At 38.3% G+C, this 72089-nt stretch overlaps 3 protein-coding genes, 1 long non-coding RNA gene and 1 pseudogene across 6 annotated transcripts in view; 1 reads left to right on the top strand and 4 right to left on the bottom strand.

The window, feature by feature from the left end:
- Positions 1–2327, bottom strand: part of LOC133725045 (protein NUCLEAR FUSION DEFECTIVE 4) — a 5031-nt gene extending 2704 nt beyond the window's left edge. Inside the window, exon 1 of one of the 2 annotated variants that reach the window (XM_062152063.1) lies at positions 1760–2327. In XM_062152063.1, coding sequence (XP_062008047.1) covers positions 1760–2089 — 330 coding nt within the window. In that variant the 5' untranslated portion in view covers positions 2090–2327. The remainder of the gene's footprint in view (positions 1–1759) is intronic. The other variant, XM_062152064.1, reaches the window with a different exon arrangement.
- Positions 2328–7267: 4940 nt separating this feature from the next.
- Positions 7268–11245, bottom strand: LOC133725044 (rhodanese-like domain-containing protein 11, chloroplastic; annotated as a pseudogene).
- A 13745-nt stretch (positions 11246–24990) lies between these two features.
- Positions 24991–25955, bottom strand: LOC133738430 (uncharacterized). Its single transcript, XM_062165971.1, has one exon. It carries the CDS (start codon positions 25865–25867, stop codon positions 25208–25210), a length of 660 nt encoding a protein of 219 aa, XP_062021955.1. The 5' UTR covers positions 25868–25955; the 3' UTR covers positions 24991–25207.
- Positions 25956–42965: 17010 nt separating this feature from the next.
- Positions 42966–44069, bottom strand: LOC133725043 (uncharacterized). The gene is made up of 3 exons (XR_009854246.1): positions 43965–44069; positions 43590–43875; positions 42966–43294 (listed from the first exon to the last, which is right to left on the bottom strand). It is a non-coding gene; the product is annotated as an uncharacterized LOC133725043 (long non-coding RNA).
- Positions 44070–50215: 6146 nt separating this feature from the next.
- Positions 50216–55805, top strand: LOC133725042 (uncharacterized). Of its 2 annotated transcripts, none has more exons than XM_062152062.1 (5): positions 50216–50516; positions 50626–50781; positions 51591–51760; positions 52048–52090; positions 55362–55805. In XM_062152062.1, exons 1-5 carry the CDS (start codon positions 50473–50475, stop codon positions 55393–55395), a joined length of 447 nt encoding a protein of 148 aa, XP_062008046.1. In that variant the 5' UTR covers positions 50216–50472; the 3' UTR covers positions 55396–55805. The 2 variants fall into 2 exon arrangements, with proteins under 2 accessions (XP_062008046.1, XP_062008045.1); XM_062152061.1 differs by lacking the exon at positions 55362–55805 and adding an exon at positions 52535–53009.
- Positions 55806–72089: the final 16284 nt, after the last annotated feature.

The raw sequence follows: 72089 nt of genomic DNA, 5'->3' as shown, positions 1-72089 counted from the left end.
TTGGGGCACTACTCCATGAAAAAAAAAAAAAAAACAGTGAAATAATGATTGAACAGATTAACGTAATGACACAAAGATTAATGCATGCTTGTAGAGAAAAGTCCAAGAAACTCAACTAGTAACTCCATACTACTACATACACAAAATGGAGATGGTATTCAAATGTCAGTAACTGACCAAGGAAATTATGCTCAACTAGCCTTGGATTTAGATCCAAACAGTGGAAAGAATTATTTTTAAGTTTTGAGTTTTTTTTTTTTTTTTTTACCGTTGGATTCAGAGCCAAGGGTGGTTCAGCATAATTTTCTAGTTTCTGACAAGGTGAGCTCTACTCAACAAAATAGATACAAGAAATAACAACTGTACAACCACAATTTAGTGGAAACGAAGTTGAAAAATCATTCGGGTTTGAAAATCTAATCAATCCATGCTTAGAAAGAACATTTGTTCACTGCACGTGTAGATGGAAGGGTGTTGCAAGAAATTCATGAGTGTGTTGCCAAACTCAACTACAGTAAAATTGGAATTAATTGATAACCATCAAATTTTTCACACACGCACACTTAGAAGAACCATATCTTGATTATTTTTTCATCCTTATGGTCTCTCTGGCTGAGACCATAAATCATATAGCTTGTGTTTGGTCAAACCATTTATAAACCCATGTAATCAGTATCTATTGTGCATAATGTCCCACGTTCCTGAAACTGTAGCAAAATGCATTTAACTTTTGTGTAGTGTCTAGTTTCTGGTGCTTTCACCCAGACTGTATTTTGTGTCATTGATATAAGATAGAGTTGCACAAGCCCCAGGTATACACAGTAGAGAATTCTTCCCTTTATGCTATACGGTTTCCTGATAGCTGTAATGTTTTAATTGCAAATAGTGTATCTTTACAAGGAAAGTACGTTACAAAATCAACAGCAGACTTTGATTTTTCACTACAGGAGTTTTCAAAGGCTACCAGAACGCCCAAAGCCAAAATGAATAACCATTTTCAAAGCATTTGAACATTAGGAGACACTGGACGATGGTTAATTCCACCACACACAAATAGTTTAGGCAAACCTTAATCTCTTTTCATATCCAACAACCTCTTTCTGATGAGACCCATCCAACATTAACACTTAAACCCCAACTTTGGGAGGAAACTGTGATAATTTTTGATAGCATGCATTTGTTTTCAGTCATAGAGTTCTTTCTTTTACAATGATGTGATATAGCTCCTTGAATAAATGAAATTAGGAAAGAAAAACACTATATTTCCCTGATGGCTTTTAAGAATTTCTTTCAAATCTTAGGCCACACTGTTAGCAGCTGAAAATCGGTACATTCCCTTTGAAGAATGAAAAGCTACTTTTATTATAGCAGAAAATGGAATATCAGCATGATGTACCACATCGTCAAAATCATGATCAAAATCTTATTAAAGGACAACCAAGACCATAGTGGTAGATACATAATTCAAGAAATACTTTTTAACAAGTTATGCAATGACATAAACAACGTCTAAAATGTATATTCCAATCCAAAAGTTCAGATAGTCATATCTTTCAAGGAGGTCTGAAAAAAGCAGTCTAACACCTTGCACAGCAATATATACATGTATCCAAAACATTCCAATTCACAGCAAAATTTCAATACTTGGAGTTAACAAACTCAGCAGCAAGTTGAAACCCCACAAACCAATTTGAAATGGTATTTGCCAAAACTCAAATAAAAGAGAAGAAACTACAGAGACATGAACAGGGTGACTCACCAAAATATAAGGCATGTTGGCAACAGTCTCACTAACAGCAAGCCAGAGAACTCCATAGCCGAAGAAACAGAGCACACAACCAACCAGAAGCACAGCCCAAGGAGGGAACTTGTTGCAGGCAATCCCAGGAAGCAAAGCCACACTCTCTCCAATATCACTGGCCACTCCAAGAATGGTCAGCTGCATCTGGTTATAACCCAGCACGGATTTCAGCAAAGGAGAATACAGTGGGAAGTTGTAGGCATTGCCAGCAGCAATTTGGACCCAAACAGCCGCTCCCAAACCCACCCATGGTGGTCTGCTCCCAGCTTTCAGGACTGGGCTTGGCATTTTTGGTGTTACAATGGAACGTATGGTTTGCTAGTGGTTGCAAGACAACTAAGTCATGAGTTATACTCGTACCAAGTGGTCAGAAATAGAGGAAAGGCAGGAAAAGTGTGGAAAAGAAGGTCCAAAATATACACAGGGGTCAAAAGCAGAGGATGGAAAGGGAAGGAAAAACTATGTGGGGAAAGAACAGGGTCTTAGAGCTATCGGTACCAAGGCCACCTAACTTATGAAATATGGCATTCGGCCATTTGTCCGTTGGGCTGAGTTATACTGAAACTCATGGAGAGGGCACTGACAAGTCGAGAAGAAATGGCCGTAAGCTAGAGGACAGATGTTGAGTTTAACTTTTTATATATATATATTCAAATCATATGTTTTGTACCTATGCATAAAATTAGAGAAAGTTAAGTGTATTAAGACATAGTATATCAATTGTAGACCATCTAAATGTATTAAGACATAATGAAAGAAGGTTACAAAACTAAAGAAGGCAGGACATACATAAAAAACGCATCTAACCTCTTATTAAAATAACACAAATTAACGAAATTGAAAATTAAGAAGACCTAAACGATCCTATTACAATGACTCACCATAAAACTTGGAGTTGAATCCCACCAAGTGAAACCATTTGATGAAGCACCATAGTTAGCAAGGTCATCAAGCCAATTTAGTCTATCACTATGTGGAGCGAGTCTACCATTATAGGGAGATAGCATGCTTGATGTAGTCTTACATTAATGTTAGACGAAATAATAAAAATACATGAAATAACTAGTCAATTAAAAAATTTGCAAATTGGTCCGCGCGGGTTTTACTTTGCTCAATCAAGTTGTTGCAGAATGTAGATAGCAGTCATCGAATTAAACAGTCCAATCATTTTAGTTGTTGTACCCTAATTGCATTTGTTTTCTATTTTTTCAAAAGGGATGAACTAACTTTCAACTAGTGCAACATATGAATTTCAAATGGTACCTGATTTCAATGGAGCCAATGACGTGTTACTGGAAATGGCGCATGGTACACAATGTAGAATATACTTCAAATCGAGAGAAGATGCACCGCAAGATATCTAAAGGGAGAGTATCACCAAGAATAATTTAATACTTGAAATACGACTGCACTTGTTCTCCATGTTAATATATTAGTTGATACTTGCTAGTTTAATCGATGGCCTGAACAGTCAAATTGCCCTCGCACAAATTACTTTGTTAAAATATTTCGAAGACTATGAGGGGACGATGGGACATCGTACTTTTTGTTTAAGCTGATATTTATGGTTTTTCAAATATATATATAAAAAAAAAACAAAAACAAAAGTAAAGAATGTAGAAAAAAATACTCCAGTACAATTTGGTATAATGGCATAAGTCTCATATTTATAAGGGGAAGGTCGTGGATTTTTTTATTTTTTTATTTTTTATAAATTCAAGATTAGACGATATTAGCTCCTCTGCAACAACCGATTTGGGGCGTCAAGCGCCCACCCGCACTCTCGAAGGAGATGGGCCATTACATTCGGGAACCCACCGCCCGTCCCTCCATTTATTTTATTAAACTAAAAGAAAATACAAATAGAAAGGGGGACCAAACCAAAACCTTTCCAATAAAAAGAAATGTGAGAAAAAGCAAACAAAACATTAACTATATCTATATTCTGAAAGACCAGAGAGGTTTTTGCCATAAGAAGTCGCTGCAAAAGAAGTTCAATTATCCCACCAATGAGAGCTTGCATTGTCCACTCCATAATTAGCTAGCTTGTCTGCTAGTTGATTACCTTCGCGATAATATGTGAGAAACGAACCACGATCAAAGACAATAAAGTACAACAGTTATAATAGGAAACTGCTAAATTCCAAGGTATCCGTGAATGCGAAGCTGAAGATACAAAAATGAATAGCTAGTGAGGAATCACATTCAATCCAAAGCCGTCATCAACCCATTTTCCAAGCAATGTCCATCGCATAGCGAATAGCATAGAGTTCAACCTCAAGAGTCGTGGCAACTCCAAGTGAAACCGCAAAGCAACCAAGTGAGAGACCGAAATGATTTCTAACAATTCCCCCAAAGCTTGCCAGACCAGGGGAACCCCTAGCTGTCCCATTTGTATTCACTTTCACCACATGAGAAAGCGGAGTCAACTAGTTAATCTATATATGTGACTTTTGGTGCACGAGGTAACCTTCCAAGAACTCCAATTGAACGAAGTACATATAGTTCCACTACCGTATTATGCATGGTACCTTTGCTAAGTGAATTAATATCACTAAGTTGAGATATCACAGCCCGTGCAATAGAAGAAGCAAATATGATAATTTTCCTAAAGCGAAGTGAATTCGACTCACAATAAACTAGTTGTTGTATATGAGTTGTTTATTTAATAAAAAAAAAAACATATATAATGACCAAAGTCAAATTAGAAAATATCCTTTGTAAAGGATGATGACCTAAAAAACATGTTGTGTTAGTGGAATTTTTTTGTATTTGATAAACTTCTGTGTAATGCTCAAGGTTCTAAAAAACGCTAGGCGCTAGTCGGGCGGTGACCCAAGGACTAGTACCTAGGGGAGTAGGCGGTTTTTTTTTTTTAAATTTTAAATTATTTTTATGACATATAATAATATAAATAACAATATTTAAAGTCTAAAAATTAATTATAAATATAAAAATAGTCAAAATATAGAATAAATTAGGGTTTACGACCGCCTAGGCCCCGCCTAGAACCGCCTAGTCCCCGCCTAGCCCGCCTAGTAACCCAGCGCCTAAGGGAAACGCCTGGGCCAAAATCGGAGCGGTTCCTTGCCGCCTAGGCGGCCGCCTAGGCCGTTTTTTAGAACATTGGTAATGCTGCCATATTATTAATAAAATTCTTGTGTCTCCTTAAAAAGAAAAATAAAGTTATTGTGAAGTTTTTGAACGTTAAATTGCCAAATTTTAGATGCAAGACATGTTATCTTAGATATTCAGTGGTCATCCTGTCTTCTTTGATAAATGTCACAAAGTGTATTTTTTGGAAGGTTCATGAAGTTGTTCATCATCTGCTTAGCTAGTGCACTTTTGCTATCATGATTTTGGAATAACAATCGTTGATAAGGATTGGTAATAAGAATTAATTCAGAAGCCTCTAGCTAGTGGTTCTTATTATTTGTATCTCTTAGAGAATCTCCCATAGATCCCCTAAACGTTACTTTTACCAATATATATATATATATATATATATATATATATATATATATATATATATATATATATATATAAGGGCTTTTTTTTTTCTCAAATATCAACTCCAACAGCTCCGCTATCTCATTCTCTATTTTTAAAAATCCCTAAGGTCTCTTTTGGTTCATGAATTTGATGGCATGAGTGTTGGATCATAATTCATATACATATTTGTGCCCTAAAATATGGAAATTACTTGTTCTAAAATCCAATTTAATGTTGACTAATCTAATTCCATATTTTGTAGAAAATCTTGACAAGAGGAGAAAAAAGTGAAATTCCGGCAAATTTTCCGTGCACCACCACTTTTGGCGACACAAGTGGCGGTGCACCACCACTCACGTTGGTGCCATGTATTTTCCGGCCAGATTCATGGAGGAGCAAGGAGGATGAGTACCATAGCATCTATTCCATTACATCCATTCACCATCATTCTATCTTAACCAAATTCCAAACCTTTTGGTTTCAATTCAACCAAACACTCCCTATTACTCAAAAGTCCACCATCATCATCACTTCAATATCTATCATGTTTTAGGCTTAATCATCATCCCTCACTCATAATTTCCTACTCTAACCTACACCATCACTCCCATACTCTTTTCCCTCATTTTTGGGATCTATTACTACTCTCATACTCCACCTCTTTGCTTAATTTAAAAACCTAGCTACTATATTGACTTCTCAACACCATTTTCACATCCCACTCACAAGAAAGAGACATCACCCACACCACCCCATTACATCTTCTTTCTCTCTCAATCTCCTCCACAAAACCTCCATCTCCACCTCCCAAAATTCAAACCCATAACATCCATACTCCTCAACCTCCATCACCACCACCACTACTGCATGACTACCACTCAAAGTTGGCCAAAGGAGTATCATATCTTTATCACCATTCCATTCATCATCACCATCAAGAAGTTTATCATCCATCCATTCCACCATCAAGGAGGATTCAAGGAGCATTAAAGGAGGAAAACGAAGGAAAAGCTACCTATTGATTTGTCAAGCTTCAACTAGTTCATTCTTTCCTCAACTCTTTAATTTACCTTGATGAACTTTATAGATTTGATGCTAATTTGTATGATTATGAGTGAGTAGTTACTTTGTTAGGGCTAGGGTTGAAACCCCTAGCCAAACTTGTATGAATTGATGTTTTAATTGACATTTGATGTTATTTGTGATTTTCATCTTCATATGCTAATTCAAGATGTGAATGCATTCATTCAAACTACTTTGAATGTGTTGTGTTTGTCATCTCATGAAAAATTGTTTAGGGAGTAATTAACCTTAAGCATTCACTACACCAATTTTGTTATCAGACAACGGCAGAAAACCGTTGTGGGATTTGGAGACCCACCGTTGTAGAGTGAGCCGTTGTCTGATGAAAAATCAGACAACGGTGGAACACAGTTGTGTGATAAACACACAGACAACAGGTATGTGTTATAACTGTTGTGTGATAGCTCGGCAGATGGCTCGGCAGATGCCAAGCGCGCAGCTGCGCAGCAGTTGAGGGGCGTCTTCAGACAACAGTGCCAGTTTGCAACCGTTGTATGTTAAGCATGTCAGACAACATTTTTTTATTTTGTCTGTTGTCTGATTGCTCTTCAAACTTCAGTTCTTAGACTATATCTGTTGTGTGATTAACTTTAGGACAACAGAGTTCAATTGCTTCCGTTGTGTGAGTATAAATTAGAAGACACTAATTTGTTAAAAACCGATGTGTGATATGAATGATTGCAGTATATTTGTCCCAATTTTGGCATTTCGTGCAGTCGCCATTATATCTATTCTGTTGTCTGATCATTTGAACATCCCATTCTTGAATTAAATTGTGCATTCATTTGGTCCATTTACCAAATGAACAGTAGTTCATCAAATGTAAACATTGCAAACCATCAAATGAGTAATCTAACCAATGTTTTAAACTTCAAAAGCAAAAGAGGTGCATTTCCCAATCATTCAAGCCAACATTTAAACTATAAAAGCATTCTAGCACATGCCCATCTACTTGGGACATCAAAAGTGTGTATTTATATTGTTCCAAAACATGGCACATATATGATGCATGAAAATGTATCATCTACTTGGGTCTCTTTGAGTTTTGTGATTCTTCTTCACGATCTGCAACTGTTGCAGTAAAGAAGCTTGCTTTTTGAAAATGGAGTACATGGGTTGTTAAAGACTTGAGCTTTGAGGCGGTTTTGCTCATCTGGGGAAGTATTCCATACCTTGCCACCACATATGAAAAAAGAACAAAAAAATTATGTAGATAGAAAAAAAATACAAATTGTAAAGCACCATAGTCTCCGATGTAATAGAAATGTAAAAACAAAAATTGAAACAAAAAAAATATAGACATTTGCTGGAAAAATTGCATACCTTGCCACCATAGTTCCTATTCCGTGAATTATACATTCTTTCAAGTCCAGTAGAGCACCTGATATCAAAGACTTACAAAACTTTTCAATTGCTAGAACATTATATACCAATTGCTAGAACTTTTCAAATGGTAGTCACAAAACAACATCAAAATTACAATACAACCATAATTACCTCTTCTTCAGCAGCCTCTAGACCCCCCTGAACCCAGAAGCAGCTATAGATCTGCCAATAAAATGTGACAGTAATGAAATTGGTGAGCAATATACAGCGTAGATTACTTTGTGGGCAAGAATATAAATGAGAATATCCAGTGCTCAACTTTCTGCTAATTTAGATCATTACTTTGTGGGCAAGAATATAAATGAGAAAATCCAGTGCTCAACTTTCTACTAATTTAGATCATTACTTTGTAGGCAAGAATATAAATGAGAAAATGACCACATGATCTTCATTATGTTTGAATAACAGTACTGTTTGCTAAAAGCCTTTCTCAGTGTATTGCTCAGTTCTATTTGGACTTCCTAGAAAGTTTTTGAGTCATAATTAAAGAGGAATAACAATGTAATAACCATATATACTATGTATGCAATCAAATCACTGGATAGCATTAATTGTATGAAAAATAAAATACAGTTATGTCAAAGCAGAAATTCCAAATGCCTCATAATACAACAATTATATTTAATTGGCTGCCACAATCTTACTTGGTAGATCATATTCATAACCAGACAAATGATACTACAAAAAGGTGAATAGATAGTGCACCTCAATCCCTTCTGGCATGCAACGATAAGATTGGTATCCTTTGGAAATTTCTGATCAACCTTTGACAACTGGCTGTTGAGGAAAACCAATGAATATGCAAATACAATAATTCATCACATGAAGAAAGCCAGTTACAAAAATAAGATCATTTTTATTATTTAACCAAACCGCACCACTTACAAAATGAATTCCTAACAGCCTATTTCCTTTCCCCATACACCTAGATATCTGAAAAGGATACTTGTGAGCCTAGAAACTGATTAAGGCACAAACTTGGATTGACCAAATGTCAACGCCTCTTAAAAACTCGAGAAATACCAGATTGAAGACGAAACAGATGCATGTAATTTCTAGATTTTCCAAAAGCTAGAGCCATACAGGGTTTACAATCTTTAGACAAACAAGTAAAGTAGAAGAATTAAGCAAGGTTCAGTCAAACAATTCCTTACTTCAATCATCAGGAAATAACAGGGTGAAATTTAGCGATGGAAAAAGTAACACAACTGAACTAACTCCAAACTAAATTTCACAAATGAAAAACTTAGGCAACTGACAGGTAAAACTCGCAGGCGCCATAAGGCCGTGATTAAATCAAAGTATAAACAACAAGAAACAAAGCAGAGTTCTACAAGGACTTTCTTTCTTTACTTTTCAATATGATAAAAACAAAGAAAGATGCTTTAAAACTACAAGGCCAAATCACATGCTGATGAATTTATAAAATAAGTGCACAAGATCTCATCACCAACTCAGTTGGCTTAGGAAGCCTTTAACAGGTTGCAGTACCATGTTGGTATCCTGTAAAAAGGCTGGTAAAACTTGAACAGGCTTCACCGATGTAAGCATGCCAGAAATAATAAGAATTGATCGCACTGATAATTATGTGCAAGTTATTCTATCACTTGATTTTTGCTGAAAACATATGCCAACAAATTGCCCCTTAAAATAAACAATAGAGATGGAGAAAAGAACACTTCCATTTAACAAGAGAACCGAACAACCATGCACATGTGAAGCAACAATTATAAGTTCTATCCATTGCAATGTTCTATTTCTATTTCATACCCTTCTGAATCTATGTAATCAATGAACTTAACTCGTGCAGTACTAACAACATCAAGACGAAAAGCAAGAAAGCCATGGCACAGATTGAACTCATTGAAGTGACTCCAAAACTGACATACTTGTTATACGCCAATGTAGGCACACCACTCCACCAACCCCCTACAAAAAAGCAAAAAAAAGAATGTAACATTGTGGAGTAAAACAACCAAAAATAAGAAGCAATGATAAGTTTCAAGTCAGAAGCCATTTGATTAACCAAGGTAATACTACCTTCACCCATAACATATTGTAAAGATATTATTTCAACTATTCATTAGTGAGCCACAAAAATTGCCCCGAAATCAAAAGCATAAAGCATAGCAGTAATGTAAAACTAGATCATAGTTAAGAGAGACGTACAAGATAGCACAATACCCATAGTGAATCCCATAATCTTTCTATAAAGAGTTCCAACATCGAATTCGTCACCAACATCAAATATTGGAATCCAGGTTGAGCCTTTGACCCATGCCTATAACACACTTGAGAAAATTTAAGCATAGTCACAAAAACAAATATAGAAAGGAAACATTATATTAAGCTGTGTCTACCTTTTTGTGTTCTATAGAGGGACAAATTAACATCAAGAAGGGTTTTGTTAGATAGTTGAATTGCATACCCAGCTTCCGTTGGTGTTAAAGGTTTAATCTTTCCGTCCCTAATCTATATCAAACAGTTAAAACTCCAAATAACCACATTAATATATCTAAATGCAACATAAATCATTACAATCTGTAAAGTAAAAGAGGAAGTCTCTCTCTTTCACTCTCAGTTTCATAGCATACCAGAGCATCCCATCTTTTTTTGGTAGCAGCCATATCTCTCATTTGCTTCAACTCGAAATCTTCATTGTCAACTTGCATTCTTGTAGCACTCCTACTCTGAATTGGAAACAAACCAAGTTAGAAAATAGACAAGAAAACTTCAATAAGAAGAGAAACCCAGTAACCAGAACATGACAAAGGTTGAGAATTTACTTATAAAATGGTGGTTCTATAAGAGGGTCCTTTCGGTTTTGAAGAAGAGCTTGAACAATGGTTTGTTTCATATGGTAATTTGGTGGGTTTTTCGTTTCTGAAAACTAGAGCACGAAATGGTGTGAGTATTCAGAGATAGAAATCCCAGAGCTTCCATTGGAGTCAGAAAGTGAGAGTGAGAGTGAGCAAATTACAGAGTCTTGGGATTTGGTTATCTTCTTCGTTGCGTGTCGTTTGTTGGCAACTGGCGAGTATGAGGCCAATGAGATATATAGCTTCCACGCCAAATACCAACCTGTAGATCCATGCCCAAAAATCACAAATTACTAGAATTATCACAGACCTAGATCTATCATTCAACTTCAGAATTCCCCCCAAGTAAAAACAAATTAAATGGTGAAAAAAGTTAAGAGGAATAGTTACCAGAAGCAATGAACAAGATGACGAGTGCGATTGCGAAGAGAGGACAAAGAGTCGTGAAAACCCCAAATCGAGTAGCCGTGAAACCCACAAATCGAGTAACCCACAAATCCCCAAATCGACGTTGTAAACCCAGAGATCGAAGAACCCTAATCTAATCCAGTAGCCTAGAAGAACCCCGTTTTCGTTCTCCTCATCTTCAACTTGAATCTAGTGTTTTGAGAAGTGGTGATGGCTAAGATGAGTTTTGCGAAGATGGGGATGGTGTTTTGCGAAGGTGGGTTTTGAGAAGAAGATGGCTAAGATGGTGTTTTGCGAAGATGGTGATGGTGTTTTGCGAATATGGGTTTTGATCGAGAAGAAGATGGTACCGGCGTTTTCCTTGAAGAAGTCGACCAAGTGTTTGCTGTGTGTTAGAAAACGGCTAGGTGTAATGAGTTTGCCCTAGTGTGGGAGGACAAGGCGCATCAAGTTGTTTTCAATTTTTTATAATAAACTCAGACAACGCATAAATGATGTTGTGTGGTCTGATTGTCTACATTATACTTCAGCTGAGGGACCAAAGAATGAAAACTCCCGCCTATTATGTTCAAGTACAAACTCATTTTTGGCGCTAGGATGGCTTTTACATTCACACAACAAAAATAGGTCGTTCTGTTGTAAGAGCTTACAAATTTTAATTTGAGCTCAGGCAACAAGGAGGGGAAGTTCCCGCTCTATGCAATCAAAGTTTCAATTTTAAGGGGGGAATGAGTGGTTTTTGGAGGCACATCCAAACCTGCCAATATATATTCCTTGATCAGACAACACAAAAATAGAAACTGTTGTATGACATTTTGCAAGCTACACTCATACAACAGATATAACTATTCTGTTGTACAATGTTCTACAAATTTAAAGCCAAATCTGAGTCATGGTAGGAGGGAAATCTGCCGCTCATTTTTTTTTCATTCACACAACGGATCATTCTTATAAGTGTGGTACAATTACCTTCTTGCTAAAATTTTTTGAATTTTAATAGCCTTATACAACGCAAGTTTACTAAACATGTTGTGTGATTCACTTTTCTTCATCACACAACACTTTTTTTTTTTTCGTTGTGCAAAAAGTGTTGTGTGTTAACGTTTTTGGTGTAGTGATTTATAGCATGATAGCATCCTCTATGTGCATGTGAGGTTGTGAGTTAAAATCACCTAAATCTAGGATTGGTTTGCTTGCATGATTATCTAAACTCAAAGCTTTATGCATCTAGGAACAATGAATTGAGACTTAACCGGTAATAGGATTTGTTCTTAGGTAGTTAATTCTAGACTTATCTGGTTGGAATTGATAACATTAAAAGAGCTTAAGCCTTTGTAGTCTTATTTAGATGCAAAGAGGGTAATTGGGAAATTAGAATAGCATCACTTGTATTTAAACTTCAATACTTGCAAGGGAGGTTGCCAATCCAACCCTTACTTCATCAATTATATTACTAGTTTAGTTCAGAGTAGTTTTGTTTACATTTGAGCATTTATTTTAAATTGGTTCATCACTCTATCCAACAAACAATTTCACTACCACCACAATGCATATACTCCTCATGAGCCTAGATTTCCTTGTGAATTTTAGGTTTGTGATCGTACATTTGCATATTCTAGCTCTCCTTAGGTTAACACCCTAGCTAGTGAAAGGAATCCAATCCTCGTGGGTTCGACAATGTCTCTTAAATCCCTATACTATTACTTGTACCCCTTATACTTGAGAGTGGCTATTTGGCTAACAATGGGAAAGGAAATTGATTCACTTCATGTATTTGGTAAGCACAAGAAGAGGAATGAGTTCCCAAATGAAAGGAAAAACTGGGGGAGTGAATCATCCCATACCCACAAGGGATTCATTCTCCTTCTCTCCTTTCTTGCATTAATTACTCATCTTTTATTATTTTATTGCATTAATTTGTAATTTCATGACAACTTTCTCATCCCATAGGAAAGACAAAAGAATCCCTTTACTTTTCGTGAACCAAACGAGGTCTTTCACGTTTTCATTACCTATTAGGAAGAAAGAATATAGGTAATGACAATAGCCAATATAATTGTGACATGTATCTTCTTTTATGTTGCAAACATGATTAATGACTAAACACATTTCATATATACTTTTTGATTACCCAATTAAAAATAAAAATTGATTCAAATATTCCCTCAAAATTTTTTTTGATTCAAATATAGCTACGCTTTAAGTAATATTGTTGGAATGCCAAAAAGTGTGCTTCTTTGATGGTTGCAATAGGTGTGGTTGCTCAATGGAGTTTGTTTTACATAGCTTGTGGGGATTCTAGAAAGCAAGAAGGGTTTGGAAACACACTTAGCTAGGAGGGGTTGTGAAGAGTTGAAGGGGCAATCCTTTATCGATGTGGTTATCCGAGTGGCAAATCCGGGTACATGTAAGGAGCTGGAGCTGTTTGCATTCATATGTTGGTGGATTTGGAAGAACAAAAATGATGTCGTTCATGGGAAGCAGGAGTTAAGACCCCTTGCAGCTTGTTTAACGGTGTTTAGATTGGCAAATGAAATTCACTAAGATATCGGGAGGTTCCCCTTCGACACAAGCAGGCTTGACAAAAGAGGTGACTACTGAAGACCAGGTAAGTAGTAATTTTGTCCCTATTTTGTTTTTTGACGGGGCTGTGGACAAGGAGAATGGGAAGGTTGGTCTAGGGGCTATTCTATTTACACGGCAGGGAGTCTAATGGGTGCTCTATCCATGCCGCTGCCCTGTTCTCTTAACCCTACAGCAACTAAAGCTCTTGCCTTATGGCATGGGTTGAAGTACTGTAGGTAATTGGGGGTAAGAAGTGTTGAAGTGAAAGGGATGCTCTCAATGTTCTAAATGGTCATAATTGGGATCATAGCAAAATTGGAGGAGTGGTAGTTAGATTGATAATGAGTGAGTGAGTTTCAGTTAATTTCATAGAAGCATGTGAAGAAACGGCTCAATCTAGTGGCTCACAAGCTTGCTAGATTTGCGTTGTCATTAGCAAAAAGGATAAAATAGGAAGTTTAGGGGAAAATGGTGAGGGGAGGTCCAAATACTAAACAAATAGGTCTAAATAAAACAATCCAATGACTTTTTAACTACTTGGACTAAAATTTGACTAAAAAATTGCTAGTATTGCTAAAGATGCTTTAAATAGAACATTGTAAAATAGAGTTACAAGTCAATTTGTTGTAACCCTGAATGGAAACTAGAATCAAAATTCAATTAGATGTCAAAATCAAGCAATTTTCCACAAATGATTGGAAGATCTACTAGTGCTTGTATTATACACTAGGGTTTGATGTAATAACCCGAAACTTAGTATCACTGTAGAGCACTCTAAGATACCTTAAACTTAGAAATAATCCAAGTATCTTCTAAGCATTTATTTTCCCGTTTAGAAACCGATGATACCACATGCTATACTTACAAGTTATAATAGAGTTCTAGGAACTTACTAAAATACCTTAGTTCGTATTTCTTGTGTACACTCGATATTTGTTATTGAGCCCAATACTATTACCTATATTATTTTTGTGATGCATGTTATTTTAGTACTAGTTATTGCTAACACATATTTTGAATCTTACGAAATGACATATCAATCTTCGTATTAGTTTGAGAAAATGTGTATCTATGTGTATATCTATGTGTATATTTGTATACATGATTCAAATGCCAATACATCTAGAAGAACTAATCTGATTTTTCTTTCTAACAACCATAACATTTCTTGGAAATTCCTTGGAAATTTCCTTGTAAATGCTTTGTAGACTTCCAACTCACTTTTGACTTACAAGTCAAGTGAGAATTGATTTTTAATGCATCTTTCTAGTCTTTATAAACATGAAGCTGAATCATTTTATTTTCCTTCAAGCCTTAAGATCAAGTGCAAAACTGATTTGGAAGTCTTAGTTGTAGAGAAAACTCACCTCACAAATCCTTCATCCTTTTCTTTTAAGAAACTCCCTTTGTTTTTCTCAAAGAAGTCCAAGCTTGGATCCAAGACCAAAATCTTCACTTCACTTCTGAGTTTCTTAAGTAAGTACATGAATACATTCCTATATTCTTTTGCCTTTAAGATTTATCAAAGTGCATAACCGATGATAAAATGGAAAAGAATCTGTTTTGCTGCAGTCATATATTTTCGTGTTTGATAAAAGTTAATCTTGTCAAAAATAATTATATTTTCAGTTTCTTCATGAAAAATCCTTCAGTTTAGGCTTTTGAATCACTAAAAAAGGTTAAGAAATGAAGAAGTTATGGCTAATCAAAGTTTTCAACTTTTAAACTCGCTGGAAATCTCATACCGCCATCACAACTTCAAAAATTCATATCTCCCTCATTTCTTATCCATTTTCTACAAACTTTATATCAATTTGAAGCTTAGGACCTCTACTTTTATTCTGGAGAGTTTGAGAAGTAATGGTAAAATACACAGTACGTAAAGACTTAAACATCAAAGGTCAGTTTCAAAAATATCGGTTTCAGCACTGTTATGGTTCTTTTACCATTTCTGAACTATATCACTCTGATCTGGACTACATGACTTATTCCATTGAATTCCTTATGAAAAATCCTATGACTTGGTGTCCTCACTTGACTATTTCGGACATGAATTGAACAAGTTATAAAAACAGAAAGTTGACAGTACTTGGTACTATTATTTTGATTGACGAATGGACACTTCGGACTAAGATTTCTAATACTATGAAAAGAGGACTACTAACTCTTTGACTACTAACTAATATTCTTTTACTACTTCTAATTTACAGTACTTTTATTTTATTGCACATTTACTTTCAAGTTTAATTTGCAGTACCTTTATTGCACAATTACTTTCAAGTTTAATTATAGATATATATATATAATTATGTATATATATTAATTTGTCCACACAATTTCAGTTATATTTACTTATGTAAGCTTGTTTATATGCTTGTACTTTATTATTACATATTTTACTTGATTTCAGTTATGTATAAGCTTATTTTTAATTAGCTTATTTTTAATTATGTTGTTTGCTAGTGAATTTACTTATTTGTGTTATATAATTATGCTACATATGTTTTCATATGAGGTTATTCCTAAATATATGTATGTCTCTATATGTGTGTGTACATATACATATATTATGATCTATAATTTATAAAGATTGTATTTTGTGAATTTGATTATGTCTGAGAAGTACAATTGTGAAGCCGGGTGTTATCTACAACCCCGTGCTTAAGTGAATTACTGGTAAATGTGTTTTGGTGTTATGAGACGTTAAGCCTGGGCCCTAGTCCCTTCAGATAGTGCATTATTATACTCTTAGGAAGGTTGCTTACTTTGAGTATACATACTTGGGTATAGTACGTTGGACCCTGGTATGCTGCGGCTTACCCATGCTTTGGTATTATGGACCCTAGCATGTGGTTTCCCGTGCTTTGGTATTATAGACCCTAGCACGTGGATTTATGAATTGTTACCAGTCAATCTGGCTTTCCCGTGTTTTGGTATTATGGACCCTAACACGTGGATTTATGATTTGTTACCAGTTAATCCGAAAATTCACTAAAATGAAAAGTGTACTTATATTGTTTTGATCAAATATCTATCTGTGGTATATTGTTAATATGTTATGGTGTTAAGTGAAAAGAGAATCGAGCATGCATTGTTTTGAGGTTATTTGCACCTATTATTGCTACAGTATTTGTTGATTCGATAAAGAGATGTGACTATGTGATTTATTACCAGTTTTATAATCGTTTATATATATATGTGTCTGTTGTGTGTATACAAATACACATTTAAGATTTGGTGTGAACATATAAATGGTTCTCGGTACATTTTTACTTGGTTGTTCAGTTTTGATTTCTTATAAGACACATTAGTATAAGAATGTAAGCTGTATTTACTGAGTCTGTGTTACTCATGATGCTACACCTTCATGTTTTCAGGTAACGAGTAGATGCATGGGGAAAAAGGGGATGAACCTACTAAATAAAAGAAAGTTTTTCCTACTACTATTTCAAGATAATGAGTACTGTAATATATTTTGCTTAACTTTGGTTACGTAAATATATTAACAATTTCGTTTTCTAATAAAAGTACTATTCAGGTATATCTATATATAGTCTTTTACTTTCTTTCAAAAAGGAAGTTTTATTTAGTTTGGCTCACATCCCAAATTCGGGTACCATATTTCAGTACAATATTGGTCTCGAGTTTGGGGGTGTGACATTTGAGTTCCCAAATACTTCATTCCTACTTACTTTTTTGCTTTGAGCTTTCTCTCTAATTTAATGTTGTGTATACATGAGTAAAGTACTGTTCATGATTAGTGACCGAGTGATCATGCCTAGTGTATACATAAATAGGTGCTCAAATATGTTTATCATAAAATATGAAATAAGGTAAACTATTTCAATATATGACTTGCACTTTGTGCATTTGTGTTCACAAACACAAACAATTGTGAATGGAAGTGGATTTCACATGAAAAATAACTTGTTTTATATTTCTTGATTTATGTGTGTCATATTTGCCCAAAGGTGCTAATCTGTTTTGTATATTTCAATTTGATTTGATGTCCGTAAACTCGTGAAGAAACAACTTATTTCGATTGGAATAAGTGCCTTGTTAAATATCTCATGAACATTCAACTCGATGTGAATAGTTTACAAACAACATATTAAGGAAGCAAGTACAATCCGGCAATGTGAATCTCAAAATACCATCACAATCTCATTCATCTTCAAACAACAAATTAATCTCAAAGAATATAACAAAATTTACAAAATGAGATTCAAAGGAAAATGTAAATTTAGTAACCCTAATCTCAGTCCCAAAAAAAAATTACCATATACTAATCATGATCATATCTTTCACCAAAAAAAGCGGTGAACGATTTTTGAGTTAACTCGCTCCTAACTTCCCTTTTTTCTTATTTTTTTCTTTTGTTCTAACCCTAATTTTGCAGTAACCAAGAATCAATTAAACCATAATGAAATCAAGAAGCCAACGCCGTTTTGAACACTACGGAGAGCCAGCTCGGCTTGGGTTGGAAATAGGCTCGGCGCCGCTGGTTGTGAGCTGTGGGTCTGATCAGAGCCGCCAAGGCTCGCTTCACCAAGTCACCTTCCACTCCTCTGATTCTCACCATCGAATTATTCATCACTAAACTTAGATAGTTAAGTCGGATATTCGAGTTGTACAACGACGCCGTTTAGCTGCTCGAGTTCGATTGGCTAGTGCTGCCACGTTGTGCGTTCCTATGCATGGCGCAGTGGAAGGAGCCTAGGTGCATCAAAGGGGAACAAAGAAATGCATTCTTGATGCCAACCACCGGCGTCCCGCTCTTCTGGCAGAAGTGTTGAGTTTGTAATTGCAGGTTCTGGGTAGTCTATTATTAGGACCCGCAGGGCTACTTCGGATACTCTGAAATCCTGAGCGGATCCTGTCATCTAGGCAGTAGCTCGATTATGACTGGCCCAATATGGGTGGGTCACTGTGTATTGTATGCCTCTCTCTACTTATTTAATGAATTGACATCCCTTTAATAAAAAATAAAAAAAATAGTTTTCTTCTAAGTATTCTATTGGAGCGATACTTTTACTTAAAATTAGTCAATTTTTAATTTTCTATTTCAGAAGTCAAATAGAGATGTTCTTATAGTATCAAACGAAATACTATAATTCTTTTTTCAATGGCCCCCAACAATTCAACCTTCTTCACCATCTCAAACAATCACTTTTGCTCAATAGTGATCATTACATCACAGTCGTCTATTACAGGCAATGACTTCTCATCTGGAAGTGTACCCCATTTTCTCTCCATCAGGTTCGAACCGTTTGATGATAGAACAAATTATCCTCTGTGGAGAGGCGGGAGAGGCATGATCCATTGTTGTACCGTCTTACATAAGTGTCGGATTTTAACTCAAAATTTAGAGCAAGTCACCTAGTTCTAAATTATATTTTTCTTTTGTTACTTTTTTAATATAGGATCTCCACTCTTCAACTCCATTTGTTGTAGGAAGAACTATAGATAAATCTGTAGTTCAATCGGACCAAAAAAGAAAAAGAAAAAGAACTATTGGTTCAAGACTACAGCATTACTAGAGCTTCTAGACAAGTCTTCCTGTTTTGGGCCTCTGGCCCTCTTATAAAAGCCCTAACAGCCAGCCTCGTAGACCTCTCTCTCTCCCTCTCTCTCTCTCTCTCTCTCTCATCTCTCCAGCGTTTAAGAAATAAGAATTAAGTCCAAATCTGCAACCAGATAGAGCCCGGCCGCTTGCTTGAGACCGGCTTATATAAAAATTTCAAATGATTCATTGGAGGCATCAGGCATGAAGCTACATAGATACAATGTAATATGTCCAACCCTTCAGATATTCTTGAACCAGAACTATGCCTAACCACACTCGCACCCATGTCCTTAGACTCGGTACAGAAGAATGAACACGTACATTAACAGAATTGTGACACAGCCGCTGATATGTCTCCTTTCCTGAAACACTGTTCTGCATTATAGCCTTAAAAATCACTTTTTTTTTTCATTTCTTATTTCTTTTCCTTGTCTCGTGAAGGAGACCTTGCAATAACAAACCCCATAAGGTTGAATGAACATTCAACTAAAGAAACAAAACATATATATATTATAGTATAGATCATTATGTGTCCACTATTGAACCCTAGTTATCGATCGATGTTCCTAAATTCTAAGAACAGTTGCACATTATGTGTAAGTTCATTGCACGATGTTCTGTGCCTTTTGGGTTTAGGAAAGCTATCAAATTAATAATAATATCACACAACAAGCTCAAGTCTCTACTTATAAAGAAGAGATTTATGTCACTAAATAAAATAACAACGATCTTGTTAAAAAAAAAAAACAAACAAAATAGTAACAAGCATACTAAAACATGCTTGATCATCTCAAACTAAATTTATACTTCAATGGTCAAAATATAATGCATGTAAATGTTCTTTTAAGAAATATTTTAATGTTTAAAATTGATCGAAGTCGTAATTAATTTTTTTTTTTAGAAAATAAGATATGAATTTCGATTCATTTATAATGGAACCAAGATATATGGAAAGCATGACTTTTCATGATTTGAGTCCCAAGCCAATTGGCAAGATACCAAATGTTCCCAAATGCCAGTGCATATGGTGGTGGTTTAATTTAAAAGGATCATATTCCTATTCTTGTTGCTTTTGTGTTTGTTCCAATTTTGATTCAGCCAATCTTGCCTCCTCTTAGAGCAAGTCCACCCGTTGAGGTTGGCTGGTCAATACTATTCACTGCTTGTCACGCCCCGAATTTTGAATAACAAATTCAAATCCGAAACATGAATAATAATTATTACAATAACGTTCTGAATTTTTTTCTCAGAACAAACACACCTCACACCACCAATATTACATAACCAAATCCTCAAGGAGTTTATTGATTTCAGCACACTCTCTCCAAATATAAATGTAGCTCAAATGAGCATAACACACCTCACAAAAGAAAGTCAGATTCACACAAATGCAGCTACTCTACGCAGCTCGATCACCTTCCTGATTTTCCTGACCTGTAGGATTACCCGCTACACCGTTTGAATAGTGTACCGGGATTGCAACAACACAAAACCCGGTAAGCTTTTTGCAAAGCTCGTATGAGTAAACAAGAAGGAAAGGTTGATTTTATTATCTCACAAATACTTTAACTCAAGTAAACACCCCCAACCTCAATCCTTACCACTCAACCCAATTCAAAACAAATCATTCCACCTCCATTTCCAAACCATTTTCCAACAAATCTCATCACTCACCACTCGACACATTTTAAATAATAAAGGTGTATTCATGATCAAGAGTAATTCAACTCTCTACTTTCATGTCATACTGTATTCATGAAATCCCGAGTAGTCCAACTCGCTGATTCATGTCATACTATGAATTTTCAAAAATGTATTCATGATCAAGAGTAATTCAACTCTCTACTTTCATGTCATACGTTAACTTTCAAAAATGTATTCATGATCAAGAGTAATTCAACTCTCTACTTTCATGTCATACGTTAACTTTTAAAAATGTATTCATGATCAAGAGTAATCCAACTCTCTACTTTCATGTCATACTGTATTCATGAAATCCCGAGTAGTCCAACTCGCTGATTCATGTCATACTATGGCAGACAGACTAGAGCTCTAACTGAATCTTACGTAATGTGTCACCTTGGCCAAGGTTCACGCTTACGAAGACCTTGCCTCTGTCACCACTGGTGACCAATCCGTAGATCAAAACATTTACAAAAAATGTCTTATCTGACTCAAATGTTACACTTCAACTCACTTATGTTTTCTAAAAAAAAAACAACAATTACATGATATAATGTAATTCCAACACATTTTCACTTCAATCACAATATAAATAAAGAAATTAACGACCTTTGGTTCGTAATATGAACCATGTGAGATTTACTCACCTCTAATCCAGCTGCGTCTTCTTAACAGCTCCATTAACAATCTCACGAATCGTCCGCCAAATAAATCCATCGATCACCTAATCCAATAATGATCTTAACTTAGCCAACAACTCAAAAGCACACATATACGGAAATCCAACGGTCGGATTCTAATTTAATGATGATCCAACGGTCAGATCGAAATTATACGATGATCCAACGGTCGGATTCTAATTATACGATGATCCAACGGTCGGATCGAAATTATACGATGATCCAACTGTCAGATCCTAATTATACGATGATCCAACGGTCGGATCAAAATTATACGATGATCCAACGGTCGGATCCTCACGGATCGCCCTTAGGATCATCCTCCAAAATTATCACAAAGATCCAACGGTCAGATCTTCTTGAATCACTCTAACAAACATCTCCATAAAATTATACGAAAATCTGACGGTCGGATTCTCACGAATCGCCTTCCGAATCACTGTTTTACATTTATACGAAGATCCAACGGTCGGATCTTCACCCATGACCACACAAAGCCACTGGGACAGTCATAAGATCATCATATCCAAATTTGAAGTAAAACCGATGGTCAGATCCTCGCAGATCGTAAACCGAAGATAAAACGTAAAAACGTTAAATAGTAACGTCAAAACATAAATTCACTATTTATCAACGTTTTCTAAAATGACCTTGTAATATATCAAAACGCTCGTAAGGATGCGTAGATCATCACCTAGATAATAAAAACTCAAAATATGGTCGAATACGCCGCCACAAGCGGCGGTCAGTGGGCGGTCAACGGCGGTCAACGAGGCGGTCAACCACCTCCGATACAAAAGTCGTCAACTAAAAACTTGTTCAAAATGACGAGTTGATCCACTTTCATAACTAGCATGAAGTCTGAAAACGAAAGGAAGTGGCCGGAAATTACCTAGAACAGTCGAGGTGGCCGGAAAATTTTCAGAATCCGGCGAAATTTGCAGAATCCGGCAAGGCTTGATTTCGACGTCAAAACTTAAATTTCAGGCTTCGATTCCTTCTAGAGAGTTGTTAAGAAACTCAAGACGAACTCATTGGTTCAAGAATCACAGAAAAATATGGTCTGTAGCTCGAGATATACCGATCGAAAGCTTCGGTGGTCGGAAAATTTGCAGAATCCGGCGAGATCTCCGATCAACGTGAAAACGTCCACCACTCGCTTCGATTCCTTCTGGAGACTGTTTCAGAAACTCAAGACGAGTTCATCAAGCCAAGAATCACAAAGAAAGGTGGCCGGAAACTCAAGATATCGGCGTTGACTCAAAATCGAGCTCAAATCGGACCAAGCTTGCCGCCGCAGTTACGGGCCGCGCCGCCGTGAAATGTTGCCACAGACAGGTGCGCAAGGACCATACGAAGCCAATGGAAGAAGTTTGGTGAAGATCGGTGGCCGGAGGAGGAAGATATGGCCGGACGAAAAATCAAGGCGATTTCCGGCGAGAATCTGGCTGCTGCCCAGATTTTCCATTTTTGTAAAATCTGATTTTATTTTTGGAAATTTCCAAAAATGGAAGCTTTATACCAAATTGGAAACGTTTTCAAAAAATCATAACTAATTCATACGAACTCCGATTTTTACGTTCCGCATATGCACGCGATCGTATCGACGAGCTCTACGACTTTCATGAAGGAAGTTTTCCCAAATTCTGTACGTATAAAAAGTCACTTTTTGAGACCCCCTAAATAACGTTCGTTTTCGAAAATTAAATCGTTCGAACTAATTCCACAATTTCTTCAAGCCTCGTACTCGCTCCCACAATGGTGAAATCATTTCTAAAAATCCACGGAATTAAATTTGGATTTTTCGGGGTATTACACTGCTTTTTGCCTTTCATTTCCACCATCTAGGTTGGCTGGTCAGATACTATTCACAAAAGGTCACTCTGGGTCACTTTCTGGGTCAATTTCTTGACCTGCCAACGGACATTTGGTGACCTTTTGTGAACAGTATCTGACCAGCCAACCTAGATGGTGGAAATGAAAGGCAAAAAACAGTGAACAGTATTGACCTGCCAACCTCAACGGGTGGACTTACTCTTAGTTGTGAAGAAAGCTAAAATCCTGTCCTATCAAATTGCACAATCAGTGCTAAAAAATAAGTTGATCTCTCTTCCTTCCCCAGTTTTAGTATCTATCTGACCAAAAAAGAAGAAGAAGGTTTTAGCATCTAAAGGGAAAATGATCCAAACAGTGTCCCACTTTTTCGCCATTCTAAACTTTCGTACCTCAGTTTCCAAAACTATCAGATTGGTATCTGAAGTTCTCACCCCAACCCAATTTTGGTATCTGGAGCCGTTAGCTCCGTTACGGAGGCTACCAGCTGACATGTTTTTTCAACTCTGTATTTTGTTTTATGCAGTTCCTATAGGATTTTTGTCTTTTTGAAGCTTCCGCTTTGGATTTTAGTCGTTTTATTCGAGCATTGAATTGTAATTTGAGGGGTCTTTGGACCTCTTAAGCTTGACCGAGTGAGGTCGTATGATTTAATATCAATGGATCAGTCTTCCGTTGCTTAAAAAAAAAAAAACACAGAGGTTCATATTATAAATTTATAATATAGAAAAAGATCGAAGAAAAATAAAGGAAATAATGTTGTAGAGTGTGGCCCAAATCCGGAAATGCCAAGTGCTTTTATTTTTAAAATTAAAACTGGACCCAACAATTAGCAACCAAAACCAATTACTTTTGTTTTGGTAATGGACCAAGTTTATCTATTAAAGTTAATCAAGGAAAATTAAAAAAAAGCTCCCGACCTAGTGTCTACTAGGGCTTGGAAAAGGCATGACGGCTTTTCAATCTATTGAGATCCAACATATTTATAGGGAAGCAAATGGTCTAGCGGACCATCTTGTTTGTTTTAGATCATGTTTAGTTAGAGGAATTGCCTACTATTATTCAGAATATTTTCTACGAGGATCAATGTTATTATTCTTATGTAGCTCGGAGTTTAAGTTTTATGTCTCTCCGATGCAAAATTATAATTATAATATAATAAATGAAATCAGGCGTGGAGCTGAGACTCCCAATTAGACTGGGTTCCAAACCCTTTTTAAACAGGAAAAAAGAAAAAAAAAAGATGCTTTAAATAGAACATTGTAAGATAGAGTTACAAGACAATTAGTTGTAACCCTGAATGGAAACCAGAATCAAAATTCAATTAGATGTGAAAATAAGCAATCTTTCAGAAGTCATTAGAAGATCTACTAATGCTACTTACTCAAGATTGCTACTTACTCAAGATCTACTAATGTTTGTGAAGAAACAAGTTATATTGATTGGAATGAAATGTCTCGGTAAATATTTTCTTAAACATTCAACTCTATGTGAATAGTTTTTTTTTCATTTATTTGAGAATCTCGATGTGAATAGTTTACAAAGAACATATCAAGAAAACAAGTACAAACCGGCAATTTTGAATCTCAAAATACCATCACAGTTTCATTCATCTGCAAACAACAAATTAAATTTTAAAGAATATAACAAACTTTACAAATGGGATTCAAAGAAAAATGTAATTTAGTAACCCTAATGGCCTAATCTCAGTCCCAAAACAATTCCATCTACTAATCATGATCATAACCTTCACCAAAAAAAGTGGTGAACGATTTCTTGAGTTAATTGAACATTTAACTCGCTCCTAACTCCCCCTTTTTTTTTTCTTTGTTTTTTTTTTGCTCTAACCCTAATTTCGCAGTAACCAAGAATCAATTAAACCATAATGAAATCAAGAAGCCGACGCCGTTTTGGACATTACGGAGAGCCGGCTCGGCTTGGGTTGGAAATCGGCTCGGCGCCGCTGATTGTGAGCCGTGGGTCTGATCAGAGCCGCCAAAGCACGCTTCACCAAGTCCCCTTCCACTCCTCCGATTCTCACCAACGAGTTATTCATCGCCGACCTTCGATAGTTGAGCCTGATATTCGAGTTGTACGACGACGCCGTTTGGCTGCTCGAGTTCGATCGGCTAGCGCCGCCACGCGGCGCGTTCCTATGCATGGCGCAGCGGAAGGAGCCTGGGTGCGTCGAAGGGGAACAGAGGCACGCTTTCTTGGTGCCAGCCACCGGCGTCCCGCTCTTCTGGCCGTTGCTTTGGTTCTTGACGTTGTCGGCGAACGGGTTCTTGACCGTCATCGAACGGCTGGGAGTGCTCGGGAGGTCGACCGCGAACCGGACGGAGGAGGACAATGAGGTGGAAATGGAGTTGCCGGGCACGGGATGGCGCGTGGAGGAGGCGGGGCGCGTCAAGAATTGTGAAGAAGTGGCGGAGAAACTGGATGAGGTCGACGACGCGAAGCCATAAGCCGATAGGGGTAGGAGAGGCCGAGATCTGTAACAGGGCTCCAAGAACGTTTTTTCTTTCGACGACGTTGAAGAAATCACCGCCATTGTCGCAGAGCCGAGAGAGAAAGAAGCAGTTTCTTGGTTGGTTTCTTGAAGAAGAAGAAGGAGGAGAGTTCGAATTTCTTTGTGTGTGTTTTGGGAAAGCGCCGTTTTAACAATGCCCTAGAACGTGCTAAGGGGGTATATATATAGAGTCACTTGGTTGTAATTTTAGCGTGTTTTGTAGGTTGATTCTAGTTGCGGATTTTTGAGGCGGTTGAGCGACAGTAGGCCCTTTGGTTAGGAACAATCCGCTAAACCAAATGTGGTTAGGATTTCACTTTCGGGCCCAATGCCAACATAACTTGGTCCGGTTGTATTAGGATTTCTATTCCTAATGGGATTAGGTTTTCTATTCTCAGTTGGATTATGTTTTTCATGAAGAGATTATTGAAGAGATATTGAATACATCTAATGAAGAGATTATCATGACATTTCTGTTCTACTAATTGTTTCTCTAAAAGAGGTATTTCAGTAATTACCTTGAGTAACTATTTGCTACAACATGAAAAAATACATACCAAATTTGGTGCACGCATTGCAAAAAATTAAGGATGAAATTCAATTCGGTTTAGATGCAAGGAAAAACCAAATGACTATAGAAGCATATTTTGAGAAATAGTTAAATTGAGAAAGTAGAAGTTGTTAAAAGTTTCTTAATATGTATTATGAATTTTTATGTGCTATTTCTTTTATGTATTTGTTCAATTATTAATTTAAAAAAATTCTGGATTTTTAGAAAAATTATCTTATGCATTTAGCAAGATTATTATTTTAGTACACTAGCTCAAGTTGGTACCAAAGAAATTTATTACTTAACTGAGACTATTAATTTATCAAATATTAATTAGTTATCGATATTTTACTCTATCCAATATTTGATATTAAAAAATTAACAGAATAAGGTTATTATAGTAATTGATTGAATAAATTGCTTATTGTCTAATTTCTATTTTTCAGTTCTTTTCTATCCTCTTTTCCATCTCTCTCTTTTACTCAAAAACTAAAATAACTCTAGCTCTGCTAGGGTTTACTCGAAGACTGCCGTTTTCGACAAAATCTCATCACCATGGATGGTGGTGCATCTGCGACTAGGTGGGCGTGGCACTGGTCCCTCTTTTCTGGTTGGTGTGAGGGTAGCGGTGGCGGGGTTCGTCGACGTTTTTCCCTATCTCTGGGCCTTTGGCTGTTCATTGCTTTCGTCGTCGTGGTCGCTGGGAGGGTGATGAGTCTGGCATCGTCTCAGGTTCTAATTTCTCTTGATGACAGTTTAGTGTTGGATTGCTTCATTACTAAAAGAAGAATGAAGAGGGTTTGTTAGACAAAATTCAAAATTTTGATAGAAATGACCTTAGAAAATTAATAAACTTTGAGAATTAATTAAATCACAAGGACAATTATGACATTTACAAAATATATTTTTATTAAAAAAATAAACAAAAAAAGAACCCACAACCCACTTTTCTCTCCCATTATATTTTCTCTGCAATAACCGTTTTATTTTTTATTTTCAGAAAAAAAAAAAAAACTTGCACATGCAGAGCATATGGGGAGAAAGGCTAGTTATTATTAAGAGAAGAGGTGTTATTAGCCAGAACCAAAATTGTTGATAGAAATGACTGACTTGATACACATTTACGCAAGCGTACGTATCATTGTCAAGATAGGGAAGTATTAAGCCCAAAATTATCGTACCACGGGGATTAGTGGCTAACCCACAATCCTTGGGTAGTCGGAATTAGAGTCACTAAGAAAACAAAACAAAATGAAAAGAAAAATAAATAAAAATGCTACTCTAAGGCACCAAGCCTTAGTAGTGCTTGGCTTTGGTTCTCACCAAAGCCTAATCAAAGCTACAATCTTACTGATAGATATTTATAATGAGTCGAATTTGTCACCAAAAATTGTAAATTGCAAGAATTTAAATGAAAGGTTTAACTAACAACTAAATTAAATTAAGGAAAGAAAAGTAAGAAATGAAAATTAGGTCACTAGGGTATCCTCCTAGCCAAATTCTATGCATAAATATATCTCGGTAATGGTCATTCAATTCATAATAGCTTCAAGAACCGTACCTAAGGCTTTTCAAGGCTCATGGGTCATTAGATTCCTTATATGATATTTCTACTCCGGATCAAGGGCCGTAAAAACTCAATTGGGACAATCCAGAGCCTTGTTAGGACCTCTAGTTACCCCAAAAGGCGAAGTGTTCTAGAATCAAGGTTCCCAAACTAGCCAATACGTCAATCAAAATTGGTATTGTAACTAACCATGTTCTAAACTAGTGTCCTAGCTATAAATTAGAAAGGTGATTAGGCTCCCTAATTTGTTCTAGATATGCTCATCGACACACTCAAGAGTTAATAAAGCTCCTAATCATGCATCCACTACAAGAAAAGTAGTCTACCACAACATCCACTCAAGAGTTCTTTATTCCATACTTGTGGCAGCTAGTACTATCCCACTGGTAACGCTCATCTCCTTATAGTGGAAAAGGATAAGAAAGAAGAATGCTTATTTTATTTTATATGTCCTCTGTCCTAATAACTTAGGGCAGGGACATTAGAACTTCGGTTTGATTTATTTCCTGATTAAAAGTGCTTCACTAGCATGTAAAGTGAAATACATATTCTTTTGTGCAGAAACAGAGTGATTATGAAGTGGTGTCCGACAATCATGTAAATGGAGGCCTTCTGTATATGTTGAGTGGTGAGGAGAGAGTATTCATGTAGTATACTTTTTTTTTAGGGGAAGAAAGTAGTTCTGTTAGAGAAATGCAGTACCTGCCACCAATAAGACCACATTATATTCTAGTCCTTCAGCATTGTGCTTAACAAATCCATTGGGAATGTTGTGTCTTGAACTAATATATACTGAAATATGTTATAACAACGTATTCAGTAATATGACAACATACCATGTATGTTGTTGAAAACTAAAGACAACATGCTGAGAGTGTTGTTAAAACTTACAACAAGCGCTTGAAACGTTGTCGAAAATTTTTGACAACGTGCAAAGCTCATTGTTGAATAATTACAACAACGTGCTTTGCCTCTTTTCAACAACATGCAAAGCACGATGTTAAGGACTCGTAGACTTTTAATGACTTTGGCATCTACAACATGCGCCAAACGTTGTCAAAAGTGATTGACAACGTGAATTGCATGTTGTTAAACATGTTTTTTCTTGTAGTGATCTAAGCCAAATATTATAGATTAGAACATATGCTATACATGAAATTGCAAAATCATTAAATCAAAACATATTTATTACATAAAATCCATGCTAGGGCTCAAACCTTAGTTTCCTAGATAGACTACTCACAACCCATCCACAAATCAACAACAATATACATCAATTAAATAGGTAAAGGTGAAGAGGAGAGAGAAGTAACAAGAACAAGTCACAAATTGCTATGAAGCAATTATGACAAGCCATGATTTATGGCTTCTCATTTTACCCAATCTCAAATCTTGATACTCCTTGATGCTCTTTGAAATCCTTTGAAAGATTGATGAAGATTTGATGGTGGAAAAGTGAGGAAAAGAAAAATGAGAAATACAAATGGAAATGGTGGCTGGTCTCGGTGTTAGACAGAGAGAGAATGATGGGATAGAGTGATGAGGGTTGGTCTGATGGGAAAGGGCAGAAGCCCTTCCCTTTGCGTTGCGGCGCTGTAGGTTTCACTTCAAAGAAGGGCATGGATGATTATATATGGTGGCGTGCTGTTGCAAAGAAGAGAGATGACTGATTAGATGGGTGGCTGTGATTGCAAGAGAAAGAAAATGGATGGGACAACTGTAAACACCAGATGGAACAGTAACTCTATGTATTTGAATATCAAACAAGGCTTTGTATATCAACAACACAATTAAGAAGACCTCAACAATTTGATGACGCAGTGTAAACCTCACCACTGAGGAAACTTCACTGCGTGGCTTTTAACGTATCCAACACGAGGAACAAATCCACTATTAAATCAAATCGTTACAGATCACAAGTCGTGGTATTCAACACAACCACGTTACTAGCAACACAGCTAACTTGTATACAATTTGAAAAGCCTACACTACAAACTCAAAGATGCCTAACACCGAAAACTCTAATTCACAATGCAGTTTAAAGAACCTTTTATAGAGGAGCAAAACTCCCCTTCAATCAAATCTCTTCTTGTCACAAAAACAAGATAAACATGGAAATGTTTTAAAACTGATTTCGATAAACAATCAATACATTCTAACTTTTTGAAAATCCAATCTATAATTGATATGCATATCAAAAACTTTTTAATGCAGATAAGTATCTTAAATCAATTTAATCAATATGCATATCAATTTAGAATCATGTTAATGATATAGAATGAATACCATCTTTAACTCAAGATCAGTGAGGCGATTCTTCTTGATTTTCTCTTCATGATCTGATTCTGCAATCTTCCACTTTGTTTCCTTGAACCACCGGGAAGGCAGGAGAATTATTCTCGAATCCACTGACTTTTTGTTCTCCTTGTGACCATGGGAAAGCATGTGTTGAATGGTAACAACCCAATATACTTACAATCTCCCCCTTTGGGCATTCCCATTCAACACATGATTTTTCCATCTTTTTATCCTGCATATTAGTTTTCACAGATAGACACTAATCACTAACCAAGGGGTGCTACTTGAATTTAGGAATCAGTTTCCATCCTTTTCCAGATCCAAGCCACCAAAACAAATATTAAATAAAATAGTAATAATAATAAGCATCCCAGTAGTTTGTGCTTATGCACTTACAACCCAAAACAAAGTAATAATTTTTTTTTGTCCAACAAAAATTAAAATGCAGAAACAGAAAAAAAATAAAAAGATGAAAAGTCTTTTTCTTCTCCCCCTTTGAATGGGAAGGTACATCAAACTCCTCCATCAGCTTGGTCACGGTGTCCTGAAACTCCTCGCTATCCATGGAAGCAGTGCTGTCCTCTGGTGCATCTTCCTCCTTGACATCGGTGGATGGACCAGGAGCGCCAAACCCAGGAGGGTGGTGCTGCATGTTCCGGACTTCCTTGATGAGGTTAGTCAGAGTGTGGTGGGTGCGTACGAGGAGGAGTGCATATCATCCATGTCATTGGTGAGGCAAGTGATCCGCCAGTCAGCCACCAGGATGTTGTCACGAAGACTGTCCAAAGAGACCGGAGGAGGCAAGGCAGAGGAAGTTGCCTCAGTAGGAAGATGAGAAGACTGACGAGAGGGAGGAGGAGGACTCCAGCTCCGTTCGCGATGCATGCCAGGATGGAGGACGCCGGCTCTGGCAGCGGCCTGGTGGCCCTCCTCGGGAGGAGGAAGACGCCGGTGTCCACCAATGCGTGAGGTGATTTTAGTGCGAACCATTATGAGAGAAGTAGAGTTGGAAAAACCTGCACACTTAGACAAACCAGAGTGAAATCCGAGAGAGATATGATAGATGGTATTTATATCGAACCAGTAGGGTTAGGGAAATCGAAGAGACATGCCAGTTGGAGATAGCGTTTTCAAGAAGGAGAGAAATTATTACAAGTTATGATTCCGAGATACACGCATGCAAATAACTTCTCCCTCTCAACTTATGCTTAACCAGTAAGGAAATTAAGTTCAACCAGATGGCAGTCAGAGAGAGAAATATAGATTCTATAATCTGCAATTATATCACACAATCTATTCCCCTGCTAAGTATCAAGGCAATGAATGCAGTTGTCATATCGAAAGGAGAAAATATAGCATAGTTGAAGCACAGAGAGCATAAGTCACTTAGTGAAAGAAACATATTTCATAGCATCAATCATGATGTATTCTATCAACAAATAGGATTGGTACTCATTATTAGACCTTAAGGAGTAAACCTGTGACAAAAGTGAGTATAAGCAGTACTTGGGGCTTAGAAACAGGTTTAGTGAAAGAGAGGAGAAGTGAAGGAGGAGAACTGGACATATGAACTGGGCTCAGGAGATCTCCTAGGAGAGATAGGAAACATTGTTCCAAAGAGATTAAAGTAGTTGAGTCATAGACTTCTTTAATTTGTAACAGCACAAACTCATGTAGCAAGACACATCCCAGTAGCTCCCAGACCAGATGATCTTAGGGTACTAAGCATAACAAGGATGCTCCATGGAGAGTGTCTTGAGTTGTGGTTTGTATTTTCACAATTGATATACATAGGTCACCAACCAACTCGTTTCTTGCAAAACCGTGGAAAGTTCACCACAACCAGGGCCTGATTACTTTGAGAGGAGGGATATATTTATCCATTCTCGTTTCTTACAAATCCTAGAAAGTTCACCACAACTAGGACCTGATTACTTTGAGAAGAGGGAATGAACCATCTGAGCATTTTAAGCAATTCTCCTTCTTTACCGATACTCTCTTGACAAGAAACAAGAAACATGCCACCACATAAAGCTATAAGTGAAGTGCATAACAAAGTTACCGGATTAAGTGACTAAACATGAGTACACAATTATTTGTCCAGAATAAGACATGATAACAATGGACACTTAACTGATGATATGTGCAGTTCACTAAGGGCAATGGTCAAAGTACACTAAGATAATAATTTTCTCTCCCGACAGTGGACAGACATTGTGGTGCCTCAATACTTAGAACATATCCCTAGAGCATTTCTCAATAGTTCAAACCTTGCAGTGTCTAGTGGCTTTGTGAACAGATCAGCTAACTGACTGTCGGTGGGGACAAAGCTTAACTCAAGTATATTCTACTCAACCAAATCCCTAATAAAGTGATATCGAAGATCAATGTGCTTTGTTCTAGAGTGTTGAACAAGATTTTTTGTGATGTTAATAGCACTTGTGTTGTCACAGAAGATAGACAACTTACTGCCGTAGTCATGGAACATTTGTTTCATCCAAAGCATTTGCGTGCAGCAACTCCCAGTGGGAACATACTCAGCCTCAGCAGTAGATAGGGAAATGCAATTTTGCTTCTTACTATGCCAAGCAACTAGATTGTTGCCAATGAAGAAGCATCCCCCAGAGGTGCTTTTTCTGTCCTTGAAGTTCCCTCCCCAGTCAGCATCAGAATATCCTGCAATTTTCACATTAGTGTCAAAGGTATAGAAAATACCACAGGTAACGGTACCAGCAACATATCGGATGATCCGTTTGACAGCTTCTAAGTGAGATTCTTTAGGATTTGCTTGAAATCGAGCACACACTCCCACACTGTAGGAGATATCGGGTCTACTAGCAGTGAGATAGAGCAAGCTGCCAATCATACTTCTGTAGAGTGTAGAATCAACGGATGTTCCATCGTGATCTTCACTCAGCTTTGTAGTGGTGCTCATGGGACTGTTGACCACCTTCTTGGATTGAAGTCCAAATTTCTTGATCATATTTTCAGCATATTTGGTTTGAGAAAGAAATACACCTGTGTTAAGCTGTTTTACTTGTAATCCAAGAAAAAATGTTAGTTCACCACACATACTCATTTCAAATTCACTTTCCATGATTGACTGAAATTCTTGAACTAGATGCCTAGATGTAGAGCCAAAGACAATGTCATCAACATATACTTGAGCAATAATAACATCAGAGTTTTCATGTTTCACAAATAAGGTCTTATCAATGGATCCCCAAGTGTACCCTTTTCCCACAAGATAAGTGGAAAGCCTTTCATACCAGGCTCGTGGAGCCTGCTTTAGTCCATACAAGGCTTTCTTGAGTCTGTAGACATGGTCTAGGTTATGTGGATCTTTGAAACCCTAAGGTTGTTCCACATAAACTTCTTCTTGCAATATCCCATTCAGAAATGCAGTTTTGACATCCATTTGAAACAGTTTGAACCTGAGATGACACGCTACAGACATGAGTAATCTTACAGATTCTAGTCTAGCCACAGGGGAAAATGTTTCATCAATATCAAGACCTTCAACCTGTGAGTATCCCTGTGCAACCAGCCTAGCTTTGTTTCTAATGACATTCCCTTTTTCATCACTTTTATTTCTGAAAATCCATTTAGTTCCTATGACATTGCAATTACCAGGTCTTGGTACTAAGTACCACACATCATTCCTAGTGAAATGATTTAATTCTTCCTGCATAGCACTAATCCATTGATAATCCAATAAGGCTTCCTTAGCATTTTTTGGTTCAACCAATGACACAAAACCAAACTGTGATATTATATTTATGTTCAACAGATTTTCAGAGATAAAGCAAAGCAATACATTGTCATGGCTTACCTGATCTTGACTTACCTGTGCGGCAGCTTGACTTCTAGTTCTTAGGCCATCTGAAACTTTCCCAATGATGTCTCGACTAGAATGATCCTTTTGAACTTGTTTGAAACCTTGTCTCATTGTCGGAGCAGGTTCAAAAATGCTGTCAGTCATTTCCTCTTCCTCATCATTGTTTGACTTAGATTCTGGCAGTGTGTTTGAGGTTGAAGAAGTATCTGCATATGACTCTTCCTGCTTGACAAACTGATCATCAATAGAGACATTGATAGATTCCATCACCACACGAGTTCTCTTGTTGTAAACTCGATATGCCCTACTATTCAGGGAGTAACCTAGGAACACACCTTCATCACTTCTTGCATCGAATTTCCCAAGATGTTCTCGATCCCTTAAAATGTAGCAGATACTTCCAAAAACATGAAAGTGTCCTACATTTGGTTTTTTACCTTTCCAAAGTTCATATGCTGTTTTGTCAGTGCCCGGTCTGAGACAGACTCGATTTATGGTGTAGCAAGCAGTGCTTATAGCTTCAGCCCAAAAGTTGGTGCTAAGACTTGCATCATGTAACATGACCCTGGCCATATCCAACATGACTCTGTTCTTCCTCTCAACAATTCCATTTTGCTGAGGAGTGATTGGGGCTGAAAACTCATGGGAAACACCAAGCTCATTGAAATAGTTAGTAAAAGCAGCATTTTTAAACTCAGTTCCATTATCAGATCTGACTCTTACCATACATAGATTAGATGATTGCTTCTCTATCAACATTTTCTGACTTAGGCTTTTAAAAGATTCAAATGTTTCAGCTTTGTCTTTCAGAAAATTTACCCATGTAAATCTTGAAAAAATCATCTACCACTACCAACATATAGATTTTACCTCCAATACTTTCGGTTTGAGCTGGTCCCATAAGATCCATATGAGCAGTTCCATAACTTTTGTGGTTGTAGCTGAGTTCACCACTTTGTGAGGAGTCTTGATCTGCTTCCCAATTCTGCAGCCTCCACACATCTTATCTGTCTTGCCTTTTAGGGATGGCAAGCCTCTGACACATTGCTTGGAAGATAACTTTAACAGATCTTGATAGTTCACATGTCCAAGTCTCCTGTGCCATAATTCAAATGTCTCCTCTGTGGATCGCATTGAAAGACATGACTGCGTAGAAGAAGATTCAGTAGCTTTAATATGGTAACAGTTATCAAATGATCTCTTACCTCCCATGATGCCTTCCCCTCTGTGATTTAACACTAGACATCGTTGTTTATTGAACCACACATCTTCATAGTCATCAGCCAAGTGACTAACACTAATTAAATTTGTTGTCAGCCCTTCAACATAGAGTACATTCTTGAGATTTGGAATGCCAGGTGTATTGACAGTGCCTCGTGCTAGTATGCTTGCTTTTCTCCCATCACCAAAGGTGACAGATCCTGTTGTGCATTCATCCTCAAAGGAAGAGAACCATGCTTTGTCTCCAGTCATGTGTCGAGAACAGCCACTATCAACATACCAGAAATCTTTGCGTTTGTCCTCCAAAGCAGTTAGAGAAACTAGACAGGTGGCCTCAATATGTGTCACTTTTTCACCTGGTTTCACACATGTGATAAGACAAGTAGCATAAGTGTGAGTAAGAGAACTGCTTTTCCTAGTCCAGACAGGTTTATCTTTGGCAATTTTTAAGTTGCTTTTAGAGAATAAATCAGTCAGCTTATTGATAAGCTCCTTTTGCTCTTTAAGTTCAATTTGTAGTGATTCTACACTACATTGAACAGGCTGTGCCTTAACAATTCTCTCGTTACATCTAGGTCTAATATGTCCTATCTTACCACAGTAATGACAGGTAGGAATAAAATTCTTAGGCTTGAGATGCCTGTTTTGACCAGTAGCAGTTCCTTGGTCAACCTTTACCTGTTGAGCATATTTATGCTCCTTGATCCTTTTGACAAGTTCAGTGCTGGATTGGTCATTCTCAACAGTTTTTCGAGATTCTTTTACAAACTTTGTACCTTTGGAACTTTCACCAGAGTAGCCAAGTCCAGAAGTGTCATGTGGAGCTTTACCTGATCCAAACAGTTTGGATACAGCTCCTGAACTAATGTCGAACTTGGTAAATTTTTCTTGTGTGATTTTTAGTTCATCCTGCAAGGAATCAATTTCTGTTAGCAAATTTAAGTTCAAAGCATGTTGCCCTTTTACCTCAAGTTCCAGCACTTTGATTTTTTTATTGAGTTCCAAACGCTCGTTGTTCCATGCTGACACTTCTTCGTCATTTGACACATTTGCTAATTCATCAGCGAACCTATTCCGTTCTTGATCCAACAAGGTCTGAGATTCCTTTAACAGGTGCTGCATCTCTCCTTTTTCAGCCTTTAACATCTCAACTTCTCTTTCCAATTCCATGTTCTTGATCAATGTGGCTTTTGATGCCTTGTAGAGTTGCTTGCAGCGGATAGTAGTTTCATCATCTGAGAATATCTCATCACTCTCAGAGTCAGCTAATAAGGATGATGCAAATGCCACATTTTCAACTTCCTGAGTTTCTTCATCACTCCATGTTGAGAGTAGCGACTTATTTTGACTGTTCCCATGTTTTCTATTTCCACAGTCAGTGGAAATATGACCATAACCGGCACATTCATAACACTTGGTTTTTCCTGAATGAGTTCCTTTGAAGCTACCTTTCCCATTCTTCCCACTGTAATCACTACTTCAATTACTGCTACTGTGAAAATTTTTTCGGGGAGCATTGGGATTCCTCATAGAGTTCTTGCTTTTGAGAAACTTCTTGAACTCCTTTGTTAAGAGAGTAAGGTCAAGTGTTTCTTCTTCTTCTTCTACCTCTTTCACTGCCTTGAAGGCTACACCCTTAGATTTCTTCTCAGGCTTTAACCTCACCTCATAGGTTTTGAGATTTCCGATGAGCTCATCAAGTGGATACTCATCAATATCAAATGAGTCCTCTATACTAGTGACTTTTGAATGAATTTTTTTTGGCAAGGCCCTGAGTATCTTTTTGACTATCTTATCTTCATCAAAGGGTGCCCCCAGACTACGACATTGGCCGGAAATTTTAAGAATTCTACCATGAAAATCATCCACGGTTTCATCATCTCCCATAGTCATAGTTTCGAACTCAAAGATCAATGCTTGTAATTTCTGTGCACGTACCTTTTTATTTCATTCGTATGTAGTTTGCAGAAGATCCCATGCCTGTTTGGCAGTGTTACAATGACTGATCCTCAGTTTTTCCTGTTCAGAGAGGGCTGTGAAAATGCTATTCTTAGCTTTGAAATCTGCTTGCGGATCACGAACTTCTTCCTCAGTCCAGTCCTTCCTTGGTTTGGGAGTGTCAGTGGAAGAGCTTTCTCCTTTTGCTTTTACAATAGGTACCTTCCAGCCATTTTCTACAATATTCCACACATGTTCATGTTGAGCATAGAGATATGATTTCATGTATATCTTCCCCTGTGTATATTTTTCACATCCGCCATCGAACCATGGAGGACTATTTACAGATCCACCAGCAACCCTGTCACGTGAATGGTCCATCGTCACAGTAACCTACTAGAAAATCCTAGAACCTGCTCTGATGCCAATTGTAAACACCAGATGCCAACCTGCTCTGATACTTACAACAACTCTCGGTCAAAGATCAAGTAGAAAGATCGCATGAGCTGGGCTTTAATTATGCAAACCATCATTCACCGTTTTGAGAGCGAATTAAGATTAGAAAAGATAGATTCATGTTCTTCTAAAAAAAAAAAAGAAGATAGATTCATGCCACATGTCATGGGTTTATTGGGTAAGCCAAACAATAGAGCACGTGCATGCATGCTTAGAGGTTTAATTAACCAATTAGGCTTAATTAAGCAATTAACAAATTCACAATTTCATCATTTTGTCGAAAACTCAAATCTTAACCATTTTCGCTTCATTCTATCTCATATCCGCAACTCTGCTTATTTTCTACTAAATAAATAAAAATAGATTAATTACAGTATAATTTGCTTAAAGATTAACTTATTTCTAGTATTTTAGATATAATTACATGCATATAAATGCGTGTAATCAATGACCCCAAATATTAATATTTTTTTGAGAATTAATTACGTCATAAGAGCAATTATGACAATTATAAAATAATTTTTTATTAAAAAAATAAAAAAAGATCCAGAGCCCATTTTTCTCTCCCGCTATATTCTCTTTGCAATAATTGTTTTTTTTTCATTATATATTTGTTAACGTTTGGATCCGTGGGGATCTCTAGTTAGCTTAAGTGAGAGAGAGAGAAAGATTGACACGAGATGTATAGTGGTTCGCCTCCGCATGAGCGGGAGACTACGTCCACTTGAAAGCTATACTAGTGTGTCGAGCCTTGCGGCCTAACAAGATTACAAGAGATGTAATGAATGTGTAGTGTTGTGGGAGGGGGGCATTCCTTTTATAGATGAAGGAATGCCCTTTCTCTACTTGTTCTTCGATGTGGGACAAGTACCCACATAGTTCTAGTCTAGAAAGCCTAGAAGCATGTAGAAAGTCATGTTGTGGAGGCATGTTGGCAAGGGCGGGAAGGTGGCTTCCCGGTGGCGGATTTGTGACTTCCGGATACCGCCGCGTAGCCTGAACATAGGGCTATACGATGTATGTCTTGGTTGGGCCTTGCCATGTCTTGTGGATGTCCCAAAGTGGGTGTTACTTATGCTTGGTGATGTAGCAAATCCTCCATATTATTGGAGGTATGTACAAGTCCCCGAAGTCCCCAAGTAAGAGGAGCTTCTTGGTTGGGGAGTTCAAATCATGAAGTCATCAAGCATAAGTAACCGGGCGGTACGGAGCCCCTACAAGTCCCCGAACTCCGTAAGCAAGAAGGGACTCGTTAACCTGTACAATCAAAGACAAGAAGACAGGCATATGTAGAATGCTCGTTGCATTGGGCAACAAGATGTGAGTTGCATGGATATGGGTTGGCATATATAAACGTATGAGGTGCGTGATACATGTTGATGTATACACGCGAATGGCGCTGAGTACGATCGATTATGATGGACAAAACTCGAGAGCGTGTATGGCCGTGTGAGCATATGGATTGCATATGATAAACGTAAGTTGTATGAGCGCTGCGAAGGTAAGCGTTTGGTTGTCGCTCGTATTAATGGAACGCGAAAAGAATTCAATTTGTCGGGAGCGACAAATGGTAGAAGAATTCCATGTTCCATTAACGTGGTGGGATGAGCGGAAGCTCAATGGGATGCCGGGAAGGCATGAGCGGAAGCTCGTGAGCGGAAGCTCAATGGGGTGCCGGGAAGGCATGAGCGGAAGCTCGTGAGCGGAAGCTCAATGGGGTGCCGGGAAGGCATGAGCGGAAAGCTCAATGGGGCGCCAGGAAGGCATGAGCGGGAAGCTCGTGAGCGGAAGCTCAATGGGGTGCCGGGAAGGCATGAGCGGAAAGCTCAATGGGGCGCCGGGAAGGCATGAGCGGGAAGCTCGTGAGCGGAAGCTCAATGGGGTGGGCCCCTGCTAGGCCCCGCTAGAGAGTCCCCGACTCCCCAGCCATGTTTGTTGAGGGGGAGCTGCACGGAGCAGAGGGTGTTGGGAAGCGATCCCAATCTTTGGTACCCAAGCGTCGGGGTTAACTGCCGGATCAATGGCTGCCGTAGGCTGCGTTAACTAGTCCCTTGCTGCCGGATCAATGGCTATTATGAGGCGTTGCCTGACCGCCTTGTGCCAATTTGGAGGCGAGCGGAGTGTGACCCCGGCGGAGTTCCCTAGTAGAAGCCTCGTTAATGGATGTGGTACTAACTGTTTTGCAGCTTGTCAGAAAGAAGACTTAGGTGAGGAGAGCGGGAGCGGAGCTTTGGGCAGCTGATCCCTGGCCGGCGGAGTCTTGGCCGGCTGTAGCAGAGGCTTGCTTTGGCTAGAGGTTCACATCAGCGGAGCGCCACTGGTGTTGGGGAGCGGCACTGGTGGTGGTGTGAAGCTTGGTTAGCGGATGAGTTTCGCTGAGGTAGTCCGGCGGAGCTGGGCTCTCGCTAGCGGAGGATGGCAGCGGAGGCTCCTATCGGTGGCCTCTGGTTGGTCCGTCGGAGGAAGTTGGGCGGAGGATGCTGGGTGGCGGGCTGCTTTGGCCGGTGAGTTGGGCGGTGGTGTGCCGCCGGTGATTGCTAGCGGGGGAGTTCGGCGGAGCCTGGTGTGCACTTGGAGGTGCAGCTTGCAGCAGGGATTGCTCACCGGAGTCCGGCGGATGCTGAAAGTGTGGCAGAGACGCCGAGTTAAGCGGAGGTGCTGGTGGAGCAGAGGTGCTCGACGGTGTTTCACTCAGCGGTGGAGGCTAGCGGTGCTCTTCTTGGGCGGATGTGCTTTTCTTGGGCGGATGTGTGAAGAGTGAAGCATCATGTGGTGCTCATGAAGGAAATGAGAACCGCTGCCGCTGACGGAGTTCGGCGGAGGAACTAAGTCCGGCGGAGGAAGTTCGTCGGCGGAGGAAAGTAACAGCAGAGTGCAGTCCCCGACCTGGCAGTTGGGCGGAGACCTGCGGTGGGCGGTGATTCCTGAGCGGTGGTACCTCAGCGGAGCGGTATGTGTGTTTCTGAGGCATGCCATGGCTGCTGGGTTGCAGCTGATGGTCGATGATAGTTCGGCGGTGCACAGTCCGGCGGAGGTGTGCCGCTGAAGGAGAGTTGGGCGGAGCTGTTCCCATCGGAGGAGCTGTGCCGAGCTGTTGTTGGCTCTTTTTACCGCTGAGCTGACGTTGGATTCCCAGAGCTGTAGCGGAGCCTTGCAGCGAGTGTGCAGCGGATCTCCGGAGCTGCCGAATGCAGGAGAGCTGCAGCCGATGGTGCGTCGTGGAAGAACACGTCGGTGTTGGCCGCTGATGAAGTTGGGCGGAGCGGTGCCGCTGACGGCGCTAGCCATCCTTGCTGCTGCCTGAACTTCGGTGGTGGTGCCTCAGTGGAAACATGGAGCTCAGCGGTTGCCGGAGGAGTTTGCTCAGCGGAGGCGCAGTTGGGCGGCCTGATGCAACGAAGAAGAGGGTCGGGCGGAATCAGCTCGGCGAACGGAGCCTCGTGGGCAGCGTTGTGGCTGGGCAGCAGAAGTCCACCTGAGAAGTCCGGCGGAGATGGAAGTTGCAGCTGATCGGAGCGATTGGGGGTCGGGCGGCGAAGTTGCAGCTGGCGGAGCAATTTGGCTGGCGGGAAATTTGAAAACTGGATGGGTGCCCAGAGAAGTTCTCTGGGTGTCCAGAGCAAATTTTGCGGCCTAATTTTTTTTTTTTTTTTGAGATGGTCGTTGACCAAGTGAATAGTTCGGCGTTGACCAGATGTTGACCGCCCCACATGCTGGTTTTGAGCAGTTTCTGCAAGTTTGGACCACTCCATGGGCGTTGACTAACTCCGCTGGGCGTTGACCACGTGTTGACCAGCCCGCAAGGTGCAAATTTCTGCACACTCTGCTCTAGTTGCAGCCAAGAAACATTAATTCAAACATAAACTCAAAGAAGGAAGGAATTTCTTCAAGCTCCGCTAAGTAGACTTAGCTCACGGTAGGTGACGAAGCCAATTGTTGGCTTCCCACAGACGGCGCCAATGTTAACGTTTGGATCCGTGGGGATCTCTAGTTAGCTTAAGTGAGAGAGAGAGAAAGATTGACACGAGATGTATAGTGGTTCGCCTCCGCATGAGCGGGAGACTACGTCCACTTGAAAGCTATACTAGTGTGTCGAGCCTTGCGGCCTAACAAGATTACAAGAGATGTAATGAATGTGTAGTGTTGTGGGAGGGGGGGCATTCCTTTTATAGATGAAGGAATGCCCTTTCTCTACTTGTTCTTCGATGTGGGACAAGTACCCACATAGTTCTAGTCTAGAAAGCCTAGAAGCATGTAGAAAGTCATGTTGTGGAGGCATGTTGGCAAGGGCGGGAAGGTGGCTTCCCGGTGGCGGATTTGCGACTTCCGGATACCGCCGCGTAGCCTGAACATAGGGCTATACGATGTATGTCTTGGTTGGGCCTTGCCATGTCTTGTGGATGTCCCAAAGTGGGTGTTACTTATGCTTGGTGATGTAGCAAATCCTCCATATTATTGGAGGTATGTACAATATTCTCTTTGCAGAGCATGTGTAGAGGAAGCAGGCAAGGTTTATCAAACAAAACTTCCATCTAAATAACTTGTGTTAAGTACTAAGATGATGTCATAACAAGAAAAAAATTGATTATTTATTAAGAAACTGATGTTAAGACTCAACTTTTACATTGAACTCTCATAAAAAATAATGTGGCTTCATTTCTAACATCTTGTCTCAAGTTTTTGGTCTTTTTCTACACCCACAAAGACATTCATCAGATTTTGGTTTAACATTGGCTAAAAACCAATGTTTGGTGATAAAATTTTAGTAATTGTCGTCATCTTTTGATTGTGATCCCTACCCCGTCTAGCGGCATGTTCTTGGGATGTCGTTGTCGGACGGGTTAGTTAGCCTGGGGCACCTGGTGTGGCTTCTAAGCATGGACAGAGACATAGCCGAAATGGGGTGTGGTTGGTCTCTTATGATCAAGATCAGATCTAATCAGGTTTCCTAGAGGTTAAGGAGGATGGCAGGGTTTCCTGAATAGGGTGGGCCAAGTTGACCAATCCAGCGTCCCATTTTTCTTCTAGATCCAATTTGGTGATGGTTATCAAGGTTCTAAAAAACGCTAGGCGCTAGTCGGGCGGAAGGCCGGGGACTAGCGCCTAGGGGCCTAGGCGGTTTTTTTTTTTTAAATTTTATTTTTATTTTTATAACATATAATTATATAAATAAAAATAAAAAAGATATTATAATATTTGAAAATAGTAAATAAATAAATAAAAATATCATTGAACATTCAACAACTATTTCTATATATGCAATTAAGTTTACCAAAAGTCCAAAACAATGAAACCTCAAAAAGTCCATAACAGAGCCACGAAGCATAATTAATCTGACTGATACAAGTATACAACACTTGAAGTATACAACCTGTCACAGACTCTCCTAGCTCCAATCACATTCTTATAAGCAACAGAGAGGAGGTTTCTTTCCTCCACAGTTAGCTCCTTCACATCAACAGTCTTTGCGACCTTCTCCATAAACTCAACCATCTCCTCATAACGCTCAGCTTGCTCCGCCAACTTGGCCATGTAAACATTCTCCTCGCGTGTAGAATCAGTTGGCGACATCTTTGCAGTGTATTAAGAAAATTCTCAAACCTGAAATGTGTTAAACAATCATCAATTGAAGCCACTATTTACACACAAATATCACCACCAAAATAGAACAGTCCAAACAATCAAACTTAATCTCATGATTCTCATCAACAACTCAACAAGACAACAAGAGTTACAAGACAACGGAAACCATGAGTCATCTACTCTGACTACTCATCAACAACACGGGTCATCAGTTCATCACAGTTCAATACAATACCCAGCAACTTAACATTCACAATTTATAACATTCACAGAATCACAGTTTGATACTTTGAGAGTTGAGACAATGACTCACCACAAAACCCAGAAATCACCGAGCTTGCAGAATCCAAAACCCAGAAATCGAGCTTCAACAATCAGTCAATCACCGAGTTTGAAGTTTGGACCCAGAAATCAAGCATGAAAAATCACCAAGCTTCGAGGTTGAACCGAGCTTCAAGCCTTGAGCCCAGAAATCGAACCCAGAATTCCCAGAAATCGAGCTTGAAGAATCAGTGAATCACCAAGCTTCGTGGTTGAAGAATCACCGACCTTGAAGCCTTGAACCCAGAAATCGAACCTAAAATCGAACCCAGAAAGCCCTGAAAATCGAACCCAGAAAATCAGAAATTGTGAGATTGAAACCCAGAAATTCGATTGAAAGACAAAAACCCAGAGAAATTCGATTTACCGGCGAGCTGGAGAGCTAGAGAGCTGGCCGGATACTCGGAGAGAGACTGAGAGTCTGAGAATCGACAGATCGAGGAGTGGCATTCCATTTTGATTTCGAACCCAGAAAGGGAGAAAGCGCCTAGGCGCCGATCGCCCAGAGACGCCCAGCCCCGCCTAGGCCGCCTAGGCGGCCGACTTTATTCCCAGCGCCCAGCTCGCTTGACTAGGGGAGAATCAAAACGGTATTGCTTCGCCTAGCGCCTAGGCGGAGCTAGGCGCTGATTTTTAGAACCCTGATGGTTATGAATGTTAGGTATTCTGAAGGGTGGAAGCACGATGTGTGTTGGTAGGTGGGTCGATAAGTTGAGATCGTGATCCGCCGACAGAGGCGTTGACAACTTAGTTTGAATGGTAACCCGGATCTGATCTCAATCAAATTGGCCACGAGTCTACAGGGGCTGAGGCGACTAATAGATGGTGGCAACAAGGAGCGACGACAGCGGTGATGTAGGTCGGATGTTCAGAATATTTTGAAACGCTGGGGCGTAACCCGAGACGTTTTCAGAAGAGCCTAAATAAAGCGTTCGCCTTGAGGCGTAAGGCGTAAGCCTTACGGTATAAACGAGCTATTTTCACTGAACTATATATCATAAGCTTTCATCTCCGTAAAAGTATAGCAATACAAAGTTCTACAATTACATAATTTCTTTAAGTTTAGCTGTTCATCCTCTTCCTGTCCCATGACAAGTCTGTTTCTGAAACAAAGTTGATCCTACATGGACATACAAATCTTCAGCTTTCATAGCAATTGCTACAGAACCTAAGCTCCACGATTTCTTAATTCTTTGCTATTCCTACATTACCTAATCATGTATAGATGATTCCATAAGTGATTTAACTGATTCACAATTCACAGTTACCCTATGATCAGCAATCTTCACAACCATTTGAGTGCCACTCCTTGCCTTTTCTCTATCGAAACTATAACAAATCCTAATTCGTAGGTGTGTAATCTCCGGTGTTCATAGAACTATATTTGCCTCTTCTTGAAACATTACTTTTCAGCATTTTAAACTTCAAACAGAAACTAAAAGGAAAACAAGCAGAGCAGAGACTCAAAACTTATGATAAAAAGTTCGAAATTTGATATATCTTCCCTCCCATATTTACCTAAAGGAATATACAGTTGTTGAGATTTCTTCACCTCCATGACAGAGCTTTTAAGATTTCTCGAAACCTACACCAAACCCTATTTGAAGTCAAATGTCAAAGGTTGTATCATGAATGTATAATAGATCCCCATGACAATTCATACTAAACGATGATTTAATAACCAATATTCATCCCTAACTATCTACTACAACATTGCAGAAATTTAAACAGCATAAACCATGTGTCAACTCAATTCAATTTGCTTCTGAGAAACTAAATCAACAAACGCTATCAATCTTTAAACAATTTATAAATTCGGGTGAGCATTAAATTAAATCAAACATTTAAATCTTCAAATTTCATATGTATGAACACCAAAACGAAACCTAGCAAGTTATAAATTCACTCACATGGAAAAACTTGAGCTGGTCCTCGAGGTTCTCAAGCGCGGTCCTGATTGCATTGAGGCTCTTCGCTTCCTTTACTGCTGAGTGATCATCATGCTCGACTCAGAAGTCCTTCATGAACACGAATCCGGTCCAACTCTCCCTTATCGTTTTGGTGTTTTGAAAAAAAAAAAAAATCTGGGCGTTCGCGTTTCACGCCTTAGAGAGCGCCTCGTCGCCTTGGCATCGAAGCACACTCAATTTAATGGCTAAATCACGCTTTTTAAGCCTCAAGGCGCGCCTTTTAAAACATTACTTCAGATAGAACAACGATGGTGATAATGGTGGTTTAACAACACCGACACATTGTTCTTGCAGGTCACCTGTGTCACACCCCGAATTCTGAATTTAAGTAATTCATATTCGAAGCATGAACCTCAAATACCCTGTTTATAATCTCAGAATTTTTTTCTCAAAATCAACTGCACATTACACCTCTCAATAATTACATAAACCAAATCCTCAAGCTACTTATTACAGTACACTCTCACCAAAACAAATTATAAAGCTCAAGAGAGCACAATTCTCCTCACAAAATAAATGCTATAAATCTAATACTAATACTCTAAACCGCACGATCACTGCCCTGATTCTCCTGACCTGTAGGATTACCCGCTACACATTTTGAATAGTGTACCGGGAGTTGCAACAACACAAAACCCGGTAAGCTTTTGACAGCCCGTATGAGTAAACAAGAAAGAACTGTTGATTTATTCAATTATATTTACTATAACTCAAGTAAACAATCAACACACTCACAAGGTAACTCCAAAAATCACAGAAACATATAAGTATATTCTCGATGCTTTCTTTTAAAACTCCACATTTGACTGATCACAACCAACAAATATTGCAACATTAATATGTGAAATAACATTAAAGCAAAGCATGCTTGATTCTCTTTTCACTAACACCTTCACATATTAGCAGTATATCACAGATAGATATTTGATCAGGATAATATAAGCACACTTCTCTTTTTAGTGAATTTTCGGATTAACTGGCAACGAATCATAAATCCACGTACTAGGGTATGTCTACTATACCCAAAGCACGGGTAAGCCGTAGCATACTGAGGACACTACCAAAGTATGTATACCCAAGGTCGGCTACTTCCTTCCTATGAGTATAATAGTGCACTATCTATAGGGACTAGGGCCCAGGCTTAACGTCTCATAACACCAAAACACATTTACCAGTAATTCATTTAAGCACGGAGTTGTAGAAATCACTCGGCTTCACAATTGTACTTCTCAGACATAATCAAATTCACAAAATACAATCTTTATGATTTATAGATCGTATATATGTATATGTACACCCACATAAAGAGACATATTATTTCAAGATAAATCTTTATTTCTTAAAATAATTTCCACATAATCACAAGTGGGCATATAAAATAGCTTTCACACCACATGATCAACATTTCATTATTCAACAATTAAAATGCGAGATTAATAGCTTGAATAATATCCAATCCATTCTCAATCATTTCATCACACCAATCACACATCAACCAATATATATATTCCACTTAAATATATATATATATACGTAATCATCCGCTCAGGGATGATCACTAATACCAACTATAGTTCAAGCATAAAAACCGTGAAATTCATTTGTACAATAAAATCATTTTACTTACATATGGACCGTAGTTGATCAAGTCCATATGATTTAAAACAAATATTTATTCCACAAATATTTTCACACAATTGCGATAAAAATAAAGTAATTAAATTTATTCGGTTCGTAATATGAACCACGTGAGGTTTACTCACCTCTAATCCAGCTGCGTCTTCTAAAAAGCCAAATATATCAATCCGAATCGTCCACCAAATCAATCCATCGATCACGTAATCCAATAATGATCTTAACTTAGCCAACAACTCATAAACGTACTTAAACGATGATCCAACGGTCGGATTGAAATTAAACGATGATCCAACGGTCGGATCGAAATTATATGATGATCCAACAGTCGGATCCTCACGGATCGCCCTTAGGATCATCCTCCAATATTATCACGAAGATCCAACGGTCCAATCTTCCTGAATTGGCCTTACTAATATCTCCATAATTTTATATGAAAATCCGACGGTCAGATTCTCACGAATCGCCTTCCGAATTACTGTTTTACAATTATACGAAGATCCAACGGTCGGATCTTCGCCCGTGACCTCACAAAGTCATCGGTACAGTCATACGATCAACATATCTAAATTTGAAGCAAAACCAATGGTCTGATCTTCGCAGATCGTAAACCGAAGATAAAACGTAAAAACCGTAAATAGTAACGTAAAAACGTAAATCCACTATTTATCAACTTTTTCTAACATGACCATGTTATATATCAAAACGCTTGTATGGATGCATAGATCATCGCCTAGATAATGAAAACTCAAAATATGGTCTGACGCGCCTCCACAAGCGGTGGTCAGTGGGCGGTCAACGCGGCGGTCAACGCCGGGTTAACCACATCCGATGGCAAAGCGACCAACTACAAACTTGTTCAAAATGAAAGGGTGATCGACTTCCATACCTGGAGCTAAGTCTGGTTTGGCCTAGATCGTCCTAGATCAAGCTTGGAAGTTGGATTAATCTCGGCCACAGGATCAGTTTCCAGATCGAATCAGGGACGTCGAAATCTTCAACTCGTGATCTTTCACTCCACACTCAAAATCGTCGTGCAAGGGGGATATGAGGATGATCAGGGGCAGGAGGAGATCACGAAAATGGGAAGGATCGGCCCGTGCAACGCCGGCACGGCCAAGATCCGATCGGGTCAAAAGCTAGGCTTGGGGGGGGGGGGGGGCTTTGATCCAGCAAGGGGAGCGGCGGCGGGGCAATCGGAGGGCACCAGGCGTCTGGGCGGCTTGCGGCGATCACGGTGAGGGCCGGAGGAGAAGCGACGGCGCCGGAAAAGTCGGGTCGGGTCGGCCGGAATTCACCGGTTCTGAGGGTGAGGGAGAGAGAGAAACCGGGGGCTAAAATGAAAATTTCTAATTTTTTTTGTCTTAATGAAATAAATCAGAAAATTTCCATATTTATAGAAAATTCCCAATTTTCAAATATTCATAACTTATTCATACAAACTCCGAATATTGCGTTCCACATATGCACGCGATCGTATCGACGAGCTCTACAACTTTCATGAAGGACGTTTTCCCAAATTTTGAACGTATAAAAAGTCAACTTTCTCGACCCCCTAAAAAACGTTCATTTTCGAAAATAAAATCGTTCGAACTAATTCCACAACTTCTCCAAGCTTCGTACTCGCTCCCACTATCGTGAAATAATTTCTAAAAATCCATGGAATTTAATTTGGATTTTTCGGGGTATTACAACCTGGGGCTTGCGCTGATGGTAGATGGGTTGATGGTGTTTGGACCATGTCCATGGGCCAGTTCAATTGGTCAACCTGGGCTGATTTTTTTTTTTTTTTCAAGCTGTTTTGTTTTGTTAGTGCTAAGGTATTTTTTGTTTTAGTAAGTTCCTACCAACAACAGGTCATGGGTTAGCTCAGTGGTTAGAGCACCAATTACCTAAGATCTAGGTCATGGGTTCGAGTCACCATGGGGGTAGGAGTGAAATCCTTTGATCCTTTAAAAAAAAAAAAAAAAAAAAGTTCCTACCAACAACAGGTAGGAATATGCCGTCTTTGTTTCTGTCTATGTAGTTTGTATGCCTTGTTTGCTTAAAACGACAGCAAACAATTTATTTTGTCAAATGGTCGCAACCTCAAAGTGATAGGATGAAACTAAGTGTCACCTAATTTATATTAGGTCGCCAGCATAATGGGAAAGCTATACTAATTGTCCTATGGTTCGACGTGAGTTGTATGTTTCTAGTATATCATTGTTACTGTAAAGCAAATGGAGTGGCTATTAGAGCACTTTTTGCTAGTTGATGCATGTTAGAATACATAGGATTAGTGGATAATCCTACTATTATTGAGAATACTCTCTCAATTACAATATGAGATTTAGACATCATGTCCCTCAGTTGTATTATGTAATTTTATTAATCAAGACTTAAGGGCAGTCGCATCGACCCATATAAGAAAAAATATAAACTTAGTAATCATCAAAGAATCAAAGAATGAAATTTAATTGAAATTGAGGATTTTATAATTTCTATAAGTCAATTCTCTCGTTTGGCATTCTAGGATTGGAATTTTAAAATTTCTTTGTGGAAAAAAGTGAAGTAATTCATTGCCTAAATATTTTTACACTGTTGAAGGATATTTGACTTTTGTGTGCCTTGTCAAACTAGGATTACTTTCTATTGTTGTAATATGAGAGAATGTAATAGATTTCTAGTTCTAATTAGAATAGGATTTCTTGTACTCCAAGATTATGTACTTGTTCTCTATTATCAATGAATGACACACCAATTCTCTCTACAATCTTCACTACAACAAAACTGCTTATTCATAGCACTTAATGATAGTGTTTTTTAAGTAAGTGCTATAGATTGCATATACCGTGTTATTTGATAGCGTTTGACAAATTTTAAACGTTGTTAAAAAATGGAGCGGGACTGCGGGAGTAAGCGGGTAATGAAAACTCAAAAACATAGGCGGGCTTAATTTTAAGTGGGCGACACTTTAAATGAAAGGCAATGACTAAAGACCCCAAAAGCCTCTCCTCTTTCGGTGGCTGGCCTCTCTCTTCATCCGCACTGAGCTTATTTTCTCTCTCTCTCTCTCTTAATCCCCCATGGCTTCTTCAAATCACTACGATATTCGCTGCGTGCTTCTTCTTCACTTGGCCACGTCATCTTTATCGTCATCATCGTCACCTTCGATGTCGTTCCGAGTCAGAGCTTTCTGCAATGACGAAGCGAAAGAGGCCGTGAAGCTTCTGGAGAAGCCATCGATATGCACCACCGACGAGCTCCACTACGTCTCCGTGCCCAACTATGATTGGAGGCTCGCCCTCTAGCGCTACAGCCTTTGCCGCACGGTATTAGATTTTCTATGATTTTGATTCATTTTATATATGAGTATATCTAATTATGTATGAGTAAAATTGAGTTGTACGAAATGGGTTTGAATGTTGAAAAATTGAACAGGCCCCTCAGAGGAATCACCCATTGCTGCTATTATCTGGGTATAGGCTGCTGCATTCCTTTCGTTGGGTATAGCTGCTGCAAGGTGCTGCGTTCTTTTCTCTTCCTCTCTCAGAGTCTCAGAGATCGAAGGCTTCTACTCTTCGTCTTCAATTTGGGGTAATCAACTGAATGTAATTTTGTTATGTTTATTCAATTCAATTTGGGGAAATTTTTAGGGTTTAGAAATGGTTTCGGATTTATTGGTATAATTGTGATGGTTTCAGATTTGTTTTTGTATAATTGTGAAATTGTCAAAGAACACTTCTTCTGACTTAGCAGCAAGTTCTCTTATTTTATCTCTCTTTGTGTCTCTATATGTTGTTATTCAGTTTAACCCAAAAAAGCAGAAACTGTTCGTCAGTTTTTTTTATTGTTTTAGGCTCAAAGCTTGTTCTCTGGTTTTTTGATATGATTGGGTGATTGTTTTGATAAATGAAATATTTTACTTTAGTAGCTTTTTTAATGAGGTGGGTTCGTTTGTTTCTAGCATGGTGGAAAGTTGGAAGCTTGTTGTTCTGGTTTTGTATTTTAGTATAAGGAATGAAATGGATTGAACCGTTGGTTATGACATTAAGGCATTAAGGCTATGTTGAAATGACAGCTTTGTATGGTTGTCAGGTTGTGTACTTGTGTGGTTGTTTATATCACATGCAATGGTGAAAAGTTGCAGCTTTTTAATGAGGAGAGCTTTTGGAGGGTTATTAAGCTACAAAATTGGAAACTTTTTTGATAAAGTCATAAAGGGTCCAAATTCCAGTATTAGGGATGAAATGGATTGGATCATTCATTTATGGCATGTTTAATATTGATCTGCTTTGAATTTATGCATATCAATTGTCAATTGAGACGAAGCTAGTAATATTGATTTTTAAGAATTGTGCTTGTTGCTGCTTATCAAAGCTATCCACTCAAAATAAAATTTTCAGGTTATGGAAGGGACATCTGAGACTCCCAATTCCACTCCCATGCATACTCCAACTAATGGTTCCAGCACTGGAACCACTCCAACACCCACACCCACACCCACACCCACACCCACTCCTACTCAGATGGTGGATCAAGGTTATCAACAAGGAGCTGCAGCACTGCCTAGTTGGTAAGATTATCCAATGAGTTTTTTTTTTTTTGGTCAGAGGCAGAGAGCTATAGCTATATTGATGATGTTGTCGAAGCCTATTTGGAGAGAATTGTCTTGCACCGTCGAGATTTTTCACAATTTTTTTTTCTATTAAGAAACTCAAGCTGCTCAAGGAAAACATTGTTGTTGACTACTACTCTTACAGTCTTACTTGTTAATTGCTTACATTGCCGATATACCAATATATTTCATTCTGTTGTTGCTTGTCACCTTTCTCCTTGATTTTTTTTTTTGGGTAATTGCAGGTTTATATTTTTTATTTGGTTCTTCGAGCTGTAGACACTTTGGGTATGTATCTATTTTCTTAGGTCTTATGCTTTCTAAAGGCTTTACGGTTGATTGTGTCTGAAAGATTCAATTTGGCTTGTTTGGGCTTAAGATTCAATCAGCCTTGGGCATGTGCTGTTGTTTGTTGGGCAACTTTCTTTCTCATTCACTACTCATTATGATAGGAGCATTTTAATGCGACGTTTTAACTGCATTTCCTTACATTTCTTGCGTCATTTCCTTAGTAAAACTCTGTTTAGGAAAGTTTCCATTCTTTGATTGGGAAAGTTCCTATTTGTAGAAAGTTTCTATTTTTGTAGTTTCTATTTATCATTTTTAGTAAGTTTCCATTTTCGGTAGTTTCTATCTTTCATTTTTTTAGAAAGTTTCCCATTTTCAATTTAGGAAAGTTGTCATTTTTCATTTTAGAAAGTTTCTATTTTTCTTACTAGTTTCTATTTTCAGAACCTCCGAGCTAAAAAGTGGAAATGAACACACGAATGGAAAGAGGAGCTTGCGAACGTCAAGGGGAACAAAAATGAAGAACATTGAACCACACATTTGAGCAGAAATGAAGAAACAAGCTTTCCTAGTGCAACCAGGAAACCCTGCGAACTGGAGGAGAGCTTACCAATGAAGTTTCCAACGCAACCATGAAAAAGAAATGGAAAAATAATATGTTTTGCGTTGGAAAATGAGAAGACTTGAAGATGAAGCAACGTGGCCCAAGAACTCTCAAGAATGATGTGGATTTTCGGCAAAATGGTACAAGGCCCATCAAAGCCCATGACACTAGGGTTTGTGACGCAAACCCTAGCCCTAAAGATGTTTTGCCGTGAATTTGCAAGAGAGAAACAAGGAAGATGCGTCCAAAAATCAGAAATTAAAAAGAGATTTTCTAGGGAGATTATCTAGGGCTATTTTTATGGAAAGAAAATACTTGGAGATAAACCCTAGAAGCTTTGCCGTGAAAAAGGAAGAGATAAACAAGGGAGGACGTGAAAATCCTAGGGTTTTGGACGGCAAAGATATTCCCTAGAGAGTTTTAAGGAAAGAGAAAAAGGTGGAGACCAAGAAAAGCTCAAATGAAGTCTAGATACATTCCTACATTCCCTAAAGAGTTTTGGCCGAATTTAAAGACAGAAAATCAGAAATTATCTCAAGAATTTCGGCAAGAAAATCAAGGGAAATATTCTAGGAAATTATGTGATTGGTTGAGACACCTCATAGGGCTTATGTGGCAAGAAGTCATTGGAGGAAATTATGTGGAAGTGCAAGCAATAGCCGTGAGCTTTTCTAGGGTTTTGGACGGCATGGAGACCTAGGGGCCGTCCCCTATATATTCCTCCCTTCTCTCAACGTCAAAGAGTTCCCACTTTTGCGTTTTACAACTTTAGAAAAAATCAGAAAACTCTCTCTAGCTTAGCCGTGTTCTTCTCCATCCTCTAGGGCAACCACGAAGTTCAAGCAATGCCAAGGAAGAAGAGGACAAGCCGTGCACATCATCCATCACCATCCTTGAAGATTGCTTTCGAAATTCAAGAGACCATTCATCCCATCTCCATCTCTTGGTGTAATTCGATTCTCCTTGTAACCTTTGCTTTGTAATTTTCGTTGGTTATGCCCTAGTTGACACATGTGTTTGAACAATTTTCGAATTCTGAAATTTTATGATTAATTACTAATTTTCAGATTCATGTTTTGCGATTTATGGTTGCTTATGTGTGAGTGTTTGATTAAATTTGCATGATAGATAACTTTTGTATTTTAATCTTATGTGGTTGCAAACACCTAGGGTTTTTATATAATTGGTGCTACGAATTTAAGAACATGAATCAACTTTTTGGTTTTGTGTTCTTGAATCAATAAGTAGTAAAGGTTTTGTACAAAAACCGAATTTAATCAAAGAAGATTGCAATTAGGTGGACTTTTTCATACTAAGTTGCACATTTGAATTGATAGCCTTTCTAGATGCTTAATGCGTTAGACATGTATGATTGACTAGCTTTCTAGGGCTTGAATGCATGTTTGATAGGATTAGTCTATGTGCTTTCACTTAGATTAATTAGCGTTGAAAGTAAAATATGGGAAATTGTTTGCTTTGAACGTTTCACATGATCAATTCCTCTTGCATGACTATGATGAACAATGATGAACTTGAATTAATTTTAATCATATGTTTCGATTTTGATCTTTGTTCTTGCATTCCATTTATAATTTTATGTTTTTGCATTTTAATTGTTTTATTAACTTAGTTTTATTTTCAGAAAAACCAAAATCAAAAACCCCCTTTTAATTCGTAAATAATGTGCATATGTGTGAATATTATACTTTGTTTTGATTTTAATTGTTTAATTGTTTGACAATGACAGGTGTACCCTCAATCCCCGGAATAGAACGATCCCTATTTATTCTATGCTACTAATGACATTTCAGGGTTAAATTATGCGCTTGCTTTGAGCGCATCACATTATGAGTCACCATTTGATAATCATACAATCAACTTCAATTATGATGTCTAACACTTGATTAGAGTTTTGTCCTACTTTCAAATCTGGAATAATATTCTTTGAGTTGCTAGATAGGAAAGAGAAACTACACTATTGCTGGACTCTCATGTCCTGCATCTATTGTTTAGCTTAATCTTATCTGGCAATGTGTTGCTTATGCTTCTTTTCTTTGGTTTCTTTGAGCTTTGTTTGTTTTCTTCCTCTTGCATTGTACTTGTTGCCTATTGGCTTTAATGAAGTTTATTCATTAATCCCGGAAAAAAAAAAGTACATTATTGCTAATGAGGAACCATTTGCTAGCTCCAAAGTTATCTGCACTTGACAAGAAAAGGAACTTCATGTTTTCAATGCTGCATTTGCAACCATGTCTACATGCTCATGTTTTTGGTCATTCTCACAAAAAGTATGTCATACTCGCTTTCATTCTTCTGTGCTATTTCTTTTACCAAATTTTACAATAATAAAGACTTATTTTCTTATGCACAATGTTCTGTTTTGGTGATTAATGAGTTAAATGACATGCTAGACCAAGAGGTAGAGCTAACTTCTACAACGATGTATGTATTTTCTATCTCATACACCTGGGCATCCCCCATTTCTTTATTCACAAGTGGCAGGTAATATGTCACACATGCATTTAAAATCTGTATGTCATAATTCCTATTGATTATGTATTCCCTTTGCCATGGCTTTGGAAGGATCATACATTTTGCAGCATTTTGTTAGCCAGAAAATAAAATAACTTATTTGTAAGCTTGCCATGATAAACTTTTCTCTTGCAGAATGAACAGACTAATACTTAATTGGACATGCTAAGTCGGAAGCTATAGACAAGCTCTTTGAAGTACACTAGCATACCTGTGGTTTGCAAATGAGTCAAGAGTCTTATGAATGAGAAAATTTATCTCCTTCAAATTGTGACTAAAATATGTAAGTGTCGTCAACTTACTTGTGCTCCTGTAGACCGCTTGAGCTTTCAAATGGTTGCTCAGAGATAATGCAAGTGTTGATGCTGCTTTGGAGAAGTAATAGATATAGTTTCTGGATGTTTTGGAGAAGTAATAGGTTTGTAGGGTTTGTATTACTAGCACACAAGTAACATAACCTTGTTAGTTGACAATGTATTACTTGTGCAATTTTGCAATATATTACAAGCATTACTTGTATTTATGCTTGTTCTTGTATTACTTTTGCGAGCAGTTAAAAGATGAAGGAACTTATTGTTACATTCCCGAAATGCTATAAGAAAATGTATACTAGCATTATGAAATGCTATTAAATAGTATATAAGAACATTTGAGAAATGCTATATTCTATAGAATCAGCAATTTATAAACGTTATTGAATGAGTAAAGATAGCATTTCATATATGCCATTGAAGCATAAACAATAGCATTTTGTAAATGCTATTGAATCATAGATGATAGTGCTTCATAAACGCTATGGATGTGATTTTTTAATAGCGTTTTCTGAAATGCTATGAAAAGCCCTGAACCTATTATAGCTGGGACAGACATAGCGTTTACTAAAACGCTATGATATCCTACCATAGCGTTTTTCGAATGCTATGAATGAAAGTTTATGGTGTAGTGCTTCTTTGCATCCTTTATCCTTAAACACGTTATCGATCAGCACGAGCCCTAATCCTGAATCAGAAGCCAAATATCATCTTATTTTCTCTTCTCACCGTGATACCCAAGAACCCTACCTTAGGAATACCTCGAACCCACCCCAGTGCCGTGTCGCCACCTCCTGTGATCTTACACGCCTACACCAACATGCATGTGTATCAAGTTTTCAAGCTTCAAATTTCACAAGTAAGTTTTTATTAAAGTTCCCGTTTTGAAATTTCAAATTAATTTAATTTTTCCTCGGGGAGTTCCAAAATCCTTTCTTCTTCATCCCACCTTTCTTGTAACATGGGTTCGATTCATAAAAGCGGAATCGTGGGGAGTTCACGCTAAACTATGAACTAAGAGCGTTCGTGAGCATCGAAAGTTGACTATTCAAACATCATTGTTTCTGTCTAATCCAAACTTCTTCGGAATCAATTTCTTGGTACCAAAGAGGCTTAGAAATCTTATATTAGTTGTCGTGGAAGTTTTTACTCCGAAACTAGTCTATTCTCCTTCGTTTTTGAATGTCGAATGCAAACTTGCGAAAACTCGACTTCACTAAACTAGATTCGAATGAATTGGTTATCACCGATGAGTGAATGACGTCAAGAATCACCTCACTACGAATGAGATTCTGCAGAGCAGAGCTCACAGAACATGAATCAATTGAGAAAACCCTCTCAATCTTCCCCGTTTCAGCATTAATGTTTGCAAAGCAATATAGTCTTGAGTGCAATGCTAACACGGATCACGAGGTTTCATCAGCTTATCAATATTGTTATGTCAGTTGCTGAGAAACATGACAATATACTTGTGAAGAGCTATTATTCAAGGCCCCTTGGACCTAAGAGCGTTCACGAGGCAAATTATAACGGCGCACCTAAAGGAGGGAGCAATGAGCGGAACTCTAAAAGTTAAGGGACAACAAAATGGACGTGTGAGTCTATACAACAACCTTGCAAAGGAAGGAAACCACCAGATTGATGCACGGACACGTGGTAACATTGGCCAATGTGGGAGAGGCAAAGCCGGCGCCGCCGGCCGTGGTGGTGCTGCCACCAATGTCCCTAAGGGAAGTCCTAATGCACAAGGTGCATCTCAATTAAAGGGTGTGGTATTTTTAGGGTGAGGTATGCTATAGATGTGGATCTTCAGAGCATTAGTTTAAGCGCTGTAATTCGAGTGAAAAACAAGCTTCATAATACAAGGTGTATAAAGTTATGAGAGAGTATAAGGCTTATCTCGTAGTTGAAGGAGATGATGGAGATGACAATGACGTCAATCTCACTATTGCAGACTTCAAATCTGGCGAGAGAAACAAGAATGTTGATGCCACAAGTTTTGATTAAATAGTTTTCTATTTCCAAGAATTTATGTAATAGCATTTTGCCTTAAATCAATAAACGACAATGGTTATAACTCTTTCTCAACTAGGCCCATCCAATTAAATGCGATGTGTAGGAAAGGTTTGATTTGAGAGAACGGTTTTACAAGTGAGCATAAGCTTCACCAAAATCTCGCCTTACCTTACCTGGTCGCTACTATTGAGTAATGACTACTTGTCTAGTTTTGATTATCATTATTTTGGATTAGAATTGATGAGAAACTTTGATGTAATCGTTAACTATTATTGATAAAGTGTCGTTTCTTTTATTTCATCTCTTGGACATGTCTTAATTCGAACTTTATTATTCTAAAGATATTAGAGCCAACGGTTTTCATGTGGAAACATATAGTGAGAATGGACATAAGTTCTTTTGCATTACTTCTAATGACTACAGACGAAAACGAGTATTAGAGAAGCTTATGTGTCGCTGTAGTGGGTTATATGTAACAACTGTTCGAGTAATTGAATCCAACAACGTCATAAGAGATGACCTTTGGGATTCTGACACATATAGGCTTTGGCATGACTGTTTGAGACACCCAGGTCGTGACATAATGATCCGTATATTAAAGATTTCACACGGATATCCTTTCTTTAGAACGAAGAGAAGTACGGATTAAATATCGATTCAAGGAGGGAAACGAATTGCCACGGCGCCTCAACAGCGTAGAGATGGCATTGACGCCATACATGGTGATTTGTCTCCTCTCTCCACTTCTCAAGTCAATTATGACTTTGTGGCTAATTGTGGCTAAACCAAAATCCTCATTAGTTGCTTCTAAGGCTCATCTTTCGTTCTGCAAAGTCTGCTTTTTAGCTAAATTAGCATCGAGACCATCCTATGCAAAGGACACATGTGTTCTAATAGAATCTAAGAGGATTCTATGGACCGATTCAACCAACTTGCGGACCGTTTAGATGTTTTATGGTGTTGGTTGCGCAGACACGCTGGTCACATGTCGCGCTATCGTCCATTCTTAATGCTGCTTATGATAAACTCATGGCCCAGATCATATGGCTACGGGCTCACTACCCGGATCATCCCATTCAGTCAATTCGACTTGACAATACTGGAGAGTTTTATATCGAAGACTTTCTATGATTATTGCATGCATATCATTGAGGATCGATATTGGGCATCATATTCCCATGTACACACCCAAATTGTCTTGCGAAAAAGCCACCATTAAACGACTACGATGGTAGCTCGGACATTGGTAATGCGCACCAATATTTCTGCTTGAGGTTATGCAGTATCGCTTGCAGCTATGTTAGTTCGTCTACGACCCACCGCCACTCACCTTTCTTTGCCTTACGGCTAGTGACTGTGTGCGAGTCTGCTATCTCGTACTTACGCACATTTGAGTGCGCGGTTTATGTGCCAATTGCACCGCCACAACACATCAAAATGGGTTATTAGCAAAGAATGCATGCATATTTGTGTTGGATATAAATCTCCAACTATAAGTCCGCCATGTAGAACCCTTGACATGTGATCTCTTTACTAGATTTGCGGATTGTCACTTTGATAAAACAGTCTTCCTGTCATTAAGGGGAGATTAGAACGACAACGTTCAACAGAAAAGACATGAATTGTCGTGGTCTATCCCCACTATGTCTCATCTCGATCCTCTAAAAGTGACTAGATCACATATACCTGCTGCAAATATGCCTGCAATGATTGATGCCCCCTCAACGACATCAAGTCTGAGCTGCACAAGGGGGAGCGTTGAAGGATATTTGACTTTTGTGTGCCTTATCAAACTAGGATTACTTTCTAATTGTTGTAATAAGAGAGAATGTTATAGATTCCTAGTTTTAATTAGAATAGGATTCCTTGTACTCCAAGATTATGTACTTGTACTCCCTATATATAGGGCTCCTATTATCAATGAAAGACACACCAATTCTCTCTACAATCTTCTTTTTGCATCCTTTATTCTTAAACACTCACTTCAATTTCCACCAAAAGATGTGTCATTTTGAATTCCTCGTGGTATTCAAGTTTCAGTTCCTTATTTATTTCCAAAATATTTTTTTTATTTTTTAACTTTATTAATTTATTACACATTCAAAATTCTAAATAGATATACCAAACAATAAAATTTATAATTAATTGAATTTTAATTGATGGAGTTGTAGATTTCCATCATTTATAAATTACTACGAGTTTCACAATTTTCTCATCTAAACACAATGTTAGTAACGTAGTGAGGGGGAAGGGATATTGTAGAATTTTCCGGGAAATAGAGGGGATCGGTTTTTAATCAATACAATAATTATAACAGTGTCTGTTTGTGCCCCATGGCGATTCAAGAACGCCATCCATATTAAACAAATTTTAAGCAGACTTGCAAGATTGACTAACAATTCCAGTCATGCATGATTTTGACATTCACGGTTTTATGTCCAAGGAATATTTTGATTACTCGCTTAATGGAATTATGGGACCCTGTTCTAGAATATATTGCCTATGGCGGTCCCTCACCTCTCGATCATATAAACATATGATTCCATTGGCAACATAAAAGTGACAACCCCAGTAATCCAAATTAAAAATGCTTAAAGGAGAAGGGAATTGAATGACCTAATAGGATATATACCGCTTCAAAAATTAAAGCTCAATATGTGGTAGGAGCTTGAACTCAATTATTTGAACAGTTCGTTTATCTTGATCGGCACGACTTGCTAAAATTCAATTGATAATAGTTGAATATATATTTAATACAGTGGTTAAATTTTTCTTCAGTGAAAGACGTCCATATATCATTTCATTTAGAAGCATAGTTGTATATAATAATTCACCATTTATAGGCACGACAAAAATAGTCACTATCTAACCAATTTCACTTGCTCAAATTTATATTAAAGCATTGAAGCACTAAATATATAGAAAAATGAACATTATAAGATTTGTCAAAAAAAAAAAAAAAACAAGCAAATTAGAGGAACAAGAAAGTTCATTATCATTCATGGGCAACATCATTCATATATTCATCTCCGTTACGAAAAAAAAAGTAAATCGAATATAGGATTATTTTTCAAGAAGCCCAGTAGAGTACCCATCGATCACAATAATGAATTGCAATAGATTCATAAACAAAACCTTGTGGGTCTTGGCCTGAAATTTCTCCGTCGTTGAAGATTCTGGCTGGAGGGCCTGATGATCTGCATGAGAAAGGCCTTGAGAAGGTCAGCTTTGGAGCTCGAGTTAGTCATCATCTTTATCTTCATGGGCTGGTTGGCATGGACTGTACGACTCGATTTCCGAACTGAGGCTCTGTGAAAGCTGCATCTGAATGAGCCTGGATGTGTGGTGGGAGAGCAGAGACATGTACGAAAAGATGAAGAAGAGGAAGAACTCTGGTTTGCCATTATTGTGTGCGTGTGCTCGGTTATTCTGAGTTATGGTTTTTTAAGTGTGTCACTGCTTCGTTATTAAGCTAACCCATTGGCAAAGGCATATGATGTATGGAAACGCCTTTTCTTTTCTTAAGCTCTAAAAAATTGATTGCAAACACACAATATTAATTATCTTTTTTGTTTTCTCTAATAAGTGAGTGATACAATAACTAGTCTTTTGTAAGTCAAATTTACAACTTTCTAGTTATAATAAAGAGATTAATGTCACTATACCAAATGGTATTGGACAGTTTAAAATTATCTTGATAAGCAAACATTTGTTTCATTTCCTTATGCGTCTACTAGCTAAAGAGGCCAGATAATCCACAGTCCAAAAATGCTCGAACGTTTTAGACATTTTATTACGTGTTTTTCCTTATTATAGACATCTTATTATGTGGTTGCCGTATTATAGATGTATAATTGAAAGATTTGTATTAACTCTCAAATTATAATTAAATTTTTTATCCTATTTGTTTTTCCCATATACCAAGACTATGGTATTTCTCTTTTATAGAGGTGGATGAGTTTTGTTTTTTAATGTTTATATATTATTTTTTTGGAATCAACATTTTAATACAATAGGCTAAACCTCATCAATGAGTACACGACTTAGTCAGTCTGGACTTGAACAAATCCACATGAGAAAGTTAGAGAACTTAAACACGTGCATAATTAAGGAATACGTACATTGCTTGATTACAATCGTGGGGGAGAAATGGTGAAATCAGTTATATGTTCAAATCTTCTCGCTATCAACAAATATATATATACAGATTTTATCCAGAGTGGAGCTCCGCTTTGAAATTAACTTGTGAAGTTCGAGTTTTGGGTCACTTTTCGATCACATATTCACATCTCGACCGTTCAGTTTTTAGGTACTAGTGTATAGATCATCTCTGTAAATTTTTCAGCTAAATTGATGATCGTTAAGATATCTAACTCGCTTAAACCAATGGACGGACTGAATCTGTCAACCTGAACCATACTAGCTTTATGACAGTTATCAATGTCTTAACGATCATCATTTTGGCTGAAAATTTGCAGAGATGATCTATACACTAGTACCTAAAAACTGAACGGTCGAGATGTGGATATGCGACCGAAAAGTGACCCAAAACTCGAACTTCACACGTTAATTTCAAAGCGGAGCTCCACTCTGGATAGGATATATATATATATATTACCAGTTAAAAAAATTATCTAAATAGTACACACAAATATTTGTGTGTGTAAGTTTGGGTTCTGAGAGAAAACAACTGCCAACACACCACCACCATAGTCTAGCAGCTTTTAGAATAGACAAATAAAAGTTGTAACCACAAAGCTGAAGGGAAATCTAGTATAAACATATTTTATATAGTTTTATAACATGTAAATACTTTTTAAAGTTAAAACCAAAAGGAGATGTAATTTTAGTTAAGTCATCTAAGAATGATAATTGATAATCAAATTGTGATAATTTTGACTCCAAGAAGTAGTAACCGGCAAGTATTTTCCATTTTCTCCTAGTCATCATCAATGTGTTGTCGAGCACTAAGTAAACAAAAAGAAGCAGAAATTAGGCAAGTTAGTTTCCTGTAATGACTAGAGAAGAAAGGAAAGCAAAGCATTCTTGATCAAAAAATTGAATAAAGGTAAGCTCTAGAACGCTTTTGCGATGGTGATGAGTCATCGCATGTTTGTTTTGTGGTGCACTTTTCCTAAATTGGTCGGTAGGGTTGTTCATTGTGGTCTGTTTAATTCGTCACTTACTTACATTAGCACAAGGCCAACCAAACCAATCTGCGATCAAATTCTCTCCCTCCTTTCTGACTTATTATAACAATAGGACAAGGAAAAGGGCTTGCAATTGTGTGGGGACAACTTGGGCACGTATTTGCCCTTTCGGACTGAATATGAGTGACACTTCATCCACACCTTGAAACATTTGACACGGCTGTACTTTGACCTATCTCTTTTTTTTTTTTTTTTCTCACACTATACTCATTCTAAATAAGTAAATATTAGTGAAAATGCTTTGATGCTACTATTAAGGCCTTCTCCAATCCCTCTTCCTAAAGTGCTAAAGAGCCAAAATAAAGCTCTTTTGGACTCCAACCCAAAAACTTAAGGGCCAAAAGGCTAAATTGGAGGGCTAAGGCCATCTCCAACCCAAAGGGCTAAAAATGGCCCTGGGGCTAAATTTTAGCCCTAAATTCTGTACTATTCATTAATCTGACATCAACCGTCTCCAACCCGTCAAGGCTAAATTATAGCCCTAAAATATATTTTAACATTTTAGATTGGTTATATATATATATATATGTGCTTATTTTTTAAAGTCAATTGACTTATAGTAATTGAAATAAATTATATGATAAAAAATATTTTTTCGGTTGTATTTTTTTTTTTAAAGATAATTAAAAATATCTTTAGCTAATGTTGAAATGAAATAAAACTGCAATAGAATTTTTAATATTTATTTTATTCATGACATAAGCATTTAAAAGTTACACAACAAAGTAAGACAAGGAAAAATTATTAATAAAAGATAAAAGTTACAAGCAAAATTTATTCATAATAAATAAAAGTTACAAGCAAAATTTATTCATAATAAATAAAAGTTACAAGGAATTTTTAATAGATTATAACAATTTATTTGGGCAACATTAATTACTCATCCGAGTCATTGAATGACATTTCCGGGCGGTACTCATTCGACGTCGAACCGGATGACGGAAACAACTCACGGCGCCGAATTTTCTCCATTATCTCCCTTTTCTTTCCGTCATAATACTCTTTACTCAAAGGCTATTATTTTTTTCAAACCAACGGCTATATAGCCAACGGTAAAAAAAAAGAAAAAAAAAAAAAAAGCAACGGCTAGCTGACGTCAGCAACTAGCCGTCGGCTGACGTCATGCATATGTCACACAGCACTACACGGGTGGGCCTCCCATTTCTGATCCATTTGGCCCTAAGGGCTAAAGTGCTATCCTAAAGGCTATATTTAGCCCTTGGGTTGGCCTTTTGGCCCTCAAAAATGGCACTTTACCCCTTAGCCTCATGGGTTGGAGAAAGAAAGGGCTATTTTTTGGCCCTTTGGCACTTTGGCCTCTTGGGTTGGAGAAGGCCTAAAGGTGGGATTAAAGGGCTAAATATAGCCCTATGAGTAGCACTTTGGCCATTGAAAAAAATGGATCAGATTGATGGTGGCCTACAGGCTTTAGTGGATGCTGACCGGAGCATGACGTCAGCAACGGCTAGTTGCTGACGTCAGCTAGCTGTTGGATTTTTTTTTTTTATTTTTTTTTTATAAGTAGCCGTTGGTTAGGTTTTTTTTTTTAGCCGTTGGCTATTAAAATTTCCTTGTAACTTTTATTTGTTATGAATAAATTTTGCTTGTAACTTTTATTTTTTATGAATAAATTTTCCTTGTCAAGTCTTGTAATGCATCCAAGTCTTGTTTTGTACGTGAAGGCAAAGAATGACATAAAGCTGAATATGATTCTTGGAATATCAAGAAAATTTTGTAATGGAATAAAGTGGTCAAGCACCATGAATTTGATATTTGCTATGTGATTGAGTTTTCAAAGCTTTTAATTTCTGATTTTAATAATTGTCATGGTTGTCACTGACAAGTGTTTGCATTTTCTTACTTTGTTGTGTAACTTTTAAATGCTTATGTCATGAATAAAATAAATATTAAAAATATGATTCCAGTTTTATTCCATTTCAAAATTACCTAAAGATATTTTTAATTATCTTTAAAAAAAAAATACAGCGGAAAAAATATTTTTTATCATAAAAATTATTTCAATTACTATAAGTCAATTGACTTTAAAAAATAAACACACACACACACACACACACACACACACACATATATATATATATATATAACCAATCTAAAATGTTAAAATTGTTAAAGGAAAAACACATTATGTGCCTTCGTCAAAGTGATTGACGGAGAGGGAATCAAGCAATTAGCAAGTACCATCAATCAGCATGGATTACGGACCAATCAGTAGTTAATGTCATCATTGTAATTGTTCTTTCCATTGTAATTCTCTCCCTATATAAAGGGGTTATGAAATGAAATGAGTAGACCAATTCCAATTGTCATTTTACTTTAACACGTTATCAGCACGCTCATAGCCAATAGCCAAGAAAAAAATAATTTTCTAATTTCTTTCTTCTTTCTGTTGAAAAATAAACTCAAACCCTAGAAGAGAAAAAAAACTCTCTTCCCTTTTCTCTTCTGTCGCCACTAAAAAAAAAAAAAAAAAAATTCCCTAGGCCTCTCCGGCCAAGCACGCACAGGCTCGCTGCCTAAACCCACCACCGAGCCTAGCAGCCCAGTCACAGCAGCATCTCCACCGGCGCTACCGCAGCGCCCTTCAGCCTGCCCACCGGCGCGAACCCACCTCTCTGCTGCCCCGAACCGGCCTCACCTGCGCACAACTCAGCGTGCCGCCTCCACTGCGGGATCTCCGAACTGCAGCAGCAGCAGCCTCCCACCTGCTCAGCCTAATCGAACGCATCCTCAGCGGATCCCAGCACCCCCGACCCAGCGCACTGCTGCGCACTACCGTCCAGACCGGCCTCCAGATCCTCCTTCCGGACAGCAGCCCCGCGCCCTGCTGCAGATCCCAGACCCGGCTGCATCACTTCAATCCCGCATCGATCCCAGATCGGCGTTAGCCCATCAGCTCGCTGCCCCACCTTGCAGTCGCTGCCTCCAGCCCACCGGCCTCCAGCGCACATCCCACAGCCGGCCTCCAGCGCACATCCCACAGCCGGCCAAACCCCTGCACTTCAAGAGAGAACCAGAAGGGAGAAGACGCGAAAAAAAAAAAAAAAAAAAAGAGGAAACAGGCCCCTCGGCCCAGAAAGAAAAAATAGAAATAAGGCCCAAAAAAAAGACCCGCCCAGTAAAGAAAAAAAAAATAAAACAAAGAAAAGAAAAAGAAAACCAATGCCCACTGCTGAAAAAAGAGGAAGTGGCCCAGTTTTCTCAAGCCCAAAAACATCGTTACGCACGCCTGCATCAACACGCGCGTGCGCTAGGATCGTTTTATTTTCTAGAAATCAAGTATGTTTTCTTTATTTTATTTTATGATTTTAACCAAGCATGTGAATTTTATTTATATTTACTATTTTTTAAGCATGCTTTATACCATATTGTTTCTGCCTTTATTATATTTTGTTATTAAGCATGTTTAGTTAGATAATTTTGATCATTTTAAAGCATGTTTTGTTATTTATGCTTTATATGATTATTTTTACGAATGATTATATAAATTATTCCTAAGCATGCCTTTATATTATGCTATCGTTTGTATTTTACTTTACGCATGATATATTATTGCTATTATTATATGCAGCATATATTTTGTTGTATGTTTGTGAAATTTGAGCATGTCATGTAATTAATTTTTTTATATATGCTATGTTTTATTTATTATTAAATGTGTTATAATTATTTTTGTAATGCAACATAGAAAATTCCACTTTGCATGATAATGAAAATTCATGAGCATTATACATACATACTTACCGTGATAAAGCATTTTCACGTAGCATCGAAAAAAAATGTGACCATTACGAATCTTGGTCTTGAAATCTAATTCATATTTTTGGAAAATAATTTACGTGGATGTCTTTATGACTGCGTAATTTGTATCTTCCCTCTTGTTTTATGTAGATGGCTGATCCAACTCGACCTGAGTTTGACATTTTGGACTCAGAAGGACTTGAGTACCACCGTTGGGTTTCCGATGCAGAAACTGCCTTTGTGGCAAAAGACTACACTACCATTACCGACCCCAAAGATGATGAACTATCTAATAAGGTGAAAGCAGATGCCTTAATGTTTCTGAGGCGACATATTGATCCTAGCCTACGATAGGAGTACCTTCAGTTGAAGACACCCAAAGAACTGTGGGATGCCCTTAAGGGACGTTTTGGGAACATTCACGATACTTTGCTCCCAGGACTGGCTGTTCAGTGGAATAGAATCCGCTTGCTTGACTATAAAAAGGTCAATGACTTCAATAAGGATATGTTGCGCTTAAAGGCACGTCTCAATTTCTGTGGAAGGGAAATCACAGAAGATGATATGATCTACAAGAGTCTTACCACCTTTCCTACTTCAGCGTTTATGCTATCGGACAAGTATAAGCTGGAGTATGACAACAAAAGAATCACAACCTTCAATAAGTTGATCAGCCTACTGCAAGTGGCTGAGAGGCAAAATGAGGTTCTCTTGAACAACAATACCAGGCTCACTGGGACAAAGAAAATTCCCGAGGCTAATTATGAAAAAAAAATATAAAAGGTGGAAAGAACTCCAATGCAAAGGGGTTTGGACGTGTTGATCCCTACTCACGTGGCAACAATGCACCACGTGGAAAGGGACGAGGAGATGATGGAAACAAGGTGCAAAAGGCACCTAAGAACCCTTCAGTCAAACAGGATAGAGTTGGCAATGAACCATGCTATTGGTATGGAGTCATTGGACATTGGTACAAGAACTACCAAGCAAGCAACATAGTTGCAGCCACTTACAAGAGATATAGGGAGTCTAAAGAACAAGAAACTCACTATATGGAAGAAGAAGGCCACGACCCAGATGTCAACCTCACAATTGCAGACTTTAATGGCAACAAGGAACGTGCTCAGTCAATGGATGCACTAGATTTTGACTGACCTGCTTTATCTATTTATTTTCCAAAGACAGATGTGAAGGCATAATGCCTCGTTTTTAATTAGACTATTATTTGGTCTTAAAGAATGGTTTGATGAATTAGATTTCTGAACAAAGACCTTGATTTGATTATCGTTGGCTTATTAATAAATTTCGAATTTTATTCTGAAGCACTGAATTTATTCAAATTTATTTACTACACATATTTGCATGGTTCGAAATTGCACTATAAAGATGTAAAGCAATACATCTAGAGAAAAAATTATTAGAATGAAAAGATTATCATTCTACCAAGAGCTAATCGAACCTTGTTAAAGTTTCAAAGATATTCGTGCCAACGGTTATCATGTAAAAACAAACTGTGAGAATGGAACTGAATACTTTTATATTACCTCTAATGAATGTGGAAGGAAACACATTTCAGAGAAACTTATGAGTCAATCTAGTGGACTGTACCTCACTACGATTCGGATTATTGAATCCTATGCTGTCACCAACAATGAAATGTGGGACACTGACTCATACAGGCTTTGGCATGACTATCTAGAGCACCCCGGTAATGACATGATGATCCGTAATTTAACGAACTCATATGGACATCCATTCTTTCGAGTGAAAAATAAAATGGGACAAAAATCCGTCACACTGCAAGGTGTCGGTTCTAGTATTGCTCAAATGCAGTCATTGCCTTCTGAAGCACCAGAAGCACTACCTCCCTCCCATTATGCCTCATTGACTATTTCAAAGGCACATCACTCATTTTGCAAAGCCTGCTCTTTAAAAAAAAAAAACATGATCGAGACCTTCCTATGCTAAAGATACAAAACAAAACATTCCATTCTTACAATGGATACAAGGGCATATCTGTGGACCTATCCATCCAGAATGCGGACCATTCAAGTACTTTATGGTTCTGGTGGATGCTTCGACACACTGGTCACATGTCGCTTTATTGTCCACAAGAAATGCTGCAAAACTCCTAGCACAGATTATACGTTTAAGGGCTCACCACCCTGATCACCCTATCAAGTCTATAAGGATTGATAACGCTGGAGAGTTTACATCAAAAGCATTTGATGCATATTGCATGTCTATTGGGATCGATGTAGAGCATCCTATACCCCATGTGCATACACAAAACGGTCTCGCAGAAGCCACCATAAAAAAGCTACAGATGGTGGCTAGGGCATTGGTTATGCGCACCAACCTTCTTATATCTGCCTGGGGTTATGCAATATTGCACGCAGCTTTACTTATTCGTTTCAGACCCATAGCTAGCCAACCATTTTCTGCGTACCAGTTGGTAACTGGATATGAGCCTGACATTTCACACTTACGCATATTTGGTTGAGCAGTATATGTGCCTATTGCGCCCCCACAACGCACCAAAATGGGTCCTCAGAGACGATTAAGTATTTATTTTGGATACGAATCCCCAACAATTATCCGCTATTTGGAACCCTTGACAGGCGATCTCTTTACCGCTAGATTTGCGGATTGTCACTTTGATGAGACAGTCTTCCCGTCATTAGGGGGACATAGGAAAAATGATTTTCTAAGGGAACGACAGGAATTGTCGTGGTTTATCCTCACTCTGTCTCATTTTCATCCCCGCACTTCACAAAGTGAAAGTGAAGTGAAAAGAATAATCGATCTTCAGAACGTAGCAGATTCGATGCCTGATGAGTTTACTGATATCACAAAAGTGACGACATCACATATACCAGCTGCAAATGTGCCTGCAAGGTTAGAAGTCCCCAACAAGGGGCACGGTGCCGCAGATAGAGGCACTGCAACCACACTTAGTGGAGGTGTGGTTGAGGCCGTGGCTCCCCAAGGAAGAGGGGGAGAACACTTGGTTCGATTGACACTCACCCAAGGAAGAAGAGGGCGAGTAAGGCACAAACCAATCATCAATGTATAGAATCCCTCTCATGAGATTGTCTCTGATTATAGTTATGTCCATGAATCAATACTGGAGGACGCTCCGATGTTTAAAATGATTCCAGAGAACAAAGAAATCTCAAATGATTATGAGAGTACGTATGAGTTGATAGAAAGATCTTCCATACACATTGATGATATATATTGTTGCTCAAGGAATCATAGAGCACGATGATATTGAACCACGCTCTGTTGCAAAATGTCAACAAAGAGCAGATTGGCCTAAATGGAAAGAAACAATCCAGGCAGAATTATATTCTTTGACAAAGAGACAGGTATTTGGTCCGGTAGTGCTAACCCCACCAAGTGTAAAGCCTGTAGGACATAAATGTGCCTTTGTCAGAAAGCGTAATGAGAAGAATGAAGTCCTGAGGTACAAGACTCGCCTTGTGGCGCAAGGTTTCTCACAACGCCCTGGAATTGACTACGAGGAGACATACTCTCCCGTAATAGACGTTATAACGTTCCGCTACTTAGTTAGCATGGTAATTTCCGAAGGACTGGAAATGCAGCTCATAGATGTGGTTATTACATATCTCTATGGAGATCTAGATTCAGAGATATATATGAAAGTGCCTGATGGCCCTACATTACCCAAGTCAAGTTACTCTAAACACGGAGTGCGTTTGCAATTAGGTTGAAACGCTCACTTTACGGATTAAAACAATCCGGGTGGATATGGTATACCCGTCTAAATGACTACTTGATTGGGAAGGGATATAAGAACGATGAAGTATGCCCCTGCGTATTCATAAAGAAAAAAAGTTTCGGATTTGCAATTGTAGTTGTATATGTCGATGATATGAACATAATAGGTACTCTTGTTGAAATAAGAGAAACCGCGAGCTACTTGAAATCCGAATTTGAGATGAATGATCTTGGGAAAACTCGATTCTGTCTAGACCTTGAACTAAAACACCAAGTTTGTGGAATACTAATCCACCAGTCTGCGTATGTCCAAAAGTCAGGCGATATAACATGGACAAAGCGCATCCTGCTAGCACTCCCATGATCGGTCGAAGTTTGGATGCAAGGAAAGATCCATTTCGTCCAAAGGAAGATGACGAAAAGGTGTTGGGAGCTGAAATTCCCTATCTAAGTGCAATAGGCGCATTATTGTACTTAGCCCAATTTACTCGACCAGACATTGCATTCTCAGTGAACTTGTTAGCTAGATTTAGCTCAGCGCCAACGCAGCGTCATTGGAATGGTATCAAGAACATTTTTCGATACCTAAAAGGAACCATTGACTTGGGACTGTTCTTTCCCTACAGAGAGACAACAGGGACCGCAGATGGAACTGCAATCCCTAAAGGAAATGTTGATGGCGAAAGCGCTACTCACTACACCGAAACGCCAAATAACGTTTTGGTTGGTTTTGCTGATGCTGGGTACCTCTCTGACCCACATAAAGGTCGTTCCCAAACTGGTTATGTATTTACCAGTGGAAACACAGCGATATCTTGGAGATCAACCAAGCAAACCCTTGTGGCTACCTCCTTGAACCACTCAGAGAACATTGCTCTACATGAGGCGGTTCGTGAGTGTGTATGGTTAAGAACTATCATCACACATATTCAAAGGACTAGTGGTTTGAGTTCTACTACTGAAGAGCCTACTTGCATTTATGAAGATAATGCAGCTTGCATCGAACAGATGAAGCTAGGACATATCAAGGGTGATAAGACAAAACACATATCGCCAAAATCTTTCTACAATCAGCAACAACAGGCCCTCCTCAAGATTCAAGTGAATCAAGTAAGGTCTGAGGAGAATGTGGCAGGTTTGTTCACCAAATCATTGCCCAAGGCCATATTTGAGAAACATGTGAAAAGCATAGGAATGCGAAGACTTTCCAAGCTCTCTTGATTAATGTAAGGATCAGGGGGAGGTGTAGACTTCAGGGGGAGTCTAACACCCACATGTCATCCTCAAATATAAAAGGTGCGTTGTGCTCTTTTCCTTCGACCAAGGTGTATTTTTTGTCTCACAGAGTTTTTATTGTTACTTGGCAAGGTTTTTAGTGAGGCAACAACTCATGCACCATTTCATTATTGACTTGGCACAAGGGGGAGTGTTAAAGGAAAAACACATTATGTGCCTTCGTCAAAGTGATTGACGGAGAGGGAATCAAGCAATTAGCAAGTACCATCAATCAGCATGGATTACGGACCAATCAGTAGTTAATGTCATCATTGTAATTGTTCTTTCCATTGTAATTCTCTCCCTATATAAAGGGGTTATGAAATGAAATGAGTAGACCAATTCCAATTGTCATTTTACTTTAACAAAAATATATTTTAGGGCTATAATTTAGCCTTGACGGGTTGGAGACAGTTGATGTCAGATCAATGAATAGTACAGAATTTAAGGCTAAAATTTAGCCCCAGGGCTATTTTTAGCCCTTTGGGTTGGAGATGGCCTAAGTGCTGTGAAACTATTAATTATAGATTTTTGATCTCGAGCAGAAT

This window comes from Rosa rugosa, chromosome 1 (genome assembly GCF_958449725.1).
Source record: "Rosa rugosa chromosome 1, drRosRugo1.1, whole genome shotgun sequence".
Taxonomy (NCBI): Eukaryota; Viridiplantae; Streptophyta; class Magnoliopsida; order Rosales; family Rosaceae; genus Rosa; species Rosa rugosa.
This window is presented reverse-complemented; position numbering and strand designations above follow the sequence as displayed.

Excerpts from the sequence above, each read along its gene's own strand:
- LOC133725042 (XM_062152061.1), top strand. The coding sequence starts at position 50,473 with ATGATTGGAGGCTCGCCCTCTAGCGCTACAGCCTTTGCCGCACG. Across the intron at positions 50,517-50,625 it reads GCTACAGCCTTTGCCGCACG|GCCCCTCAGAGGAATCACCC; the intron begins GTATTAGATTTT and ends AAAATTGAACAG. Across the intron at positions 51,761-52,047 it reads GCTGCAGCACTGCCTAGTTG|GTTTATATTTTTTATTTGGT; the intron begins GTAAGATTATCC and ends GGGTAATTGCAG.
- LOC133738430 (XM_062165971.1), bottom strand. The coding sequence starts at position 25,867 with ATGGCGGTGATTTCTTCAACGTCGTCGAAAGAAAAAACGTTCTTGGAG.